Source organism: Mytilus trossulus, chromosome 8, assembly GCF_036588685.1.
Source record: "Mytilus trossulus isolate FHL-02 chromosome 8, PNRI_Mtr1.1.1.hap1, whole genome shotgun sequence".
In the NCBI taxonomy this organism is placed as follows: domain Eukaryota; kingdom Metazoa; phylum Mollusca; class Bivalvia; order Mytilida; family Mytilidae; genus Mytilus; species Mytilus trossulus.
In genome coordinates this window covers 163881-235969 of record NC_086380.1, presented here as the reverse complement: position 1 = coordinate 235969, position 72089 = coordinate 163881, and the positions used below count along the sequence as shown (strand labels likewise).

Genomic DNA, 72089 nt, shown 5'->3' with positions numbered 1-72089 from the left:
TATAATTATAATTATTATAATTATCGTCCTTATTGATTAGGATGAAACTAAAGAAAATAATGAATGTGTTGTATAAAACGTCCAAATAATGTGTGCGCTTCCGAGAAAATTCACATAAAATTATGACAATGGGACCACGATATTAATCAAGGTCTTATTGGTTTGTCATCAAATTTTACTAAGATGAACAATGATGTCTTGAGCGAGCATTTGATGTAATGAAAATTCTAAATCATCATATCGGAATTATCTCAAATAAACTCTGCTGTCAATAATGTTTTCAAGTTCTGTAGTTGTAGTGGTTTCTTTGTGTTTAATTTTGATTCCTTATAAATTTCATTTTTTTTTTATATAAGACAATAACAATCAAAACCAATGAGTAAACAAAGACTCACAAAACGAAAGGACATTTACATCAACAGTTATAAATAATAATAAGAAACAACACGAACTCCACTAAAAACCGGGAGTGAAATCATGTGCTCTGGAAGGGTAAGCACTTCCTGCACCGTATACAGAATCCGTTGTGTTATTTATTTGTTCAGTTCGGTAATGATGGAAGGTAATTATGACTGAGGAAGAATATCAGATATGATTTCTGACACACTTTTGTCATAATGGCCAATCAGCTCATGATGGCGACCGTAAAATGTCTTGAGTGATAACCTTAATTTGATTGATTCACAGCCCTGTCTTTGCAACTTTTGAGAAAGTAGTATTCCTCGTTAGACAAAATCAACGTACTTTGAGCTAGCTCTAGAGTAACGTATCAATTGAGACACATATACTCCATATGCTGTTGCCGCTGGGATGTTGCTAAACAGAAATGGAAAGTTGACTATAGAAAAATTAAAACGATCGCGTTTGTCATAAATTTAAATATTCAACCTACCAGCAGTAGTCATTTCGAGAAAAAGGTCTAAATATGAAGCAGATTTACCTGTGTCGGTATTATCTTTTATTTAAATAAGGCAGTTAGTTTTCTCGTTTGAATTGTTTTACATTGTCATTTCAGGGACTTGTATAGCTGACTTTGCGGTATAAGGTTTGCTCATTGTTGAAAATCATACGGTGACCTTTAGTTGTTAATTTCTGTGTCATTTTGATCACTTGTTCCATTGGCAATCATACCACATCTTCTTTTTTTATACATTCCAAATTCTGTTAAACAAGCGTCTTTTAAGTCAATAAATATACAATTTGGAGAACAAACATTTTCCTCTTGGTTAACTCAGTAAATTAATTTGATGTTTATCCAATCAGTGAACTGTTTATTAAGTACAAAGGAAAACTCGGTAATTTATGGTTTCCGGTTAAGGACATTTCGCGTTTTCGCCTTTCATATTCTATAGGGCGAAAACGCAAAAACGCACAGTTGAAAACGCGAAAAGGCGAAGTCGAAAACGCGAAATCGGTTTTCACGTTTTCGCGTTTTCGCCCTATGAAATACGAAAACGTGAAATGGACTTAACCGGCCATCATAGTATTCCAAATCCTAAAAATTCACAATCTTTAGTTCTTCAACTGAAAACAACATTTACATTTTTAAATACTTTTCAGTTGTAAAGTGATATGAAAGCTATCAGCGTTTAAGTAATAGCAAGCGTATATTTTTTAGGCTGAAGAATATTGCATTTAACAGGTACATTTACCCGAAATTACATCACATCGTACAACATGTAATATTATGAATATGCATTCAAGAAAACTCATGAAGATTTCCTTCAAATGTCATAAAAGAACCAGAATTAATCCAGCTGAACAGCTTTTATGATCAACCAAATTTTGAAAAAGAATGCAGCTTACTTTAACTTCATTGTTTCAAATCTTATGCACTAGCACAACATAGACAGTTATCTCAATTAACCGGGTTCAATCATGTACATTATCATCGCTAGATGGATAGTTTCAATAATAAACCATAAAAACATATTTGTATCTGTTATGTTTAATAAACGTAAGCAATTAATGACTATTAATCAAAAGAGTTTGAAAACAGTTTGACTTGAAAAACAAATTATGTATTTTTACGAACCATTTTTTTGTTTGAAAAGGAAACATGTTGAAATAAAAAAACCAACATTATAGTCGAAATAATTTATTATGTATAAAAGAAATGAATAATGTGTAGAGAAATTTGGCGTCTACATTTTATACATGAATTAAATAACGAAAACAAGAAATGCATATATCAAAGTATACGATAGTATCAATTATCTGTATGTCTAGAATAGAAAAGTATTCATGAATTGCAAGACTATGAAAACTGAAATGACAGTATAATTAGGGCAATGACGAGACGATCCATGTTTAGTGTTTATAAGACACCCTCATTTAGGAAGTACAAGCATCTAACGTATATTTGTTTCCGTGGCAATCATACCACACCTTCTTATAATGCCCCAGCCGTGGGTATTTAAGGCATTAAGTGTTACCATGCCCGTTCGTCTTTTTGTATGTCCGCCCTTCCGTCAATCTTTCCGTCCGTCTGTTTTTCCTCTATTCCTTTCCGGAAATAAATAAAGTTTGTCGCAATTAATTATACGCAATGCTATAAACATAAACACAAAGTAAGTTCAAATTTTGGCAGAGATTCATTTTTACCATTCTAGATTTAGAGTTATGACCCTTTGCAAATTGAAAAAGCTTGAACGGGGACATTCGTTAAAAGATAGCAGCTGCCCTTTTCCTGAGTTGGTACGGGAAATTTTAAGAAAATATGGTGGATTGAACCGGGTTTTGTGGCTAACCAAAACCTCGAACTTTTATGGCAATGTTAAATTTTACACTAAAATGGCAACATTAAATCACAGGGCTACAGAACAAATAATTGCAAGAACATTTAGGACAGAGAAAACAGTGTCACGGTACTTTTCTGTCCCAAATTCATGTATTTAGTTTTGATGTTATATTTGTTATTCTCATCGGATTTTGTCTAATGCTTAGTTCGTTTCTGTATGTGTTACATTTTAATGTTGTGTCGTTGTTCTCCTCTATTATTTAATGCGTTTCCCTTAGTTTTAGTTTGTAACCCGGATTTGTTTGTTTCTATCGGTTAATGAGCTTTGAACAGCGGTATACTACTGTCGCCTTTATTTAAATACACAAATAAACAATACACTAGTACGTTTCGACATGCTTATAGTTATCAAAGGTACAAAGCTTATAATGTAATACACAAAACGCGCCCCGTCTAGACAAGACCTACAAGTGACACTCAAATCAAAGTAGTAAGAAAGCCAAACAAGTACATAACTAGTAAATAAAAATGCCAAACGAGTTAAAAGCTGAGGAGCACCGATGATAAAAAATTCCAAATAGTTGCGTCAAATAAGTCAATGTAAACATTGCTTTAGGTATACTGTGCTTTATGTTCTCTGCCTTGAATTATATATTTTCTTCCATTTAAAACAAAAAAATGTTGTTTGTGGTATCTGTACCTATTTATATCACATAATATCCACACAACTATCTTAATCTGAGCTAACCAGTTACAATATTCAAAAGTCACTTTCTGTGTCACAATTAGTTAATGCAAATCGCTGATGGCTTTTTAGCTAAAAGGACCTGAAATTCCTTCTAACGCATGATTAGACTAGAACTAGCTTATTAAATCAAATGAAACGAACAGTTCCAATATAAATTCCCCTTAACTGTCAACAGAATGCATATGAAGTTCTAATAGATGCTAATCCTTCCTGATAGAGCTCGTAGATAATTTAATTTACACAATCTAGATTTTGGAATGAATAACAGAGAGAATATGTTCCCAAATCGATAATTGTGAAACTATTTGTATAAAATTCTAATATCCTGGAAAGGCACATACATGCAGAGTTCTAAATCAAATGACAAATATTATTCGTCTTTACATTCTCTAGTTTTTTTCAGTTTTAGAATAAGTTAAACAATATAAGGCTTTTTAGTCACAACTTTGTTTATATATATATAAGATACAGTTGTTTGAACACACTTCGTTTCTTTTAAAACAATGCCAGCATGCCATGTCGTTCGCTTTATTAGATAATGACACACTAAGGTTACTTGAGACAGTTTCCGTTTGTATTTAAGTTTGTATTTAAGTTGATGACAGGCATTTCAGGAATAATTTACATTTACTGACCTTTACTCATGGCACGATGTTTTCATTATTTATACAATTCTGTCTTTTATATCATCAAGTTTATTTAGTCTAAGAAATTTGTATTTGTTCGGTTAAAACAGTGAACCAACCATGTTAAAATACTAAACAAAGTTATGGTTTGAAATTCATACAATATCCCCTAACTACTTTGTTTTTTTATCTGATTTGTTTCAAATAAGAAAAAAAATCATGACGCCGTCGTTATTGTGTTTTAGATTTCAATTCAATAAACTACATCCGGTCTTACTATCTTTAATTGTAAAATCAATTGCTTAAACTTCAGCAGTGATATTGATATCAGTCAATTAAAGTTTCTTTATCAAATCCAGAGACGATATCCATTGTGTTCCTCATCAATCAACTATGTTTCAAACAAAAATCACAAAACAATAACATTTTAGACAGCAAACAGTGATCTAACAAATTTACCTATGCAGTATTTGTCAAGAGGTGCATTGAAATTAGGTCAAACACATTCATTGATCGATGACGGGGTAAAATCAACATTGAAATTAGGTCAAACACATTCATTGATCGAAGATGGGGTAAAATCAACATTGAAATTAGGTCAAACACATTCATTGATCGAAGACGGGGTTAAATCAACATTGAAATTATGTCAAACACATTCATTGATCAAAGACAGGGTAAAATCAGCATTACAATTAGGTCAAACACATTCATTGATCGAAGACGGGGTAAAATCAACATTGAAATTAGGTCAAACACATTCATTAATCGAAGACGGGGTAAAATCAACATTGAAATTAGGTCAAACACATTCATTGATCGAAGACGGGGTGAAATCAACATTGGAATTAGGTCAAACACATTCATTGATCGAAGACGAGGTAAAATCAACATTGAAATTAGGTCAAACACATTAATTGGTCGAAGACGGGGTAAAATCAACATTGAAATTTTAAGACAAAATTATAACGAAAGGGCAAACTTGCCGAAAGTGGAATGAAGTCTACGCTAGACCAAAACATCTGCACAAAATAACAGGAGGAATGATCGTTCATAATCACGTTTAACCCTGTTACATTCTTTATTTATCTATCTATTCCAAACAAAGTGTGTGTTATCGCTTTATATCTTATAGCTATAGATGTTAGCTGTATATTTCTATTACTAGAACACTTGTACCTTAAATCAGGTCGTTACTTTTTCTTTTGAAAGATTCACATTTGTATCCCGGGGCTTTTTACAGATTATATTAGGCTACTGGTATGGCTCAATGTTGACGGCCGAGCGTTGACCTGTAGTTGTTTAGTTGTCATCAGGTCCTAGGATAGTAGTCTCATTGTCAATCATACCATGCTTCCATCTAACAAACCTTTGTTACATTCACTACATAGATATGTTGTTTAGAAAATTGTCCTCTAAATACCAATAATTTAGAAAAAAAACCATATACAAATAAGTTTATATTTATAGCACAATTTAGTAGTTTTTAGAAGTGATTTACATACATGGGGTGTTGGAGTATTAATTAATGAAAATCGATCCATTAAAAACACAATTGTTTTTATATTTTTATTAAGTTAGCGCTTTAGATGACAATTATGTTTATTTAGTAATGGTATTAACTTGCCCCTTTTTTGAAGATAAATAATATTGAGAATTTACAACATCCCAACCAAAGAGCAGACACCAATTTTTGTTGTTGTTTTACTATTCATTTAGTGTATTTCAATATCAAGTCGTACGAAAATGTTTGTTTACTAATCGAGCATAAGTGTGTTTCCACTGAGCACTGACCTTGTTAAGGGACGATGAGTAAAGATTTGTTATTCTAATAGAAGCCACATCTTTACCATTAAACCAATAATATAGTGTTTTAACATAGAAAATTAGCTATTTTCAGTTCATATTATGGATGAGGTGTTATTTGATGAAATTGATTACAATTCTGAGAAATGGCGGCCTTATAATAGAACTTTCAAGTCTCAATATCCTTTATGGAATAAAATATTAATTTCCAATTAAAACAAATGTTCGTTAATGATTATTTGTCTTACATTAACTATCAAAAGAGTAAAGTAAACAAATACAAAATCATTCGTTCTTTTTTTAAAGTTTTTTATGGAGAAGTTCTAAGTAAAAAAAAAAATACCGGCCAGATTTGTATGGCAAGGTTTGGACCATGGCCATTACTTATTTTTTGCATTTCGATGCTTTTAGTTTTCGTATACGAAACGCGAGTCTAGCAAACAAAACAAGAAGCTATTTCATTTGCAGCTGTACTGCGGACTGTGGATTGTTTTCAAGTAAGTGAGTATCCCCTTAAACTAAATATTAGGGATACTACTGGCTCATTGACTAAATATATAAATACTTAAGTTACATCCTGAATTAAATTAAAAAAATATTGACACTCCGGATTGGTTGCGATTTTAACCTTACGACAAAATAAATTATTTCGATATCCTCGTGTTGAACTTTCAATTTCTCTAATGCTGCTTTCTAGCAGGGCCTGCATATTGGAGTATATCATTCATTGGACAATAGTGACTTTCCACTCGAAAATGTCCTGTCATGTAAACTAAAATCAAAATCTTTATAAATTAGATACCATAAGATGTAGAAATGTCTGAAGTTTTATTTTTTATTTGGTCATTATTTTCGTGTGGGTCGTTTTCGTTTCCTGGTTGGTTTAACATAAAAATGCAAATTTTAATGATTTTAATTTGCTTAGAATATATAGAAAACTTTTCCAGAAATATTCACCACGTCAGAAAATTATATTGAGCATGAATAATATCATGGACAAATGAAAAATAAAACTTTGAACATTGCTACAACTTATGGTATTTACTTGATATAAATCAGTCATGTAGTTACTTGGTAATATTGTTTTGAAATTATTGATTTTAGTCACTTTTTGAGAGGGAGCTCACTTTTGCATACTGACTGTATCTCCGAAAATTTTGTCATTTTGTTCTTCTTTCAATCAGTAATAAATCTTTTGTCAAGGTGGTTGCGATGGATGTACGCAGCCACATCTGGGTAGAATTGAGACTTTTACAGATGGCTTATCATTATACATGTAAAAGATTTATAAAAAGAAAAATCGGGGTCAATGGGCAATTGTTTTTTAAGGCATTCAAACCAGAGGAATTCGAAAATCTGACAAAACTCCCAATACATGACAACCGAACATCCTTAAAGAGAGGTTCACGATTTATTTGCGTTACAAACCCTTGTAACAACTCTCTGAGGGTAGGTTCCTTTAATATTGCAATTATTTTTATCGTTATCCAATAAACCCCCGTTTAACCAGTGGAAGTCGAAACTAACAAGACCGTCATCCCCCTAATATCTCTATTACAGAACATACCTATGATTTGTTCGTCCTGAAAATGGACAAAAATATTTGCAACTAAACGTTAAGCAACCAACAATCAATTACTCAATCAATCTACATATTGCTATTGGTTCTTACTTTGGTAACCTCTCTATCTTTTCATAAAATCTTAAAAATTCTGTGAATTAAGTTGTTTAAAACATAAAATCTTACAAATTCTGTGTATTAAGTTGTTTAAAACATAAAATCTTACAAATTCTGTGTATTAAGTTGTTCAGAACATAAAATCTTACAAATTCTGTGTATTAAGTTGTTTTAAACATAAAATCTTACAAATTCTGTGTATTAAGTTGTTTAAAACATAAAATCTTACCAATTCTGTGTATTAAGTTGTTTAAAACATAAAATCTTACAAATTCTGTGTATTAAGTTGTTAAAAACATAAAATCTTACGAATTCTGTGTATTAAGTTGTTTAAAACATAAAATCTTACAAATTCTGTGTATTAAGTTGTTTAAAACATAAAATCTTACAAATTCTGTGTATTTAGTTGTTTAAATCATTAAATCTTACAAATTCTGTGTATTAAGTTGTTTAAAACATAAAATCATACGAATTCTGTGCATTAAGTTGTTTAAAACATAAAATCTTACACATTCTGTGCATTAAGTTGTTTAAAACATAAAATCTTACAAATTCTGTGGATTTAGTTGTGTAAAACATAAAATCTTACAAATTCTGTGCATTAATTTGTTTAAAACATAAAATCTTACAAATTCTGTGCATTAAGTTGTTTAAAACATAAAATCTTACAAATTCTGTGCATTAAGTTGTTAAAAACATAAAATCTTACGAATTCTGTGTATTAAGTTGTTTAAAACATAAAATCATACGAATTCTGTGCATTAAGTTGTTTAAAACATAAAATCTTACAAATTCTGTGCATTAAGCTGTTTAAAACATAAAATCTTACAAATTCTGTGTATTAAGTTGTTTAAAACATAAAATCTTACAAATTCTGTGTATTTAGTTGTTTAAATCATTAAATCTTACAAATTCTGTGTATTAAGTTGTTTAAAACATAAAATCATACGAATTCTGTGCATTAAGTTGTTTAAAACATAAAATCTTACACATTCTGTGTATTAAGTTGTTTAAAACATAAAATCATACGAATTCTGTGCATTAAGTTGTTTAAAACATAAAATCTTACACATTCTGTGCATTAAGTTGTTTAAAACATAAAATCTTACAAATTCTGTGTATTAAGTTGTTTAAAACATAAAATCTTACAAATTCTGTGTATTAAGTTGTTTAAAACATAAAATCTTACAAATTCTGTGTATTTAGTTGTTTAAATCATTAAATCTTACAAATTCTGTGTATTAAGTTGTTTAAAACATAAAATCATACGAATTCTGTGCATTAAGTTGTTTAAAACATAAAATCTTACACATTCTGTGCATTAAGTTGTTTAAAACATAAAATCTTCCAAATTATGTGCATTAATTTGTTTAAAACATAAAATCTTACAAATTCTGTGCATTAATTTGTTTAAAACATAAAATCTTACAAATTCTGTGCATTAAGTTGTTTAAAACATAAAATCTTACAAATTCTGTGCATTAAGTTGTTAAAAACATAAAATCTTACGAATTCTGTGTATTAAGTTGTTTAAAACATAAAATCATACGAATTCTGTGCATTAAGTTGTTTAAAACATAAAATCTTACAAATTCTGTGCATTAAGCTGTTTAAAACATAAAATCTTACAAATTCTGTGTATTAAGTTGTTTAAAACATAAAATCTTACAAATTCTGTGCATTAAGTTGTTAAAAACATAAAATCTTACGAATTCTGTGTATTAAGTTGTTTAAAACATAAAATCATACGAATTCTGTGCATTAAGTTGTTTAAAACATAAAATCTTACAAATTCTGTGCATTAAGCTGTTTAAAACATAAAATCTTACAAATTCTGTGTATTAAGTTGTTTAAAACATAAAATCTTACAAATTCTGTGGATTTAGTTGTGTAAAACATAAAATCTTACAAGTTCTGTGCATTAATTTGTTTAAAACATAAAATCTTACAAATTCTGTGCATTAAGTTGTTTAAAACATAAAATCTTACCAATTCTGTGTATTAAGTTGTTTAAAACATAAAATCTTACAAATTCTGTGTATTAAGTTGTTAAAAACATAAAATCTTACGAATTCTGTGTATTAAGTTGTTTAAAACATAAAATCTTACAAATTCTGTGTATTAAGTTGTTTAAAACATAAAATCTTACAAATTCTGTGTATTTAGTTGTTTAAATCATTAAATCTTACAAATTCTGTGTATTAAGTTGTTTAAAACATAAAATCATACGAATTCTGTGCATTAAGTTGTTTAAAACATAAAATCTTACACATTCTGTGCATTAAGTTGTTTAAAACATAAAATCTTACAAATTCTGTGGATTTAGTTGTGTAAAACATAAAATCTTACAAATTCTGTGCATTAATTTGTTTAAAACATAAAATCTTACAAATTCTGTGCATTAAGTTGTTTAAAACATAAAATCTTACAAATTCTGTGCATTAAGTTGTTAAAAACATAAAATCTTACGAATTCTGTGTATTAAGTTGTTTAAAACATAAAATCATACGAATTCTGTGCATTAAGTTGTTTAAAACATAAAATCTTACAAATTCTGTGCATTAAGCTGTTTAAAACATAAAATCTTACAAATTCTGTGTATTAAGTTGTTTAAAACATAAAATCTTACAAATTCTGTGTATTTAGTTGTTTAAATCATTAAATCTTACAAATTCTGTGTATTAAGTTGTTTAAAACATAAAATCATACGAATTCTGTGCATTAAGTTGTTTAAAACATAAAATCTTACACATTCTGTGTATTAAGTTGTTTAAAACATAAAATCATACGAATTCTGTGCATTAAGTTGTTTAAAACATAAAATCTTACACATTCTGTGCATTAAGTTGTTTAAAACATAAAATCTTACAAATTCTGTGTATTAAGTTGTTTAAAACATAAAATCTTACAAATTCTGTGTATTAAGTTGTTTAAAACATAAAATCTTACAAATTCTGTGTATTTAGTTGTTTAAATCATTAAATCTTACAAATTCTGTGTATTAAGTTGTTTAAAACATAAAATCATACGAATTCTGTGCATTAAGTTGTTTAAAACATAAAATCTTACACATTCTGTGCATTAAGTTGTTTAAAACATAAAATCTTCCAAATTCTGTGCATTAATTTGTTTAAAACATAAAATCTTACAAATTCTGTGCATTAATTTGTTTAAAACATAAAATCTTACAAATTCTGTGCATTAAGTTGTTTAAAACATAAAATCTTACAAATTCTGTGCATTAAGTTGTTAAAAACATAAAATCTTACGAATTCTGTGTATTAAGTTGTTTAAAACATAAAATCATACGAATTCTGTGCATTAAGTTGTTTAAAACATAAAATCTTACAAATTCTGTGCATTAAGCTGTTTAAAACATAAAATCTTACAAATTCTGTGTATTAAGTTGTTTAAAACATAAAATCTTACAAATTCTGTGCATTAAGTTGTTAAAAACATAACATCTTACGAATTCTGTGTATTAAGTTGTTTAAAACATAAAATCATACGAATTCTGTGCATTAAGTTGTTTAAAACATAAAATCTTACAAATTCTGTGCATTAAGCTGTTTAAAACATAAAATCTTACAAATTCTGTGCATTAAGCTGTTTAAAACATAAAATCTTACAAATTCTGTGTATTAAGTTGTTTAAAACATAAAATCTTACAAATTCTGTGTATTTAGTTGTTTAAATCATTAAATCTTACAAATTCTGTGTATTAAGTTGTTTAAAACATAAAATCATACGAATTCTGTGCATTAAGTTGTTTAAAACATAAAATCTTACACATTCTGTGTATTAAGTTGTTTAAAACATAAAATCATACGAATTCTGTGCATTAAGTTGTTTAAAACATAAAATCTTACACATTCTGTGCATTAAGTTGTTTAAAACATAAAATCTTACAAATTCTGTGTATTAAGTTGTTTAAAACATAAAATCTTACAAATTCTGTGTATTAAGTTGTTTAAAACATAAAATCTTACAAATTCTGTGTATTTAGTTGTTTAAATCATTAAATCTTACAAATTCTGTGTATTAAGTTGTTTAAAACATAAAATCATACGAATTCTGTGCATTAAGTTGTTTAAAACATAAAATCTTACACATTCTGTGCATTAAGTTGTTTAAAACATAAAATCTTCCAAATTCTGTGCATTAATTTGTTTAAAACATAAAATCTTACAAATTCTGTGCATTAATTTGTTTAAAACATAAAATCTTACAAATTCTGTGCATTAAGTTGTTTAAAACATAAAATCTTACAAATTCTGTGCATTAAGTTGTTAAAAACATAAAATCTTACGAATTCTGTGTATTAAGTTGTTTAAAACATAAAATCATACGAATTCTGTGCATTAAGTTGTTTAAAACATAAAATCTTACAAATTCTGTGCATTAAGCTGTTTAAAACATAAAATCTTACAAATTCTGTGTATTAAGTTGTTTAAAACATAAAATCTTACAAATTCTGTGCATTAAGTTGTTAAAAACATAAAATCTTACGAATTCTGTGTATTAAGTTGTTTAAAACATAAAATCATACGAATTCTGTGCATTAAGTTGTTTAAAACATAAAATCTTACAAATTCTGTGCATTAAGCTGTTTAAAACATAAAATCTTACAAATTCTGTGTATTAAGTTGTTTAAAACATAAAATCTTACAAATTCTGTGGATTTAGTTGTGTAAAACATAAAATCTTACAAGTTCTGTGCATTAATTTGTTTAAAACATAAAATCTTACAAATTCTGTGCATTAAGTTGTTTAAAACATAAAATCTTACAAATTATGTGCATTAAGTTGTTAAAAACATAAAATCTTACGAATTCTGTGTATTAAGTTGTTTAAAACATAAAATCATACGAATTCTGTGCATTAAGTTGTTTAAAACATAAAATCTTACAAATTCTGTGCATTAAGCTGTTCAAAACATAAAATCTTACAAATTCTGTGTATTAAGTTGTTTAAAACATAAAATCTTACAAATTCTGTGTATTAAGTTGTTTAAAACATAAAATCTTAAAACATTCTGCGTATTAAGTTGTTTAAAACTTAAAATCTTCAAAAATTCTGTGTATTAAAAGTTGTATAAAACTTAAAATCTTACAAATTCTGTGTATTAAGTTGTTTAAAACATAAAATCTTACAAATTCTGTGTATTAAGTTGTTTAAAACATAAAATCTTACAAATTCTGTGTATTAAGTTGTTTAAAACATAAAATCTTACAAATTCTGTGTATTAAGTTGTATACAATGTTAACAAAACGAAGAACTGTTTGAAGGAACTGTTAAAACACTACAACGATTTTGTTAATCAAAGTTCGATCAATTTTTGTTTGTTCATGTTGAAACCAAAGACGACCGTAAATATAAAAACATCATCAGAATTATTTGTCCATGTCCGTTTCATAATGATGTATCTTTATCATTTATATGGTGTTTGCAAACTAAATATTTATTTATCTTTGATACCATCATTTATCCATGTTTTAATGCAACTAAAAATAATGTTTTACAAAGTTTCACTTGATAAGTACTTACTTGTCAAATGAAGTGGAAATCCTTTCGCAGATGACTTTGATTGAATCTTTTCTAGTCTAGATATTTAACAAATGGTTTTCCTGTGGTTTTATTGATCCTCTTTCCGATAACATTTAATTCGCATGTTAAACTTGTTACTGGGAATAAAAGGCGGGCCAAACATGTTTATTGCATTCAGAACCATTCCCTTTTGATTCCAAATATAATCAGTTTTGGAATCTTATACTTGTTAACAGTATAATATGCTGATCACACATATGAATGTCACGAGACATTTGTTCAACTAATTAATCGGATAACCACAGGGAATATATCATATCTCCATTTATCTGATTCTATAAATATATTACAAAATATCTTAAAATGAGACAAGTCAAATAGAGAACGATTTTATGAATAAAATATGGGTAAAACATACATAGAAAGGGAGACATCTGGAATTATGCAAAAATGCAAGGTCCGATATGATCTGATGTCACATAGTGCACATAATAGCAACAATATATAACCCTACATGTAAACCTTAAATCTTACTTAACATGCATGAAATATTTGCCACTGGATGTTAAGATCAATCAATCAATTAATCAATACAAAATTTAAAACTAGTAGTCCCTCCAAAAGAAATTAAAATGAACACATAATAAACTACGCAGGTCATTACCACTTTGGTGTATTTAAATAATAATCGTGGATTTTATGTGAGAGAAGAAAACGCGAACCTAATTTCAACTCTATTCATTTAGTATAATAGATTGTAAGAATATTTCTTCATACTGACTGATACAAAAAACTTATCAACTATCCAAAAACGATCCATAGTATTTTTACGTGACTCCCTTTCTTATTTCCAATATCCCTAATAGAGACATTAAATTTAATGGGACTATTTTGATTTATAAGTATGTATTATTTATTGGACATATTACATAATACCATCAGCAATTAAACTTTTATTTAATTCAGACATTGCTGTCTTTTATTTCATACAAACCGTAAACTAAACGTAAACACTATTATCATCTGTATGCTATATAGGCAATCGTTTATAATCACTTCACAGATAATTTACCGCACATCATTACAAAACACGATTTTCCAATTTAACATGAACAAGCTTTACATTTAACTGACCATGCTAGATAATTTGATGGCCTACAATAATGTAAGAAAAAATCTCTCTTCTGCTAATGTTTGTAGACAGGCGAATTATCAACTTGATGATCTTCTAGCGGTATTCGGCGCTATGACGCAATTGATATTTTTTCCAAATTGATCACTTTTAGATATTTGGAAAATCTTGATTCAAAATTGTTTTTGATCTTAAGATTGTCCACATTTTTCGTTGTTCATCAAATTGTGTACATTATATCAGAATAATTCCATAAAAAAACCATAACCCCTCTTGAAGTTGAATGATCGTTTCGTGACTTCATCAAAAATACATTGACAAATCATAAGTGAGTTGTGGAAAACTAGAACAAATCAAAAGCTCAAACACATCACAAGAATGGAAAACAACTGTCATATTCCCGACCATGAGTTTGCCATCCATTTATCTTAAATATATTAGAACCTCAAAGTACGTTCTTTGTGATACTGTAAGCTTAAAACCGTTGGCACTGGAATGAAATAAATTCAGGGAAAATTGGACATATGTCATTTGTTTGGAGCAAATACTATATAAAGATATGCAAATAACTAAGTTCATGCAATGTAGCATGGTACGTTTAATGGATAGCGAAATTAACAAAAAATAAAGAAAACGTAAGTATAAGATTTGAATGTTATCTGTTTTTACATCTTGTAAGTAAAGGGTAACTATGTATATTGAACGATCTGAATGTGAGCTGTTTTTACATCTTGTATGATTGATTATATGTCAATGAACGTTGTATTTCTTCGCCTTTTTATTCAATTATTTCCTGCATCTCAATAAATAAGTCGATCGATAAGTTTCAAATGTAAATTTTACACGACTATTATCAATTTATCAAATTTAATTGAAAATCGTTTAGCACTTAAAATGCTATGATTGAACCCGTTTCTTCCAAATGTTGCTACAAATGGTTTTCTCGCGGATTTATTGATTTGTCTTCCGCTACAACTAAATTCTCATGTAAAACTTATTATTGGATATAAAAGGCTCTTAAACCATGTTAGTTACATTTAAAGTCGTTCTTAGGCTATAATGATTTTGGTAAAACATATTGGCCGTTTTGTTCACAGCATCAATGGATACGTTATAGTGTCTATACAAGGTAGGTTATTTATAACAAATAAAACACGTATGTCTTCTTTTGGTGTTAGGTACAACGTTAGCTGTTTACTAATATAACATTACAAGCATAAGTGCAGAAGGTTGTTTCCCATGTAATTGTAAATTGTTTGGCTGCAGTCACGTCGACTTTTACACTTTTACATTACACATATACTTTACTTTATGTTTTTTTCGAATAAATAAGTTAATTTTGTTCTTAAATAATTGTTGTAAATCATGTTTCCTATATCAAACAAAAGTACATTAAATCTGATTTTGTTGTACATTTATCAATTCCTCTCCATTATGCTTTTCGGTTGTTGATTTATACTTAAGAAGAAAACAATAAAAGCAAATACAATACCAAAAATGTCTGTTGATTGTGTTTAACATAAAAAAAATAGTTTATGAAAATAAGAAAATTTCGTCTCTTCTTCTCAGTACAAAGAAAGGAAACCATTTATGTTATTCCCAACTCAATAGGTAACTCTTATTTGATGACATGAAATATAATTAGTACGACCATTTTAAGAACATTTTAAGTTTATTATGTGAATTATTCGAAGGTCTAAGACTTTGTATATCTTGATTAAATTTGATTTTCAGTTATGAAAATCAATGATCTTTACCATCGTATTTGAATTTTACTTTCAATTGTTTTGATCCGAGAGCCTCTGATGAGTCTTGTGTGGACTACAAGCGTTTCTAAGGTACATGATTAGCTTGTATCGTTGATAAGTTTAGTAGTGAACTTCTATCATAGGATGTAGTTTTTCTGTCATCTAGGTAATCGTATAAAGGAATTCGAAGAGTTAACGCGAATTCCTGAATCAATCTTCTTGAAGAACTTCAGGCTTCAAACATAGAAAACAAACGATATATAAAAACATATAGTGCTAAGGACATTTCTTTTGCTTTATTTCACAGGAAAATAAAAAAAAATTCTAAAGTGTTAGGAAATAGAATTTGGACTTTTCCAAGATCTTCACATTCAATTGACAAAACACGAAATACTCCTCTTGAGGGAGTTAAACATATACAGTATGATTTGCTACCATAATTTGTCTTTTGGCTGTATCCCCACTCCCCCCAGAAATATAAAAAGTTTACTCCATAGAATATAAGACAATTTTCAGATAAAGAGCAATGGTTACAGTTTTGTTTAAACCTGATGTGTAGTATACAGTATAAATAATATATTCCAATATCATACAACGGTTACTGCATAATTTTCCGTTTACGTATTCAGCACTCGTCTTTTCTGGATAATAAAATAATTGGAAAACTATAACGGTTAGTACTCCTATTTCCGGGCAGATTATTCTTATTTTTTACCCATGCAATTTGCGGTCATATAATTGACGTTTTAATAAGTAGAGGAATATTGTAATCATCGGTTCTGTCATTAAATGCTTATATAAACAGGAAGTATAATACATTGACCGTCACTGTTTAGATTGACTATTCCACAATGGAAATCACAGGCAATCATTGAGACGTATTTACATTAAATGATGTTAAAAACTGTTTAATGATTTGGCCCAGTGTTGTGTTGTACGCACCCCGAAAGAGTCGTTGCAAGCGTAACTATTGAACGTCCAGTGAGCGTAACATGTAACATTCCCATTCTGACTTGACGTGGCTGTCTATCTATACACCAAGGACAACATCAAGAACGCGCATTCTAGATAAGGTTTCATTACAGGAATATAGAAGTCGAAGGAAGTTTCTATACCATTGTCAACTCTTGTAGCTTTTTTTATAAAAAAAAATCATATTTTATCTTACTTTCAAAGCATTTTTATAATGACCTTTATTTTCGGCTTTATTTGTTAATTTAAAAGAGCCTACCAGGATATAGGTTGCCATAGACAACACACAACATGGCTCTTGCTTAATTATGGACACAGTATCATATGGAGGTGTTAAATAAATTATTGAGGCAACCAACCTTTCAATCTCTATCAATAAATTACTTAAGTAGTCGACAACTAAAAAGCTGATTCATAATGTTTCCCCTACCAGTGGTTAAGAGCATCAAAATAAAATACAATTAAAGTCAAAAGTCAAAAGTCTTTTGTTCCACTTTACTGAGAAACAAATGTAATTTTATTTTATAACACAATTCGTACAATGAACGTTTTGGTGAAATATAATGAATCGATGAAACAAAAACGAACTAGCGGCTAGAGATGGGACTGAAAGTTTACCATTTGTGATAATATCCTGTAAATACTAATTCGTCTTTTACAGAGAAGCCCATTTCTTTTACGTCTAAGATATACATTGTTCAAAATGCATTTTATTCAGTTTCACTTAAAACAATTTATTGGATGGAACATTTTTAACTACATACGAATATAGTCATGATAGTAGAGTCTAATTAAAAGACCAAAATAACAATGGAGTTTCCACCGACAAAAAATCTTTATGCAAAAACCAAATAATAACGTAGTTTCTATGGACAAATATTTCTTATGAGGAGATCGAATAATGACAGAGTTTCTTACAGACACGTGTATATGTATATAGTTGACTTACTATGATTGTAGATTTACAGATCTCTAGACAAATCAAATTACCTCTAAAGATGCCAACAACACACGTTATCAATGCGCCAATCAATACTGATAAAGAATCACTTGTAGATAGACGACCTCTGGGAAACTTGTTGACTGTTTTACAGTTATTCATGTAAATGCAATTACTGTTTATAGGTAGTTATTGTATCCTCCGAGGGACGTATAATTATCCTGCTTAATATAGCTGGAAATTATCAAAGTCAATTTACTTAGCACAGTTATGTGCAAACCAACTTTAATTTGCTATACCGTATGTGAAGGACTAGCAATTTAAACCAAATTACACATAATAAAAAGGCTTTAATGTAAAAAGTCCTAGAGTCAAATCAAATTGTAGTAAAAAAAGCCCGTAATATCAAATAAAATTTTAGAATTGTAGAAAACGCCAACGATGACTAGTATGTCATTGCCAATTAAAGGCTTTCACTTAAATGATAATAATGGATGGCTGTGAAGTTTGTGTCCAGCGGCATATCAAATGCATATTCAGGACGAGAAATGTGTTTATGCTATATGAACATTACTTTTACAAATTGTGACTGGGATGGAAAGTTGTCTTAATGGCACCCATACCACATCTTCTTATATATAATTAAAGCTGCTTTGCTCATTAACAGACCAACACTCCGAGTAATCTTTTTAGTGTGCTTTAGCTCACAAGGTGACAGCAGAAATATCATTATCCCCGGCTTAGTATATTTCGATGATTTTGATTGGTTAACGCACGTCGTTACAAAACCGATAGTCCCTGAGTGTTGCTAACCCATATCCCCGGACGTTGCTACCCATTACATCGGGGGAAATTCACGCGCGTTTTCCTTAGTTCCATGGTTGTTCCTTATGAAATATCGAATTATGTAGATTATCCATGTTGTCTGTATAACTAGATAATTAATACACTAACGATTTTATCTTATTATATCGATTATATGCACTCATTTTAGTAAATGCATCACTATTCTTCCATATTGTCAATGAATGGGACTACTGACCTAGCTGTGCAAATGACCCCGGTGACGTCACACCGTCTATGATGTAACTCTCACAACTTTCAGCGCCAAATTCGACCAATTTCACTTCCTCTGTCTTTAGATTATAAACGTCTTATATTTGTCTACCCATAGGGTTCTACCTAAGTACCCTACACCCCGCTAAAAATAAGTCAAAATCCCAAATTTCAATAAAAGATATTGAAAAAATGAAAAATTGTTACTTTCACGTTAAATTTTGTGGTCGAATTTCTCTAAACATTGCCAGATTTAGACTAAGACCGAGAATAAATTCGTTAACTACGTTCATATCCGTAGATAACTTATAATATACCTGGAAACAATATTTTGACTCCGAGTCTTTACACTTATTTCTCGATACCGCGTACTTAGTGTAGAACCAGCAAATACAAGTTATAAAGTTTGGGTTTTATCCAGCCGCGGTTTGAATCCACATCCTAATTTAACGAATTAGATCAAAACTTCAACAAGATTTGAAGACAACCGAGGCCTTGCATTTATAAACATTATTTAACTTAGACTTACGGAATTCAACCAATCACATTATGGATAAAAAAAGAGGGACGGAAGATACCAAAGGGATAGTCAAACTCATAAATCTAAAACAAACTGACAACGCCATGGCTAAAAATGAAAAAGACAAACAGAAAAACAATAGTACACATGACACAACATAGAAAACTAAAGAATAAACAACACGAACCCCTCTAAAAACTAGGGGTGATCTCAGGTGCTCCGGAAGGGTAAGCAGATCCTGCTTCACATGTGGCACCCGTCGTGTTGCTTATGTGATTACAAATCCGGTAAATAGTCTAATTCGGTAGGTCACATTTATGAAAGGGAAGGGGATTGTAGTTACGACGTAAGGAACATATCCGATATCATTTGTGAAATGAGAGTTTCGAGTTCTGTATACTCCGCGAACAGAGTAAAGTTTTATAACTCTCGAGTTTTTTGTACGCATACTCCAATATCGACCAATCCAAATGCTGGGTTTTATGTTTCGAGTATGATTTTTGTGCTCCGAGCACCGAGCAAAGTTGTATGACATCAACCCCAGATCGTGCGTCCACTAGATACAGAACTCACCAGAAGATTTTTTACAAACTTGTTTCTTATTTAATGTTATTATTTTACAGATAAATAAATTTTGATAATAAAAATACTAGAATCAAAAATAAGATACACAGTTATATATGAAATTAATGTTATCATACTAAAATGTTTTTGAAAGTGGTAGGGTTACTTATAAATGCATTTAATTCCTATAAGGTTTTTATTAAATCATTTTCTGAAATTCACGAAGCAGCACTGAACAGCCTCTTATCTCTAATTTTATAAATCTGTTTAAAATTTTAAAAATTTGTATATTTCAAATAAAATAGAGAATGGAAATTAGGAATGTGTCATAGAGACAGCAACCTGATTAAAGAATAAAATAAAACGAGCCGAGGGCTATCAAAAGGTCTTCGACACAGCGAGAAAAATTCCGCCTCTGAGGATGGTTTTAAAATTAAGTATGTTTTATATTTGCAGTGCAATGTGCAACGGAAATAAAAGTTGCAGCCATTCGTTCGATTTTGATCACATATCTTCAGTATATAGTACATTATGGAAACGCCCTTTCATACTTAAAAGTTTTAATTTATGTAAATTGTCTTGCGTTGATCAGTTATAATAATGCATCGATTAATTTTTTGAAGTATTTATTGATAAACCATACAAAACATGGTATTATTGCAAGTTAGGTCACTATAGATCTATCTAAAATCTACCCAAAGAATACCAGAGTAGATTTATTGCAATAGATCATAAAAAGACGAAAATACTGGGATTGACCAAGAGTTCGATATATAGAATTACAGACAAATATTTGTTAAACGTTGCATCGAACTTTTTGTTGCTAGAAATTATTCGCAAGATAGCTCACGATCTCTATTTACAGAACCATGCTGTCTAAACAATCACTGGGAGACTATATAGAACTTTTAATTTGAGTTTCCTGATACCACAGACTTCGTTTTTATCAGAATAATAGTCTTTTAAAGCATATCAAGCCATCTATCTCCATTATAACTCAATCTGTCAATCAGATTGCTGAATTACCAAACAAAATAATCACATTCTTATGCAAAAATAAAACATTTATCATTCTTTAATAATCCGTACTTTATACAATGTCTCTGTATTTAAAATAGAAAACATGAGCCTGAAATAGTTATCCTCACTTCAGATTCCATTAATGCTATCATTTATTCCTCGTTGATAATCGAATACAGACTAAATTTAATGTAAATCAACAGCTAGGCTCGGGATTACTGAGAAAAATGCAACAATTATATCGATCTGTATGATTATTGGGGAATTGTCACGTGGAATGATTGGGGAATCACCACGTGGTATGATTGGGGAAATGTCACGTGGTATGATTGGGAAATTGACACTTTGCTTTGTTTTTATACTTTGTTTGATCAATTCAACAATGGCGTAGGACAATAAAACAACTCTAAGCTTTGGAATTCACAAGAAGTAAAACTGCAATAACTTCCTGTTAAAACGATTGAAAATTTGAAAATTACTGTTATAATGTGAAATAATTGGACAAGTGCGTTTTTATTGTACACATATGACATATGAACATTCTTAGATTGTATACAACATTTGATACGTTATTCAGAAAACTACATTTCAAATAGACTTTATATGCTATTTGATAATTACTCATTATACTTTATAAGTGATGTATTAATTGTTCAATTTACTTTCTAGACTATGGAATAATTGTTCGATGACATAACAAGCCAACGATGATCTTACTAAGGATATGATATCACCTGTTCTAATAATATGGGCTTTTCTGTCGGTTCTGGTTTCCGGTTTAACTACGTATGCATTCGTTCAGCCTGTGTGGCTCGTTGGTTCCAATCTGTTGGATACGTTTGGAATGATAAGTTTGTGTTTATCGAGAACAGTATTTCCCGGAGGAAGCTTAAAACAGGAATGTGAGTTTTATGGTGGATATTTCAATTTGGGAAACTTGCCGTCTGGAGCATGGCAGGCGGCGTGTGTTTTATATGGGACAGGATGTGTACTACTTTCATGCGGAGCATTCTTAGCTGTTTGTACATCGTGCATTCCATGTGATGTTGTTAGGACTGTTACAGTTATGGCAGGATATGTACAGTTTGTAGCAGGTAAGGTGTTTGGTCTGTTACAGTTATGGCAGGATATGTACAGTTTGTAGCAGGTAAGTTGTTAGGACTGTTAGTTATGACAGGATATGTACAGTTTGTAGCAGGTAAGTTGTTAGTTGCTTGTATAGTCCTGACTGGAAGGTTTTCAGAACGGTAACAGATATGGCAGGCTATGTATAAAAAAGTAAATATGGTATAACTAACGGCCTTATGTATGTACACAACAGCAGTGTCCACTTTGAAGCAGCAAAGTTGCTTGGACGGTAACTTTTATGGTATGTATATTGCTTCAATGGTCGAAGATAATTGCCGCATTATTGAATGTGTATTTAACAACACATTGAATCATATTCATTATTTGTGCTAAACAGATTTAATACACTTGAATTTTCTTTGCATCCATAAGCAGCACAACACTTTACTATCGGACTATCTAAAGAAGAAGACATTTTCGAAAATACGTAATAAGTGATTATTTAAATTACTTTTCACTTAGTATTCACTCAGTCTAGATCAAAAGTCCAATTCGAAGCCGAGGCAACATCTTTCCAATTGAATGTTACATTGAAGTAAAACAGGTCTGTTAGACAATTCACATGGTACCAGTTACACATTGTAGTTGTAAATACACAAGACAAATAATGCAATCTTGTGGATGAAGCAAACATACCCGAAAAAACTCTACTATATTAACTCTACTTTAATTAGAGGAAGATTGAAGAGAAAGTCATAAAAATATCTGTTACCTTTAACCACGTCAAATTACCGCCATTTAATATTTTATATACATGTCAATATTTATCTAGTTTATCGGATTACACACCACATGAGATAACAATTTAATTAATGTAATATACTTCATCTTTTTTCAACATATCGTTTACACAACAATTTGCTACAGTAAATTCCCTGGGTTTTGTAATTTTAAATCAATTGTAACAACATTAACTTAAATATCTGTTAACATAAACATTATGTTATGTCAATGTAATCAGTGCCAAGGGGAGGTTTTTATGGCAAAGTGTTGTAAAATTGTACCATTTGATTAATTGGAAATGCAAAAACATACATACATCCTGGTATCTTATTAATATTGAACAATATTATAGAATAACGAGTTCAAAACAAAATAATGAGACTTAATGGCCTTTCAATGAAGAAAATTATAAGAGAGGAATTTGATAATCACATGTTCTATGTAAGTAATAAAGATACTTTATTGACACATTTTACGCCAGATATTGATATTTACTGAAACAATTTACACGTGAAATATATACCCACTGACACAATGTACACGTGAGGTACATACTATCTGACACTTTACATATAAGTTAGATACTTATTGACGCAATGTACTCAACAGGTAGATACTGAATCAATTAATACGTGAGAACAATGATCAGTGTCAAAATTTAATCGTGACGCAGCTACTATCTGAACTAATTATCAAGTGCAGTAGAAACATACTGGCACAATTTACACTTGAGGTAGATACTAACCGACACAATTGACATGTGTGGTAGAAACCTTCTGACATAATTTACACGTGCGATAGAAACTTACTAACAGAAATATGTATTATATTTATGACACAACTTCCACATGGGGTAGATACGTACTGACACAATTTACACTTGAGGTCGATACTAACAGACACAATTCACATGTACAGTATAAAATTACTCACAAAATGTATAATGTGTATGCGAGGTATACTCTTACTGACACAATTTACAGGTGAGGTAGATACTTACTTACACATTTTACACGTGAAGTAGATACTCACTGACATAATTTACATGTGTTATAAAAATCTTCTGACACAATTTACACGTCCGATGTATACTTACTGATACAAATAACTTAAAATATATATGCGAGGTAGATTCTTCTTGACACAAGTTACTTGAGAGGTAGATACTAACTTACACAATATACATGTACGGTATATAGTTACTCACACAATTTATAATGTATATGCGACGTAGACTCTTGCTGACACAATTTACTCGTGAGGTAGATATATAAAAATAAATTAACAATGAAACCTAAGAAAAATATTAAGGGAAGCATGTTCTAGCTCAACGTGAATCCTGAAGATAAGAAACAAAGATAAACTATCTGTATATCTTATTTACGGGACAATTGCACTTCATTTAAATGAAAATGATTATTTCCTTATCTTCTGTTTGTTTGTCAATACTGTTTTGTTTAAAAAGAAGGCGCTGAAAGAGTATTTCAGGTTAGTACGTGTGCTACCTTTATTACTTCGGTAAACAGAACGTAGCATTTTTTTTATTTTTGTCTCATGCTAAGATATAAGATTTCAAATGAGATGATCTCTAAATTTCAGTTTGAAGGATAAAATGGAGAATGTGTCTGAATCCGACCCCGACAACGTAAATCTGCAGTTATGTTCATCTAACAAAAAATAGGATTGATGGCTAGGCAACGCCAACAAATGCAATAATAAGAAGCAGAACTATTTTAAAACGAATGGGGGATAATTTAGAAACACTTGAAGCGCGTTACAGTCAAAGGGAATAAAAAAAGAATAATCATATATTTTAATCACGAATACGTTTATATCATTGTGACATAAACCCAAAGGTATATAGGGCGCAACATACAGTCCTGAACCACGACATGTGTCCAAATTATAATCTAAGATTAAAATCACAACGAATCCGATGAAATTTGAAGAAACAATCACAGATATATTATGTTAAAAACTTTTTCTTAAATAACACCAGTTCCCAGACTTTGAGACAGGTACATTTTGAGGGGTTTAACTTTTGGGGGTCCACTTCTTCTTTATTTACCTAGAACATATGTCAAAATCACGTGATGGATATACACACACCGGAAGTTACAGTCGAACTCGCCGCTTGAAAGGTTAGTAGTTGCATTTTCTTGTTTATATCAATTAAATTTTGATTAATAAGTTGGCACACCGAATGTCGGATAGTATGTAGTTTTAAAATACACAATTGTTTTTGCTAGAAAGCGTGCAGTTATTGCACACACTTCGACACAGTTATCTGGTGAAATTTTGGAACTGTGTCGAAGTGTTAGCATTAACTGCACGCTTTCCAGCAAGGATAATTGTGTATTTCAAAACTAGATAGTATCCGACATTCGGTGCACTACCTTATTTATTAAATTTTATTGATATAAACAAATAAATACGACTACTTTCCTTTCAAGCGGTCTGCTCGACTGTTACTTCCGGTGTGTGTATATCCATCACGTGATTTTGAGTGTACCCCTTGTATGTCTCATCAGTTGACTTAGATTGGTTAAATACTTTGAACAAAAGTTAAGTTTAAATACACGAAGATGAATATTGCATTGTTTTGTATTGCTTATGAATAATTTATATCATACTCATTTTTCCTTTTTTATGACCTAAATATATTATTTAATCAATGTGATTACAGCGATTTAGGAAAACATAATTATTCAATTTACAAAATGGCCTATACTATTTGATAAATTTATTTTGATAATTGGAGTCCTTTGAAATTTAAAAGAGTTTTATCAATTATAATTGGCAACTGAATTTCAAGCACGTAAAGCTATTTAATAACGTTATTACACAGTTCATAAAGTTAGGTTATAGTCGGCAAAAGGATAAAAGCTCGAATTATCGCCAATTAAATAAATCAACTGGACCAATAAAATAATCAACTGGAATAATTTTAAAACAGACATGAAAGATTTGAATCGTGGTATCGATGATGAGTTAATTTATTGATTTCTGCTCAGTTTTCGGTTAGCAAGCTGGTAACAATTTATTACTTTTATGAGGTTGTTATGAATTAGACCATTAATTTTCTTGTTTGAAATGTTTCACATTTTTCACATCGGGATATTCTATACATGTAATGTGAACAGAATCCCTAAAACATACATACTGAATCACTGAATTACAGTTTTGTCGCTCTCATCAGTAGACCTTTCACGATCGCTGATTTGTAACGTTTGAAAACAAACATACGTTTAAATGGTGTAACGTGTGTCAGTATCTACAAGATAGTTAGTTTTATGTAAAACATAACATATCTTCTTTTTTATATGGTTATAGTTTATCTATCTTGTATCGCAAAGCTAGAGTTTTACGGGCAATGTGTGTTACACGTTATCAGAATACTGTTTTATAATCTTTTTTCTTCTACAAATTGTATGAACATCAAATAGTAAAGAAGATAAATTTGTCAATAGTATTATCTTGAACTTTACTATCTGCTATATAGATGATGACTGAAAGTTAGTACCTTCGTTGAACGCATCTATCCAATAGTACTAGAAATAAAGGGTACCCCAGATACATGCAGCAAACATTTGAATTAAAACACATTGAGTCGGTAAAATAGCTGACAAGTCATTAACATTGGGAATGAGTTCGAGAGGGGAAGGGGTGGTGGTGTAGGAAATGTGTTGTTTGAATTGCTTCGAATACAAGGGCTGAAATAAACTTTGATTTAACATCAAATTTTGTCAAATCTCTTTTTTTTGTTCCGACGAATTCTTTTGTGATTAGTCATTGCGATTGTTAAAACAGTTTCAGCGAGAAACATCTTACCTATGAGAATTTTGCTAATTTAACAACAATACAAGATATACAAACATGCAAATCCGGGAAATGTCAATTATTCTAATCAATAACACGGAAACGGTAGATGATGCGGAAATAAGAAATTCTATCTACATGTAGTGTAAAATCAATCATTTTCGAAATTTGGAAGGAAATCCAAATGAAGCTAAAACAATCAATATAAACATATATGAATAGTGTCAGGATCTTAGATTATTAACGAAATCGAAAAAACCCTTGATTCGAAAATAACTGAAGTTAAATAAACTCCAGTGGCTCGCAAGAAAGCCAAATGATGTAAGTGTTCTTATGAGGAACATAATCTGCTTACCCTTCCGGAGAACCTGGGATTTTTGTTTGGTTTGGTTCATGTTGCTTATTCTTTAGTTTTCTTTGTTGTGTCATGTGTACTATTGTTTGTCTGTTTGTCTTTTTCAGTTTTAGCCATGATGTTGTCAGGTTTTTTTTTCGATTTATGAGTTTGACTGTCCTTCTTGTATCTTTCGTTCCTCTTTCTTAATGAACATAGAATCAATACTAAACATGTTAAATGTCGACACAAACTAATTTAACGTAAACGTTTAGAAAATATAGCTGTCTTATATTCTGTTAACTTTAAACAAGAACATATGAAGATTAACCAAAAACACAAACGCATTCGATAAGAAATTGTTATCATGCTTGCCTACTTATTGCAACGGGTCTGACTCCATTGGAATATTTATTTTAATGTTTGTGCTTTGTTTCTAGATTTATAATCTCTCTGCCTTCATATAACACAAACAAAATGTTAAAACATATTCAATCAAAAATATCCGATTACAACCAAATTATCTCAGCATTCAAACAATTTAAAAGAAAGGTAACTAAAGACAGAAAACAACAACAAATTTACAAAATCTAAACAAAGACCCTGTGCCGCTCACCATGGTCTATGTGAATATTAAACAAAGGACACAGATGGATTTATGACAAAATTGTGTTTGATGATGGGGATGTGTTTGTAAATCTTACTTTTCTAAACATTTTTGCTGCTTAAAAGTATCTCTATCTATAATGAACAATAGATTCAGTGGAAAATGTTAGTGAAAATTTACAAATTTTATGAAAATTGTTAAAAATTTACTAAAAAGGGCAATAACTCCCTAGGGGGTCAATTGACCATTTTGATCCAGTTGATTTAATTAGGTCTTACTTTGCTGTACATTATTGCTGTTTACAGTTTATCTCTATCTATAGTATTATTCAAGATAATAACCAAAAACAGCAAAATTTCCTTAAAATTTCCAGTTCAGGGGCAGCAACCTAACAACAGGTTGTCCGATTCATCTGAAAATTTCAGGGCAGATAAATCTTGACCTGTTGAACAAATTAACCCCTTCGTCAGATTTGTTCTAAATGCTTTGGTTTTTGAGTTATAAGCCAAAAACTGCATTTTACCCCTATGTTCTATTTTTAGCCATGGCGGCCATCTTGGTTGGTATGCCGGGTCACCGGACACAATTTTCAAACTAGATACCCCAATGATGATTGTGGCCAAGTTTGGTTAAATTTGGCCCAGTAGTTTCAGAGGAGAAGATTCTTGTAAAGGTTTACGGACGCCGGACGCCGGACGACGACGGACGACGACGGACGACGGACGCCAAGTGATGAGAAAAGCTCTCTTGGCCTTTGGGCCAGGTGAGCTAAAAAATGAATTCAGCCTGATAGGAAATGGAAGAAATAGGACTAGAAACAACGAAAAATGAAAACAAACAAGGCAACATGGGATGTTTACCGAAGGTTTTTTTCTTTGATAATGTAGTCAATTTTATATTTTACACAACCCATATCTTATTATTTTGCTAATGTGTGACATGTTTCTATATTTCAGTCTTGGTAATGATTGCAGGATTATTTATTTATCCACTAGGATTTGGATCATCGTTTATAAGACAATACTGTGGATCTAAATCCGTCATGTACCAGGCCTACGATTGCTCTATGGGATGGAGTTTTGTACTGGCTGTGACAGGGACGTGCCTAGCCATGTTTTGTCCAGTTCTGTCACGGTTCACAGACATGAAAGGGCGCGACATAATGCCTTAATCTGTTTTCTCGAGAGTTATTAGGAAAGACCATAGTATTAAACAAAAGACAAATTTAACTCTGTCAATAATAACATACCTTAAAATCGAGGAAAGCTTTTTGAGAGGATATACATGTGTATGAAAAATTTAGAAGTCATTTTATAGAATTCCCAATACATTACTGCTGATGAGATTAGTAATTACATTTATTTAGCATGTTTACGTATAGTACAAATAGTCAACCAGATCTGGATTGGTAAATGGTAAATGGTACATGATGATACTTAGCTGTATAAAACGAGAACATGTAGAACCAGTAGTGAATAGCTTGATCAAATGATTTGTTGTATAATGATCTCCAAGGCGTAATAGGCCTTTATAGTGTCAAAGCAATAACTAAATCTACAAGGATCGTAGGTATTTGTCGAGTTGTTTCATTGTTACGTTAAATTAATAAAATTTACTTATAAATGCTGTTTTATTTCACTGAAATATCTTAAAATAAAAGATTTGGGTATACTTCAAAGATACTGCACTGTAGCAACACTGTGAAATTAAAAAGTAATTCTTGGTTATAAAAAGAGGAAGAATCAATAAAAATAGCGAGGAATCTGATGTTTATTTGTTTTAGTTTTTTGGTATGGTTCATAAGTGATTTTGATTTCTCGTTTTTTATTTTTATAGATTTGACAGTTGGTTGTCAAGTTTGAATGGTTTTACACAAGTCTTTTTTGGGGGGCCCTGTATAGCTTGTTGTTCGGTGTTGGCCAACGTTTATAACATTGCAAAAAGTAAAGGTGTTGATAAGTTTATATTGGACCAATTATTGTTTCAAAAGAAAACAAAACAAAACACTGCTGCAATTGTGAAAAATGAAAAAGGTTTACACGGATTCATCAATAGTAAAGTTAAAGATTTGATCAAAGGAAACGGATAAGCTTTACCTCTTATTTGAACCTGGACACCACGGAGTGTATAAGGAAGGCAAAGTTACTTTATTGCCAAAATGACTATCCTATTTAATTACATGAAATAAAATTACATCACTAATAGTAGTAGTCTATATTACATTTTTATGCAGGAACTTCTTAGGAAGAAAGATAAGAAGTTAGCAATATCCTTTAACTCTACTTTCCGCTATATAGATGACGTTCTTTTACTAAACAATTCAAAATTTGGTGACTATGTGGATCGCATCTATCCCATCGAATTGGAGATAAAGGATACTACAGATACAGTTAAGTCGGCTTCATATCTTGACTTACATCTAGAAATTGACAATGAGGGTCGGTTGAAGACAAAACTTTACGACAAAAGAGATGATTTCAGCTTTCCAATTGTGAACTTTCCATTTCTAAGTAGCAACATTCCAGCAGCACCTGCATACAGGGTATATATCTCCCAATTGATACGATATTCCCGTGCTTGCATTTCCTATCACGATTTTCTTGATAGAGGGTAACTGCTCACAAGGAAGCTATTAAACCAAGAGTTCCAAATGGTGAAGTTGAAATCATCCCTTCGTAAATTTTACGGACGCCATCACGAGTTGGTTGACCGTTATGGAATAACCGTTTCACAAATGATTCGGATATGTTCCTTACGTCGTAACTACGATCCCCTTCCCTTTCATGAATTTGACCTACCGAATTAGACTATTTACCGGATTTGTAATCACATAAGCAACACGACGGGTGCCGCATGTGGAGCAGGATCTGCTTAACCTTCCGGAGCAACTGAGATCACCCCTAGTTTTTGGTGGGGTTCGTGTTGTTTATTCTTTAGTTTTCTATGTTGTGGCATGTGAACTATTGTTTTTCTGTTTGTCTTTTTCATTTTTAGCCATGGCGTTGTCAGTTTGTTTTAGATTTACGAGTTTGACTGTCCCTTTGGTATCTTTCGTCCCTCTTTTATGACTCTGACTTGCATATCAATATTGTGTTATGCACTGTATTAAGAAAAGCTAGGAGGTACATTAAAAAAGGTCGGGCAGAAACTCACACCACCATGACAAAATTTAAATAAACGACGAAAAAAAACCAACATTCTACAAAACACTTCAAAATAAAAGAAACTCAATACTGAGCAACATGTACTAAATCAACAAACAAAGGGTGACTGCATATGCTTTAGAAAGATAAGCATATCCTGCTACGAGGGGATTGTCATACTCGAGGAAAAGAGGAATTTGGTTATCTGATACGTAGATATTCCATAACGGTCAACCAACTCATGATGGCGTTAGATACAAATTAAAATCCCAAAAATACAGAACTCCGCGGAAAACTCAAAACGTCCCACATCATGATGTCACTTACCAATTAACAAAAGCGTTAACAAAATGAGTAGCGAGCATTATTTCCCCTTAACTGCCTTTGAATAACAGACAGCTGACAGTCATATTACGATAGATTTCTTAGGATATTATAGGAATTGTCTCCTTCGACAGTACTTTGATAATGCATTTTGAGAATATATCTAACGCACGACTATTACACATTCCTCACGTCGTGTAAAATGTCAACAAGCATGGCTACTTATGTCCTTGGGATCGATCACGGTGTCAATAGGCATGTCTTTGAATCACGTTCGGATTTTTCTATATTTTAAAGCATTGGTTATTACAACCTTGGGTAATTATCTTCGGGTCTCTCATGCATTCAAAAACCTTGGTTTCTAATCCCCTCCGGGTCTTGGACGATTTCATCAACCTTGGTTACTAATCCGCGGGTATTCAATGATGTCAACCACTATGGTTTTTAATTCCCTTTTTGTCAATTTTACCTATATTATATCTATTTTTTTGTTTAAGCATCTTTGTTATTATAATGGAACTTGATGCGACTGTTATACAATTAAGAGGTTTGACTGGCTATAATAACAAGTTCAACCGACCATTTTCTACATAACAAAAAGCTTGAACCAAGTTAAGAATATATAAGTTGTTATCCGTTAGTTTAAAGTGTTGAGCTTTTGATTTAGACGTTTGATTAGGGACTTTCCGTTTCGATTTTTTTCAACATTGTTTTATAATCTTAATTACTATGAAAATAAACAAATATGTGACACAAAAGCACATAAAGGCTTATAGGCATATAGCACATCAGCGAAAATGAAAAAAATAAATACGAAAATTTACAATTGCACAATGACACAATGACGGAATGTATAGGTACAGAACCACGCCATATGTATAAGCGAAAAAAAATTAGTATACATAGCCAATAATGAAAGACAAGAATACAACATTATCATCGGATAACGCAATAACAGGATGTATAAGTACAGAGTCACATATCATAAAAAAACAGACTAAACAGTAAATGATAGTACAAATTATACTAAAGCTTCACCAATGTACATGTATCGATATAAAAAATAAAATGCTGCTCCATGTATCGAGATACAAAACAAACTGTTGCTCTGTACTATAGATAAACAAACACAATTCTTGAATTAGTAGTTTTATGGGTTCATCATTAACCCTTGGATTCGTTTGAGCACTACATGTCAAGTCTGACAATTTATATTTCTCTAGAGAAATGTCTTTACATAACTTGTTAACATTCTTAAATTACAATTGTCAGATACCAAATACCTATTTGATTTGTTGTTTATTAGCTTATCGAATGCATTATTGAAAGTTCGTCTCTGAAATGTCAAAGATTTGAATATATACTTCTGGTCCGGAAATATCGAATCAACCCTGACAACAAACATTGATGTTACAGCACTGTGAATAGTAATTAAGATATATACAAAGCCTATTGGTAATTATGTCTCATTGTCTGTCAACGTAACATCATTATAAGTTATCAGATCACATGCGTGAATCGTAGCTGTTTTATAAATTATACAATGTAAATGTTTGGGTTGGTGTTATAGCCCCCATAAGCATGTTAAAGCTAAACTGTGGGGATGAAAATAGAATGGCACCATGTTATTCCGACGAGTTAATGTTATAGGTACCATAATTACCTGTTTGAGGCGATGGACAAGAAATAATACAACGTTATTGTGTAGTTTGGTGTTATACTCACCAGAATCACATGTTTCTATATCGAGATGATGAGCATGAAATAGATCAATGTTATCTATTAGTGTTGATATTCTAATATATAACTGCAACACAAAAGGCTATGAACATATATAAAATAATAAAATTTTATTGTTTATGTTTTGCTGGTATACGCCCTACAAGCTGCACAAAAGGCTACACTGTTGATGTAATACGTACCAGGAGCACACACAATGGGTGTTACATGCGCGACAGAATACAGTGCCGTTAATCTTCATAGCTGTATAGCAATACTGTTTAGTTTAACATTTTTTTAAATGTGCCTTTCGATTTCGAAATCAATCCCTGATAATGGTGACCATGTTAAAGACTCATGTACATTAGGGCATATGAGTATCGAAAATAGTATCTCCATCGCTCGGTCGGAAACAGAATAATCTGTTTTTATCTCTTTCATTTTGTCAATGGTCTTTTCAATCATTTAAAGTTTATGTATTTTTTAGGAGGTTAATAGATCCCATCTTTCTACGCAAATAGTCATTAATAGAAAGTTACATTATGAAACATAATTGCGCTTGACTGATGACATTTGATTCTCATTGATTAAGTACAGCGATAATATGATGTAATATTTCATGTTGTTGAAAGTTATATAATTATTATTGAGTTTTGAGTATGTTTGTTTTGTTCATACATCGTTGACAATGTAATGGAATTTGATGCGACTGTCATACAAGTGAGAGGTTTAGCTAGCTATAAAACCAGGTTCAATCCACCATTTTCTACATTAGAAAATGCCCGTACCAAGTCAGAAATGTGACAGTTGTTATCCATTCGTTTGATGTGTTTGGACTTTTGATTTTGCCTTTTGATTTTGGATTTTCCTTTTTGAATTTTCCCCGGAGTTCGGTATTTTTGTGTTTTTACTTTTTGTATTAAAACACATGACGCGAATAAACCACATAAAATGTGAAATGACATAAATGACAGTGTTAAATCAAAACATGATAGATTTAGTTTTACTTGTTGCAATTTTTGTATCATGGTAAAATGATAAATGCTTTGTGACACCTACCGTACACATCAAAATGATACATAGATGTTTTTTTCTACCTCCCTTTTAATTGTAAAAGATAATTTAAAATGGTGAGAAATTATAAACATCAGCGATCAATGTAAACAAAGGAAGGATTTTAACTGCTGTCTTACATAATTTAATTTTGCGGAACACGGTAAAAAATCTAGCAATTCTACGTTTTTACCACTGTCATTAATTAATAAAAGTAATCAAAATGGTTTAGATTTTCGAAAAGATTCATAATACCAATGTACTTCTATCCGGTTGCAAAACATTTAATCTTACATTTAAATGGTCGTTATAATTCGGTCTGAACATAAAAATTCACTTTTTTCGTAAATATATCCCATTGTGATAAATCACATAGGCAATCTAAAAAAAAAAAGAAGATAACAACTTGTTCATACAGTCATTAATACATTGTTCGTCATTTATACCCAATCACAATTGTCGACATATATATGTTATCTATATTGTGATATTCCAAGTTTGCAAACCTTTACGTACTTGAAATTATATGTGCATTGCATGTAAAAATAAACGTTTCTTGCAAACATAAATCAAAACATCTCCCCAAAACTTAATACTTATCACGGGGTATACAGCAGTCTTAAACAATTGATGACATGTTTAGATTGTATGACTAGTTATTGCGTATAAAATGCAAATGTGGACTGCCAAATCTTAAGCAGAATTCACAACTTTCCTTTGAAGCAAAAGTGGAATAGGAGGACATCATGAACAATCTTGTCGAAAACTAAGATTTTACAGAATGATTCATATGAAAAGACAGATTCATTCATATGAGAAAAAAACAAGAAGCTTCTGTTAAACTATCAACATTGTTCGCTAATCGAAATTTAATTTTGAGTTTTATTTGTTTTATGTTGACACATAGTTTAACTTGCTCTTGATTTTGCATTACATTCCGATATCATGTTAAATTGTTTTGTCATTAAATTTCACTGAAAGGAACCACAATGACTTCAGCGATTATTTTATGTAATGAAATTTAAAATAATCAAATCTGAATTATATCCAATAAACTCTGTTGTCAATAATGTGTTTAAGCTCTATAGTTCTGGTTGCAACGTATTATTATTTTGATTTCGTATAGTTTTTATATTCTAAATTATGTTGAACAACAAGAATTTTAACTGCTGTCTTACATAATTTAATTTTGCGGAACACGGTAAAAAATCTAGCAATTCTACGTTTTTACCACTGTCATTAATTAATAAAAGTAATCAAAATGGTTTAGATTTTCGAAAAGATTCATAATACCAATGTACTTCTATCCGGTTGCAAAACATTTAATCTTACATTTAAATGGTCGTTATAATTCGGTCTGAACATAAAAATTCACTTTTTTCGTAAATATATCCCATTGTGATAAATCACATAGGCAATCTTAAAAAAAAAAGAAGATAACAACTTGTTCATACAGTCATTAATACATTGTTCGTCATTTATACCCAATCACAATTGTCGACATATATATGTTATCTATATTGTGATATTCCAAGTTTGCAAACCTTTACGTACTTGAAATTATATGTGCATTGCATGTAAAAATAAACGTTTCTTGCAAACATAAATCAAAACATCTCCCCAAAACTTAATACTTATCACGGGGTATACAGCAGTCTTAAACAATTGATGACATGTTTAGATTGTATGACTAGTTATTGCGTATAAAATGCAAATGTGGACTGCCAAATCTTATGCAGAATTCACAACTTTCCTTTGAAGCAAAAGTGGAATAGGAGGACATCATGAACAATCTTGTCGAAAACTAAGATTTTACAGAATGATTCATATGAAAAGACAGATTCATTCATATGAGAAAAAAACAAGAAGCTTCTGTTAAACTATCAACATTGTTCGCTAATCGAAATTTAATTTTGAGTTTTATTTGTTTTATGTTGACACATAGTTTAACTTGCTCTTGATTTTGCATTACATTCCGATATCATGTTAAATTGTTTTGTCATTAAATTTCACTGAAAGGAACCACAATGACTTCAGCGATTATTTTATGTAATGAAATTTAAAATAATCAAATCTGAATTATATCCAATAAACTCTGTTGTCAATAATGTGTTTAAGCTCTATAGTTCTGGTTGCAACGTATTATTATTTTGATTTCGTATAGTTTTTATATTCTAGATTATGTTGAACAAACGTCTGTTAAGTCAATACTAATACAATGCCGAGAACCAATGATTTTCCTCAATAAATTAATTAATCTTTTTTTAATCATGCAAGGGACTGTTAATTTATTAAGTCCAAGAGACAATTATGTTGTAAGAATTGTACAAATTCTTGATCTGCATTCCTTTAACTGAGAACAACAATTACTCCTTTGAGTACTTTCCGTTTTAAAGTCATTTTAAAGCTGTTCGACTTTAAGCGTTCCTGATGAAGGTAAATCCGGAAAAGCGCTTCGGACGCATAGAATAAATCGTGTTGTTTTCATTTTTTTATTTCTTTTGGCTGGGAATATGAATGTTGCTTTTCTTAAATAAGTTTTCCTTTTTTTTCACCAATACCAAATTTTACATCAAACTGTACAACATGTACTATAATTGTAGAATATTCATTTAAGAACTTTCATGACGTTTCTCTTCAAATATCATTCAAGAACCATAATTTAAGCAGTTCACCACATAAATTGACAAAAGAATATTTGAAAACGAGTTCAAATTCTTTTAACTTCATTATTTAAAGTTTTATTCATCAGCACTATCCTGACAGTTAATCTAAGTAACTGAGTTTTATTATCATTACAGTAGGGATTGTTTCAATTATAAACCATAAAACCATATTTGTATTTAAGATAGTGTTAGTCTTCCTATCAAATGAACGTCAAAAATTGATTGCACGTTAATTGAACGAGTTTGAAAAGAATTTGATTTGAAAACAACTAATGTACTCTTACGATCATTGTTTTCTTTTTGATAAAGCTATACAAAAAGAATGTTTTAACACATCATATTCAAAATAATGTAAACCTTTATATACAAATGAAAAAAAAATGTGTATGAGGACACGAATGTCCCCGCTCAAGCTTCTAAATTTGCCAAATTTAAAGGGTGCATAACTCTAGATATAGGATGTAAATGACGTATTGCCAAAATTCAAACTTTGTTTTCGTTTTTTAATGGTTTTAGCATTCAGCATATTTGGATTAGGCAATCTTATAACTACTCATAAGGGATAATCTAGCCATTGCCCTTAGTATGCTGTTGTTTCGGGTTTTTTTCTTATCTTGAAGTTCATGAATGCTTTTCTTTATAAGATATCCAGATAATTGATACCTAAATCTACTCTGTTCATGGTTCTCTTGTGTTCCTGTTTTAATGCAATGTTTAGACTGGAGACGAAACAATTCTCCACTGACTGTCCTATTTCAAGTCACTACTTTCTATATATCTAGTTAAATCAGGTTGATTGATGGAGATTTAAAAAAAAGAAATTTGTAATAATTCATATCTAAAAATCAGCATATTCTCATATGTATGTTTTCCGTCCTTTTCCGATCATTACTTGTGTTAAAGTAATCAATCGAAAGAAAAGCAGTCTACAAAAAATGCATGTATAATTTTGTATGTTTAATCAGAAACTGCGTAGACAATATTTATTAGTACATTTGTGATTTTTTAACACTAATAATTATCAAGGGCAATTGAAAAGAAATCAAAAAGATGAGCTTGGCAGGGATAAGCTGTGACAGCTTTTGCTGCAGATACTAGAATTCCGAAAGGATAAGCTGATACCGCTTGTCATTAAATACAGGTGCTCCTTACGAGTGAGCGATTTCTTCTTGAAATTGAATTCCGGTTCTCTTGTGAAGTAGGCTGATGCAGCTTTTGTTTCAGATACTGGTGCTTTGGAAAGCTAAGATGATATCACTTGTCATCAAGAAAATGTGCTCTTTAAGGGTAAGCTGAGACAGCTTTTTATCAAATATATGTGCTCTATGATAGTAAGCTGATTCAGCTTCTACCACTATGTATCTTATACAGATGCTCTTTTTGCACTTACCATTATATAGTGGTGCTCCTGATAGTTAACCTTATACCACGTGGCATCATATATATGTGCTCCAAATGGGTAATATGATGCCGATTGACACGAAAACAGGTTACCAATCATGGATTATCTAAATTCGCTTTGTATGGCAAATTGTGGTATAACGTAGTGATAAATCTTGCAGAGAGATAAATTGTGAGAAAAATGACAAAAAAAACCCCAAAATGGCAAAATAAAACGTTCTGGCAAATCAAATGAATGCATAACGTCTGCAGCTCATTTTGTCTTATGCCCGGATTTTCTTTTTATTAGTTTTTGTAGTTGATGGTAACTGTATCATTAGCACTTAAGATAAATCCACAACTGCTATTTAAATCTGAATTCCCTTTAATTGTCGACAGAATGCATATGCAGTTGCAATATATGTTAATGCTTCCTGATAGAGTTCGTAGATAATTTAATTTACACAATCTAGATTTTTGAATGAAATGACAGAAAGAATATATGTTCACCAATCCATAATTGTAAAACTATTTGTATAAAAATCATAATTGATTATGAATGAAAAGGCATATGCAGTGTTTTGATCTAATAACAAAAATTCATTCCGTAATTACACTCTCCAATAAACATTAAATCTTATGCTTGTTAACACGAAATTTAAAAATAAGATAATTTCCATATCACGACTACATGCGTCAAATGTATACAAGGAAGCAATCTGAACGCTAATAAAAAAAATGAAAAGTAACATTTATGTCACATTGACGAGTCTCTGCTATGGCCATAATTAACAAGGCCAATACATTATTTGTCATAAAATTGCCAAACTACTAAAATGACGAGCTTCCTGCAATTAATGAACACAAGTCGTGGTTGGAAATTGTTTAAATTTATGTTAATGGTATGACCACCTATTCCACCGAGTGGCTTTTATAATTGTCCTCGATAATTTTCAACATTATCTTAACGCGGGAGGTTGACTAGCAATTAAACCAGGTACAACCCACCATGTTGCCTTATTCTGTCCTGTATCAAGTTCAGAAATATATCATTTGTTATCCAATAGACCGTTTCTATGTATGTTGGTGTTGTTTTTTGTTACGCATCAGTGTTCCTGTTGTTCCTTTGTTCTCATTTCAAATTTTTGTTTGTTTCCATCGGTTATAGTTTGTAACCAAAATTTGTTTTTACTCAATCGATTTATGACTTTTGAACACCGGTATATTACTTTTGCCTTTACGTATGGCGTTATCACCTACTAGTATTCAAACATGTGTATTTTATTTTTAATTTTCTAAACGAGATCAATAATCTCAGAAATTATATTTGCATTCAATCAGTATCAGGCAAACAATTCATGGCTTTTAATTCACAGATTTGTAAACATATATATATATATCCGATACAGATGTTTGAACACGTCTTGTGTCTTCAAACAGTGACGAACAAACTGACAGCATGTCCTGTCGGACGCCATCTTAGATAATGATACACTGAAGTTACTTGCGACAGTGTTTGCACTAGTTTATGTCTATGACAGACATTTCAGTCAGAATTAGCATTTTTCAATATTTTTATGTATTTCTATTTTGTCTATCATCAGGTTTATTTAGTTCCTAAAAATAATGTATGTGTTCTGTTAGAACAGTTAACCGTTGACAAAAGTGTAAATATATAAAATACTAAACAAAAAAAAAGTTCTAGTTTGAAACTCAAACAATATCCCCTTACTACTTTGTTTTTTATCTGATTTATTTTAACCAAGAAAAGAATCATGATGCCATCGTAATTGCGTTTTAGATTTCAATTCAATAAACACCATCCGGTCTAACTATTTTTGATTGTAAAATCAATTGCTGGAACTCCAGCAGTGGCATTCATAACAGTCAATTAAAGTTTCCTTATCAAATCTAGAGACGATATCCATTGTTTTCCTCATCAATCAACCAACTATTAGCTGTCAATATTCCATGTTTTAAAACAACTGTTTAATAAACAAATTATAATATAAACAACTCAACATACGTACCATCCAGATTTAAAAGGCAATCGATGTTTCAAAACAATAAAATTGTAGACAGCAAACAGTTATATAAAAAAACAATACTAGCAGTATTTATCAACTGGTGCATTAAAATTAGGTCAAACACATTCATTGGTTGAAGACGGGGTAAAATCAACATCTAAATCTTTAGACGAAACTATACCGAAAGGACTGACTTGCCGAAAGTGGAATGAAGTCTACGCTAGACCATAACATCTGCACAAGTAACAGGAGGATTGATCGTTCATAATCACGTTTAATCCTGTTACATTCTTTATTTATCTATCTATTTCAAACTAAGTGTGTGTACTCGCTTTATTTCTTCCCTATAGTTGTAAGCTGTATTTTGCTATAACTAGAACAGATGTACCTTAAATCAGGGGGTTTCTTTTTGTTTGAACAGATTCACATTTGTATCCCGGCCTTTTTACAGATTATATTACGCTACTGTTATGCCTCAATGTTGAAGGCCGTCCGTTGACCTGTAAATGTTTAGAAATTGTCATCAGGTCTTAGGATAGTAGTCTCATTGTCAATTATACCATGCTTCCGTCTGAAAAAAACCTTTGTTCTATTTAATACATAGATATGGTGTTCGAAAAATTGTCCACTTAATACCAATAATTTAGAACAAAAGCATATACAAATACGTTAATATGTAGAGCACAATTTAATAGCTTTTTCGAAGTGATTTACATATATGGGGTGTTGGAGTATTACTCAAGGAAAATGGGTCCATTAAAAACAAATAAATAATATAGCGAATTAAATGGGGACTTTATCAAAGAGACAACAACCGAGCCAAAGAGCAGACAACAAATTTTCTTAATATTTCTCCAAACACGGAAATTTTATTCGCATCCCATTAGAGTTGTTTTACTATTCATTAATTGTATTTCAATATCAAGTCGGACGAAAATGTGTGTTCATTAATCGAGCGTAAATGTGTTTCTACTGAACACTGAACTTGTGAAGGGGCGATGAGTAGAGATTCATCATTCTAATAGAAGCCACATCTTTACTATTTCACCAATTATAAAGTGTTTGAGTATAGATATTTATCATTCTAATAGAAGCAACATCTTTACTAACCAACCAATTATATAGTATTTTGATATAGAAAATGAGTTTATTTTCGCCTCATGATATGGACGAGGTGTTATTTTATGAAATTGAATAAAATTCTGAGAAATGGCGGCCTTTTAATAAAACTATCAAGTCTCAATATCCTCTATGGAATAAAATATTAAATTCCAATTAAAACAAATGACGTTAATGAGTATTTGTTTTACATAAACTATTAAAAGAGAAAAGTAAACAAATACAAAATCATTCGTTCTTTTAAGTTTTTTTATGTAGAAGCTTTAAGTAAAAATATAATACCGGCCAGATTTGTATGGAAAGGTTTGGACCATGGCCATCACTTATTTTTGGCATTCCAACTTTTATTTCGATGTTTTTAGTTTACGTATACGTAACACGAGTCTAGCAAACAAAATGAAAAGCTACTTCATTTGCAGCTGTACTGCGGATTGTGGATTATTTTCAAGTAAGTAAGTATCCCCTTAAGGTAGAAGGGTGTCTTAATTATGATCTATAGATTTTTTAAATAATTTGCCAAAATGTAGTGTAGTTCTCGTTTTATGGCGCAAAATTGGGTTTCCATGCATAATCTATACAAAATCTGACAATTTTGCACAACCTGTAGTGTGAAAATAAGTCCGGTGACCCATTCTTTTTATTAATGATTTTAAACAAGCAGGATTTAAACTATAGAATTTTGAGATAGAATATGAGAAGATAGCTCCATTATTATGCTTTCAGATAAGAAAAAGAAAAAATGTGGTCACCGGACTCGTTTTCTTGCTACATAGTAAAATGGTAAATTCCTAACACATTTTATTGTAAAAGTAACACTATCTGAATTATCTGCCCTTGCATTTGATTTGTCTCCCCTTATTTGGCAAAGTTGGAAAAAATTTAATCAAACACAAGTATTCGTTTTGTTGAAAAATACAACCATAAATATAATTGAACATGACATTTTCTATATCGTACACATTAATTACCTACTAATCTCAAAAGTTCTAGACCTTGTTTTCTGGTTTTTCAAAATCCAAGATGGAGGAAGACACCCTATCTACCTTAAACTAAAAATTAAGGATACTACTGGCTCACTAAATAAATATAAATACTTAAGTTACATCCTGAATTAAATAAAAAAAATATTGACAATCCGGATTTGTTCCGATCTTAACCTTACGACAAAATAAATTATTTCGATATCCTCGTATTGAACTTTCAATTTCTATAAAGCTGCTTTCTAGCAGGGCCTGCATATTGGAGTATATCATTCATTGGACAATAGTGAGTGTCCACTCGAAAAATGTCCTATCATGTAAACTAAAATCGGAAATTTTTATAAAATAGATACCATAATATATAGAAATATCTGAAGTTTTATTTTCTATTTGGTCATAATTTTCGTGTGGGTCGTTTTCGTTTCCTGATGGGTCTAACATAAAAATGCAAATTTTAAATGATTTTAATTTGCTTAGAATATATAGAAAAAATTTCCAGAAATATTCACCACGTCAGATAATTAAATTGAGCTTTAATAATATTATGGAAAAATGAACAATAAAACTTTGAACATTCTATAACTTATGGTATTTACTTGATATAAATCAGTCTTGTAGTTACTTGGTAATATTGTTTTAAAATTATTGATTTCAGTTGAAATGATAATACACTTTTTGAGAGGGAACTCACTTTTGCATAATGACTGTATCTTCGAAAATTTTGTCATTTTGGTCTTCTTTCAATCAGTTGTAAATCTTTTGTCAAGGTGGTTGCGATGGATGTACAAGTACGCAGCCACGTCTGGGTAGAATTGAGACTTTTACAAATGGCTTATCATTATACATGTAAAAGATTTATAAAAAGAAAAATCGGGGTCAGTGGGCAATTGTTTTTTAGGCATTCAAATGGATAAACCAGAGGAATTCGAAAATCTGACAAAACTCCCAATACATGACAACCGAACATCCTCAAAGAGAGTTTCACAATTTCTATGCGTTACAAACCCTTGTAACAACTCTCTGAGGGGTCCGTATGTTGCTTTAATATTGCAAAAATTTTAATCGTTATCCAATAAACCCCCGTTTTACCAGTGGCAGTCGAAACTTACAAGACCGTCATCCCCAATAATATCTCTACTACAGAACATACCTAAGATTTGTTCGTCATGAAAATGGACAAAAGTATTTCCAACTAAACGTTAAGCAACCAACAATCCATTAATCAATCAATCTACATATGGCTATTGGTTCTTACTTTGGTAACTTCTCTATCTTTTCATAAAATCTTAAAAATTCTGTGTGTTAAGTTGTTTAAAACATAAAATCTTACAAATTCTGTGTATTTAGTTGTTTAAAACATAACATCTTACAAATTCTGTGTATTAAGTTGTTTAAAACATAAAATCTTACAAATTCTGTGTATTAATTTGTCTAAAACATAAAATCTTACAAATTCTGTGTATTAAGTTGTCTAAAACATAAAATCTTACAAATTCTGTGTATTAAGTTTTTTAAAACATAAAATCTTACAAATTATGTGTATTAAGTTGTTTATAACATAAAATCTTACAAATTCTGTGTATTAAGTTGTTTAAAACATAAAATCTTTCAAATTCTGTGTTTTAAGTTGTTTAAAACATAAAATCTTACAAATTCTGTGTATTAAGTTGTTTAAAACATAAAATCTTACAAATTCTGTGTATTAAGTTGTTTAAAACTTAAAATCAATTCCAGTTGTACAATGTTAACGAAACGAAGGACTGTTTGAAGGAACTGTTAAAACACTACAACGATTTTGTTAATTAAAGTTAGATCAATTTTTGTTTGTTCATGTTGAAACCAAAGACGACCGTAAACATAAAAACATCATCAGAATTATTTGAACATGTCCGTTTCATAATGATGTATCTTTATCATTTATATGGTGTTTGCAAACTGAACATTTATTCATCTTTGATATCATCATTTATCCATGTGTTAATGCAACTAAAAAGTAATAATGTTTTACAAAGTTTCACTTGATAAGTGCTTACTTGTCAAATGAAGTGGAAATCCTTTTGCAGCTGACTTTGATTGAATCTTTTCTTGTCTAGATATTTAACAAATGGTTTTCCTGTGGTTTTATTGATCCTCCTTCCGATAACATTTAATTCGCATGTTAAACTTGTTACTGGGAATAAAAGGCAGGCGAAACATGTTTATTGCATTCAGAACCATTCCCTTTTGATTTCAAATGTAATCAGTTTTTGAATCTTATAATTGTTAACAGTATAATATGCTGATCACACATATCTATGTCACGAGACATTTGTTCAACCAATTAATCGAATAACCACAGGGAATATATCATATCTCCATTTATCTGATTCTATAAATATATTACAAAATATCTTAAAATGAGATAAGTCAAGTAGAGAACGATTTTATGAATAAAATATGGGTAAAACATACATAGAAAGGGAGACATCTGGATTTATGCAAAAATGCAAGGTCCGATCTCATCTGATGTCACATAGTGCACATGATAGCAACAATATATAACCCTACATGTAAACCTTAAATCTTCCTTAACATGCATGAAATATTTGCCACTGGATGTTAAGATCAATCAATCAATTAATCAATACAAAACTTAAAACTCGTAGTCCCTCCAAAACAAATTAAAATGAACACATAATAAACTACGCAGGTCATTACCACTTTGGTGTATTTAAATAATAATCGTGGATTTTATGTGATAGAAGAAAACGCGAACCTAATTTCAACTCTATTCATTTAGTATTATATATTTCAAGAATATTTCTTCATACTGACTGATACAAAAAACTTATCAACTATCCAAAAACGATCCATAGTATTTTTCCGTGACTCCCTTTCTTATTTCCAATATCCCTAATAGAGACATTAAATTTAATGGGACTATTTTGATTTATTAGTATGTATTATTTATTGGACATATTACATAATACCATCAGCAATTAAAATTTTATCTAATTCAGACATTGCTGTCTTTTATTTCATACAAACCATAAACTAAACGTAAAAACTATTATCATGTCTATGCTATATAGGCAATCGTTTATAATCACTTCAAAGTTAATTTACCTCGCATCAAGACAAAACACGATTTTCCAATTTGACATGAACAAGCTTGGCATTTAACTGACCATGGTAGATAATTTGATGGCCTACAATAATGTAAGAAAAGATAACTCTTCTGTTAATATTAGTAGACAGGCGAATTATCAACTTGATGATCTTCTAGCGGTATTCGACGCTATGACGCAATTGATATTTTTCCAAATTGATCACTTTTAGGTATTTGGAAAATCTGATTCAAAATTGTTTTTGATCTTAAGCTTGACCATATTTTTCGTTGTTCATCAAATTGTGTACATTATATCAGAATAATTCCATGAAAAAACCAGAACCCCTCTTGAAGTTGAATGATCGTTCCCCAAGATGTATATCTATTCGTGACTTCATCAAAAATACATTGACAAATCATAAGTGAGTTGTGGAAAACTTGAACAAATCAAAAGCTTAAACACATCACAAGAATGGAAAACAACTGTCATATTCCCGACCAAAATTTTGTCATCCGTTTAGAAACTATCTTAAGTATATTAGAACCTCAAAGTACATTCATTGTGATACTGCAAATTGTGGGAAAGCTTAAAACCGTTGGCACTGGAATGAAATAAATTCAGGGAAATTTGGACAAATGTCATTTGTTTTTAGCAAATACTATAGATCTATAAAGATATGCAAACAACTAAATTCAGGCAATGTATCATGGTACGTTATATTGGATAGCGAAATTAACAAAAAATAAAGAAAACGTAAGTAACGGATAACTTTGTCTATTGAACTAGTTGAATGTTTTCTGATTTTACATCTTGTGAATAAAGGGTAACTATTGAACGATTTGAATGTTATCTGTTTTTACATCTTGTATGATTGATTATATGTCAATGAACGTTGTATTTCTTCGCATTTTTATTCAATTATTTCCTGCATCTCAATAAATAAGTCGATCGAGAAGTTTCAAATGCAAATTTTACACGACTATTATCAATTTATCAAATTTAATTGAAAATCTTTTAGAAGTTAAAATGCTATGACTGAACCCGTTTCTTCCAAATGTTGCTACAAATGGTTTTCCCGCGGATTTATTGATTTGTCTTCCGCTACAACTAAATTCTCCTGTAAAACTTATTACTGGATATTAAAGGCTCTAAAACATGTTTGTTACATTCAAAGTCGCTTCTGTCATGTAAAACTTATTACTGGATATAAAAGGCTCTAAAAACATGTTAGCTACATTCAAAGTCGCTTCTGTCGGTTTTAGGATATTATGATTATTTGGTAAAACTTATTGGCGGTTTTCTTCAAAGCATCCATGGATACGTTATAGTGTCAATACAAGGTAAGTTATTTATAACAAATAAAACACGTATGTCTTCTACAATGGTACAACTTTAGCTGTTTACTTATATAAATTAACAAGCTTAAGTTCAAATGCATAAGGTTGATTTTCTATGTAATTGTGAATCGTGTTTAGCTACAGTCATGATGACTTTTACAGTACAAATAACCTTTGATTTATTTTTATTTCAAAACTATCAGTTAATTATTTTAAAAAAATTGTTGTAAATCATGTTTACTACATCAATCAAAAATTAATAAAGTACATTAAATCTGATCATTTCTTTTCCATTATGCTTTTCGGTTGATGATTTTTTCTTAAGAAGAAAAATAATAAAAGCAAATACGATACCAAAATGTCTGTTGATTGTGTTTAATTTTTTACATAAAAGAAATATTTATATAAAGAAGAAGATTTCGTCACTGCTAAATACAGAGAAGTGAAACCATCTAGGGTATTCCCAGCTCATTGATAACTCTTATTTGGTGCCATGGAATAAAAATATTACGACCATTTAAAAAAGTATATTATGTGAATCATTCTAAGTTTTAAGATTTTTCTATCTCTTAGTTAAATTTAACTTTTTAGTTATGGATTTCAGTGCTCGTTACCTTCGTATTTGAATTAACCTTTCAGTTGTTTTCATCAGACGGACTCTGATGAGTTTTGTGCAAACTTAACGCGTTTCTAAAGTACATTATTAGCCTGGTATCGTTGATAAGTTAGTACATGTAGGATACAAATAGCTAATCACATAATTTATATAGAATATAATTTTTCTGTCAGCTTGGTAATTAGTTTAAAAGAATTCGAAGAGTTGAAACGAATTCACGGATCAATCTTCTTGAAGAACGTTCATGCTATAAACACAGAAAACTAACGATATGTAACTTCGTATATTCAATAGCAATAGTAGCATTTATACTAATTATATTACTACATATCTTTAATACCACATACAGATGGCTATGCTAACATATTATATATTGGCTTTCATCAACAAACGTACTTACTCAAAACGATATTAATTGATAGTTGCTTTTACTTTTAATCATTTACAGTAAGTTAGACTTTTAAAGTAAGTTCGAAATATTCACACGAATACTGCATAAAACGTAGATGTTGCTAATTATCGAAAGCAATTATAGAATTGTATAGTTGAGTGGTAGGTACAGTTGTGTCGTAGGGAAAACATTTTTTTTAAAGTGGGAGGAATAAGGACAAATGTTGCGAAATTTTCCTAGATCTTAACATTCTATTAAAATACCACGAAAATATTCCTGTTGAGGGAGTTTGGAATATATACAGGATCATTTTCTTCCGTAGTTTTCATTTGGCTGAAACTTATAAAAAAAGTCACTCCTTAGAATTAAAGATAATCTTCAGATAAAGAGACATGTTTACTAAACTACTAAGTAGCATACCCCTTTGAACTGTAGTAAATACAGTATCAATGACATTATATATTCCAAAATCATACAACGGTTACTGAATAATCTTACGTTTACGTATTCAGCACTGGTCTTTTCTGGATAATAAAATAATCGGTTTACTATAACGGTACGTGCTCCTATTTCCGGTGAGTTTATTTTCATTTCTTACCCATGCAATTTGTGGTCATATAACCGACGTTTCATTAAGTAGAGGAATATTGTAATCATCGCTTCTGTCATTAAATGTTGATATTAACAGAGGGCATTTTAGATTGACCGTCGCGATTTACATTTTCTATTTCATAATCAAAATCACAGGTAATCAGTGAGACGTATGATCCTGTTAAATGAAGTTAAGAACCTTTTATATTTTGTACAATTTTGTCTTGTACAGACCCATGAAAGAGTCGTTGCAATGGTTCTTATAAACACACTGATAGAGTAACACAAAAATTTGTTATAATGACTAAACCTGACTGTCAATAACAGTCTTACAAACGTCCCATTTATCAAGGGTTTAATTACTGGACTGAAGAAGTCAAGTCGAAGGGATTACCACAATGCTATACCATTTTCAACCCTAGTAGCTTTTTATATTAGTGTGTTCGTATGGTAAGATATCTAGAGTTCATGCATTCTCAGGATTGATCTTTATTTTTTGGTATCTTTTCACTAAGACCCCACCATGATTCAGTTACCACACACCTAGCTCGGCGTCTGATTATTGACAAAAGATCATATGGAAATGTTTAACAAGTTATGAAAGCACTAAATCTTCCTCAATAAAATAATAGGCCGAAATATTTTACTCCACAGTGGTCGAGAGTCTAAAGAGCAAATCATTAAAAATCAAATTCAACTGGGGCCAACAATAGGAATAAGACAAAATGATTAAACACTTACAGTTAAAGTTAAGGTCACCAAAAAGAAATGACAGTTAAAAGTCAAACCTGTTATGGCTCTCGTTTTACCGAGAGTAATTAAAGTCTCATTATATGTTTATAGTTCTTACAAGTTTATGTGTATACTAGAACACACCCGTGATATCGCGGGTCTGTGACTGAATTAAAGTATATAACTATGCGTAAGCCTTATTTTAGTATTGGTATTGTCATCTGATAAATTCATGCCGATGATAAGATACACTGTTTTCTCTGCTTTCAAAATGTTTCTGTTTGAACCTGTCAACCTGGAACTTATCAATTATTGGTATATTAATTATTTGGAAAACGAAATGTCCTTGAATAGAGTATTTTTAATCAACAGCAGTGTCCTATATTACTATTGATAAGTTGAATTCGTTGATTCGATGTTTTACGTCATGCCCGCTAACAAATTAAAAACTGTACCTATACGCTTCATTTAAATCCAGATTTTTAGTATTCCTATTGTAATCTTAGAAAGTCTTACTGATCAAAATACAACAATAGGGAACAATTTTACAATGCTTGAATTCAATTGTGTTAACCCCGTGATTACGACCCGTGTATATTGCAAAATCCTAAATACACCGTTTTGTGGTGCACCTATCAGATGCGGAACGTACAGATAAGGTAATAGGTAACACTTGAATATACTATTGGTATCGGTATCGGATTCGACCCGGAACTTGTTTATTATTGGCTATATTAATTATGTGGAAAACAAAAGGGTCTGGAGTGTTGTAATTTTTAATCTACACCATTGTCCTATATTAGCTATATATAAAGTTAAATTCTTTGATTTGTTGTTTTTACCCGATGACGGCTGACAAATTGGACCTCGTTATTTTAGTATTATAGATAGTTCTTACGGACAAGCTAATATGTATATAGTTCTTACGGACAAGTTCATATGTATACAGTTCTTACGGACAAGTTTATTTGTATATAGTTCTAATGGACAAGTTTATATGTATATAGTTCTTACGGACAAGTTCATATGTATATATAGTTGACTTAATATGATTGTGGATTTACAGATCTCTAGACAAATCAAATTTCCTCTAAAGATGCCAACAAGAAATTTAATCAAAGCGCCAATCAATACTGATAAAGAATTACTTGTAGATAGACGACTTTGGGGAAACTTTTTGACTGTTTTACTGTTATTCATGTAAATGCAATTACTGTTTATAGGTAGTTATGGTATTCACCCAGGGACGTGTAATTATCCTGCTTGATATAGCTGGAAATTATCAAAGTCAATTTACTTAGCACTGTTATGTGCAACCTAACTTTAATTTACTATACCGTATGTGAAGGACTAGCAATTTATATCAAATTACATATAATGAAAGGGCTGTATAGTAAAAAGTCCTAGAGTCAAACCAATTTGAACATACAACATCTTCTTTTATCTAATTAAAGCTGCTTTGCCCATTAATAGACCGACACTCTGAGTTGACTTGTTAGCGTGCTTTAGGTCATAGGGTAACAGTTCGCATGAAGACATGTCAATCTACCAGGAAACATTATTCTGACTCCAAACCAACCAGTATTAACACTCATCTCTTGATGCTGCGTACTTAGCGAAGAACCAGCAAATAGTTTAAAAGACTGATTTTACTTCGTTTGAATCCACAACCTACTTTACCCTATAAGATCAAACTTTAAGAATAATTGAAGACAACCGAAGCCTTGCATCCATTAAAAACACTATCTAATTAGACTTGGAATTCAGTCAATCACATTCTGGATTAGAGTTTCAAGCATTTTGTACTCCGAATACTGAATAAAGTGTTATTACCGACAGTCACGGTCGTGTGTCCAATAGATACAAAACTCACCAGAAGTAGTTGTACAAACTTGCGCAGATTGCATCTTATTTGATGTTATTACTTTTCAGATAAAAAGGATACTAGAATAGAATATAAGATACACAGTCATATATGAAAGTATTTTAAAGTGGCACTCATACCACATACTCTAGTTTATTATAAATGCATGTAATTCCTATCAAGGTCTTTTCTAAACAAAAAATTATTGACTGAAATTCAGCGAGCTATAAAACAAGGTTCAATCCACCATTTTCTACATTAGAAAATGCCTGTACCAAGTCAGGAATATGACAGTTGTTATGACAGATGTGTTTGAACTTTTTATTTTGCCATTTGATTGACTTTCCTTTTTTAATTTTCCTCGGAGTTCAGTATTTTTGTGATTTCACTTTTCACTAAGCAGCTGAGAACATCATTTTAATTCTAATTTCATGTAACTGTGTAAAAATTCATTTAATTTGTATATTTCAAAATTGGTTTATATCCGACGTGAAATTCAAAGTCGCATTAATCCTATACATTGTATATATCACATGGAAACGCCTTTTCCTAAAAAAAAATATGAGTTGTATACTAGTAGTATATATGTCTTGTGTTAATAATAATTCATCGATAAAATATGGGAAGTATTCATTGATAAACCATACACAAAACATGGTATTAATGCAAATTAATCTACTATCTATATAAGATCTACCCAAAGAACACCAGGATGGAAAGATTGCAATACATCATAAAAAGAGGAAAATACTGGGATAAGTTTGTGTTTTTCAAGAACAGTATTTCCCGGAGGAAGCTTAAAACAGGAATGTGAGTTTTATGGTGGATATTTCAATTTGGGAAACTTGCCGTCTGGAGCATGGCAGGCGGCGTGTGTTTTATATGGAGCAGGATGTGTCTTACTTTCATGCGGAGCATTCTTAGCTGTATGTACTTTCTGTATACCATGTGATGTTGTTAGTAGATAGATATAGGAAGATGTGGTGTGAGTGCCAATGAGACAACTCTCCATCCAAATAACAATTTAAAAATTAAACCATTATAGGTTAAAGTACGGCCTTCAACACGGAGCCTTGGCTCACACCGACAACAAGCTATAAAGGGCCCCAAAATTACTAGTGTAAATCCATTCAAACGGGAAAACCAACGGTCTAATCTATATAAACAAAACGAGAAACGAGAAACACGTATATATTACATAAACAAACGACAACTACTGTACATCAGATTCCTGACTTAGGACAGGTGCAAACATTTGCAGCGGGATTTGCAGCAGCAGGACTGTTACAGTTATGGCAGGATATGTACAGTTTGTAGCAGGTAAGTTGTTAGGACTGAAACAGTTATGGCAGGATATGTACAGTTTGTAACAGGTAAGTTGTTAGGACTGTTACAGTTATGGCAGGATATGTACAGTTTGTAGCAGGTAAGTTGTTAGGACTGTTACCGTTATGGCAGGATACGTACAGTTGGTAGCAGGTTAGTTGTTAGGACTATTACAGTTATGGCAGGATATGTACAATTGTAGCAGGTAAGTTGTAAAGACTGATACAGTTATGACAGGATATGTAAAGTTTGTAGCAGGTAAGTTGTTAGGACTGTTACAATTATGGCGAGATTTGTACAGTTTGTAGCAGGTAAGTTGTTAGTAGATATAGGAAGATGTGGTGTGAGTGCCAATGAAACAACTCTCCATCCAAATAACAATTTGAAAAAAGTAAACCATTATAGGTCAATGTATGGCCTTCATCACGGAGCCTTGGCTCACACCGAACAACAAGCTATAAAGGGCGAGAAACGAGAAACACGTATAAATTACATACACAAACGACAACTACTGTACATCAGATTCCTGACTTAGGACAGGTGCAAACGTTTGCCGGGGGATTAAACGTTTTAATGGATCAAAACCTTCTCCCATTTTCTGAAACAATAGCATAACATCACAACATAGAAAATCACACGATAAAATATCAATTGCCAGGCCTAACTCAATCAAAAACCGTAAATTAATACACTATGAACGAATGAATTAAATCGGCGATATCTGAATGCAAATGCACAGTTAATAAAATATTAGAGACAAACATTCAAGGCCGAAAAGCAAACCAACAAAGTCCAAACAAAGCCATGGCAAGACACCACTGCGAAATATTTAACCCTTCGAAAATGTTCACTTTAGAAAAAAACCCGGTTTTTAATAATACAGGTAAATCTTGAAGTTTATACAAATTTGAGTAAGAAATCATGAAAATTAGAAGATACTGTTACAGTTATGGTAGAATATGTACAGTTTGTCAGTAACGTTTATAGTCATGACTAGAAGGTTGTCACATGGGAAGCAGAATCTGCTTGCCCTTCCGGAGTACCTTAGATTACTTCCCAGTTTTTTTGGTGGTGTTCGTGATGCTCAGTCTCAAGTTTCTGAATTGTTTTATATACTAATTTTTGTCTATTTATATCTCTAAAAAGCTGAGTCCAGTTCAGTGGTATGATGAAGCTCAGATTGATTGATTGACGGTTACTTAGTATTCAGTGGCATAATAAAACGGACAAACCTGCCACTTTTCAATGGGGGTAAAACTTCGGTACTAATTACAAGACTTCCAATAACCGGTAATCCAATTTTGCATTATTGGATGTGTATTTATCAACAAATACAAGCCTAAGTTAAAAACAATTGATGCACGTGAATTTTCTGCACGTCTTATATAGCAGAAAGTTACAAAATATAATTAGACTAACTAAAGAAGAGTACATTTTCGAAAATACATAAAAAGTGCCGTATTCAAATAAATTTTCACTGAGAAATCACTCAGTTAAGATCAAGAGCCTAATGCGCTTCCTAGAAACTAACCTTCCAATTGAATGTTACATTGAAGTAAAACAGGTCTGTTAGACAATTCACATGGTACCAGCTACACATTATCGTACGTTGTAAACACGCAAGACAAATAATGTAATCTTATGGATGGAGTAAACATAACTCAACACAATCACTCATGGTATTAACTCTGCTTTAAAGGGAGATTTATTGAAGAGACAATCCTAAAAACATTGGTAAACCATAATAAGGTTAAATAACCGCCATTTGATATTGTAAATACATGTCAATATTTATCTGGTTTATAGGATTGCAAGAAAAACTAATTATTTCTAGAAGATGCATAACACACCGCATGAGATAACAATTTCCTTAATGTAATATACTTCATCTTTTTTCATGATATCGTTTACAGAACAATTTGCTACAACAAATTCCCTACTTTTTTTTTGTATTTGTAACTTAGTTTTAACACCAATAACTTAACTATCTGTTAACATTAACGTTATGTTATGTCTGTGTAATCAGTGCCAAGGGGAGGTTTTTATGGCTGTGTTGTAAAATTGTAACATGGTATAAATTGGTTTGCAAAAACATACATACATACCGGAATTTTATTAAGATTGAACACTATTGTTGAACGAGTTGATACTTACTGACACATTTTACACGTGAGGTAAATACTTACTGACACAATTAACAAGTGAGGTAGATACTTACTGACACAATTACCACGTAATGTAATTACTTACTGACACAATCAGCACGTTATGTAAAAATACTAACTGACACAATTTGCACCTGAGGTAGATACTTACGGACACAATAAGAACGTGAGGTAGATACTTACGGACACAATTAACACGTAAGGTATATACTTACTGACCCAATATTAGCACGTGAGGTAGATACTTATACAATTACCAAACTGAACAAAGAAATAACACGACGGGTGCCTTATACGGTGCAGGACATGCCTCTTGTTCCGGGCCACCTGATTTCACTCCCGGGTTTTAGTGGAGTTCGTGTTGTCTCTTATTTCTTATTTATAACTGTTTAACGTGAGGTAGATACTAACTGACATAATTAACACGTAAGGTATATACTTATTGACAGAATTAGCACGTAAGGTAGATACTCACTGATACAATTAGAACGTGAGGTTGATACTTACTGACACAATAAGCACGTGAGGCTGATATTCACTGACTAAATTTTCCCATGATGTAGATACTGAAAGACACATATTTCGTTTGAGAACAGAACTAACTGACACTTTTGGCACATGAGGTAGATATTTACTGACACAATTAACACGGGAGGTAGACACCTGCTGACACATTTAACATGTATTGTACTAACTGATATTTGTACACGTGAGATATATCTTTTTCGTGCACATTGTACGCGTGAGGAAGATACTTACTATTACAATTTACACGTAAGATAGATACTTATCAAAATTCATACGAGTGGTAGATACTTGCTCACTGACAGAATATACACATGAGTTAAATACGTAATGACACGTTTTGAAAGTAAAGTAATAACTTACTGACACACGTCAAATGTTAGGTAGATACCGAAGGAAACAATGTTACAATTTGCATGCGAGTTAGATATTTTCTGACACAATTTACATGTGCGGTAGACACTTAATGAAACAGTTGACACGTGCGTTAGATTTATAATAAATAGATTACCAATGAACTTTTCAAATATTCTCTCATTATTACACCTGAAGATAAGGAACAAAGATGAACTACCGTTATATCTTTTTTGCGAGAAAATTGCACTTAACCTAAATGAAAAATGATTATTTCCTTATCATCTGTTTGTTTTACTCTCATTAACGTTTTGTATGAAAAGGAGGCGCTGATGGTGTATTAGAGGTTAGTTGGTATACAACCTTAATAACATTGGAACCATTGCGAATTTTTTATTTGAAAGAAAGACATCAAGAGGGCGACATGCAAAGCACCACAACGAAAGATTTTTATACACAATATTTCAATTAACTAATTCCCAAGAGTATATATAGAACTTTAACAGATGAGACTGTTATTTAAGTGAGAGGGTTAGTGCTATAGAATTAGGTTTATTCACCATTTTCTACATTTGAAAATGCCTGTACCAAGTCAGTAATGTGACTGTTCTTGTCCATTCGGTTTTGATGCGTTTTGTTATTTGATTTTGCCATGTGATTATGGACTTTCAAATTGATTTTCCTCTAAGTTCAGTATTTTTGTGATTTTACTTTTAACAGAAACAGAATTATCATTAACCATGTCAACAACATAGTCTTCAATTACAAAATACGATGTCCTTGACTTTGGCCAGGAACATTTTGAGGGGTTATTTTTTTTAGTTTCTATCTTCTCCACTGCAATTTGTGTGTACATGTATCAGTTTGCAAAGTTTCATTGATATGGTTAAATACATCGATCACGAGTTATGATAAATAAGACCTATATAGAAGTGAATGTTGCATTGTTTTGTTTCGCTTATGAATATTTTATATTATATTCCCCCTTCCTTTAGTATGACCTAAATCTATTTGTTCATCCATTTCATCACAGCGTTTTTTACAATAAACTATTTATTTGGTTTACAATGAATGGTCTGTACTATTTTATTAGATAAAATAAGAATTTGAATAATTCGAATCGTTTGAAATATAAAGATATAAACATAAAGTCAGGTTATAGTCGGCAAAAGGATAAAAGTTTGAAATATCGCCATTTGAATAAATCAACCGGACGAATAAAATAATGAACTGTAATAATTTTAAAGCATACATGATCAATTTATTGATTTCTGGTCAGTTTTCGTTAAATATCTACAAGCAAGTTACAATTTATTACTTTTATGAGATTAATATGAATCAGGTCAATTATATTCCCGTTTGGAAATGTATTTACATTTTTCACGTCGGGACCTTAATGGCAAACTATATGGTCTGTGTTTATCATTGTTGAAGACCGTATATTGCTTATACTTCAATATAACTATGTTATCTAATACCGCATCTCCTTATTTTTTTTTTTATAAAGATTCCCCCAAACAGCATCGAGTTTAAGTCCCGACTAAACGTGGCTTTGTATTTGTACATCTCTCAAATGTTAAGCTTCTAAATTAAGTGAAGTTAAGATTTTAACTTGCTGGGCTATATGCAACACTATTTTTATTGTATTCATTCATACCTTATAATATATTCCACTTGAATTTTTGTCCATCTGAGAGGTTAAGCCTTTTCAACTGATGTTCTTATATTGTACTTTTCTACTATTGTCCTAGGTTAGGGGGAGGGTTTGGATCCCGCTAACATGTTTAACATCGCCACATTATTTATATATGTGCCTGTCCCAAGTCAGGAGCCTGTTAATTCAGTGGTTGTCGTTTGTTTATGTGTTACATATTTGTGTTTTGTTCATTTTTTTACATAAATAAGGCCGTTAGTTTTCTCGTTTGTATTGTTTTACATTGTCTTCTCGGGGCCTTTTATAGCTGCCTATGCTGTATGGGCTTTGCTCATTGTTGAAGGCCATACGGTGATCTATAGTTATTATATGAACGTATATGGTATACGCAAGTCAATCGTTGACTTTTTGTCAACCTGTACATAACTTTTTTTATTCTAAATGTTATAATGATTTATGACAAAGATTTGACACACACACTAAAATATCTCTTGCATAAAGAAAAAATAAATTCAACATTTTATCCACAACTTTTGATTTGTTTTCTCACCTAAGGAAAGTTTACAAAAAAATAGTAAAAATACTGATCTTCGAGGAGAATTTTAAAAAGAAAGTTCAAAATCAAAAGGCAAAATCAAAAGTTCAAACGTATCAAACGAATGGATAACAACTATCATATTTCTGACTTGGTACAGGCATTTTCTAATGTAGAAAATGGTGGATTGAACCTGGTTTTATAACTAACTAAACCTTTCACTTGTATGACAGATCATAGAGTAAGGAACCAATGCACAAGTAAAACCATAATATAAGCCTATAAGATCAGTCTTTGAAAAAAAAAAATTCAGTCGGTAAACAACACTTGAAAAGTTAGTTTACTTTTAGTATTATGTAATCTATAATAGGTTTCTATAATCAGGTAGATTTTTCATATTGGAATATTGCATGTCTTCTATGATTGATGTTTAATTGTCTTTTCCAATGGTAAATCATCAGAAAATGATAATAGATCGGTATTTATATAACATGCAATATTTACATTGATAGTAACACCACAACTAGATCTTACTCAATTTTAAGAAATAAAGGCAACAGTAGTATACCGCTGTTCAAAACTCATAAATCCATGGACAAAAAACAAAATCGTGGTAACAAACTAAAACCGAGGGACAAGCTTTAAATATAAGAGGAGAGCACCGACACAACACTAAAATATAACACACACAGAAACGGACCAAGCATCAGACGTGAAGAAACGTGCTTGCATTTTTTTGGAAAAGGAATATTGATATTCTAGTGTTCATTGTCCCTTTGGTATCTTCTACCTCTTTTAATTTGATTTAATGCAAACAAGACAATACTAACCCCAATGCTTCATGTGAGAGCCGTTTGATAGATATCCATGACATAGATGCATATCCCGCATCACGAGTAATTCATACCTTTTCCTGCTATCCATCTTCACAAAGTGTTTTTTCAGATAGTTAGATAGTTTCGCTTGTCAGACAAAGGATAACGGCTCTAACGGTACATTCTTAATATTGTCTGGGCTAAAACAGATTTTTTCATAAAAAAATACAACTTGACACGTGAAACCTTGAAACAGAAATTTGGCAGTAATGTGAACAAAAACCCCAAAACATACATGCTTATAGCGTATAACATATAGCTGACTATGCGGTATGGGCTTTGCTCATTGTTGAAGGCCGTACTGTTACCTAAAGTTGTTTCTGTTTGTGTCATTTTGTCTTTTGTGGATAGTTGTCTTATTGGCCATAATACCACATCTTTTTTTTATATACTGAAGTAAACATTGATTTAACATTTTCTGTTGTCATATTTAATTTTTTATGTTCCGACGATTTTTTTTATGATTAGTCATTGTGATTGTTAGAACAGTTTCAGTGAGAAACATCTTACTTAATTTTGCTAATTTGATAACTATACAAGAAATGAATACAATCATACACATCCGGGCAATATCAATTATTATAATCAATAAAACGGAAACGGTACATGATGCGTTGCTTCCAATCGAAAATAAGAAATTCTATCTAGTGTAAAATCAATCTTTTTCAAAATTAGGAAGGTAATTCAAATGAAGACAAAACAATTAATATAAACAAATATGAATAGTGACAAGATCTTAGATTATTAACGAAATCGAAAAAAACCTTGATTCGAAAATAACTGAAGTTAAATAAACTCCAGTGGCTCGCAAAAAAGCCAAATGACGTGAATGTTTTTATGTTGAGCAGGATCTGCTGACACCTGAAACCTGTTTTTGGATGGTTTCATGTTGCTTATTCTTTAGTTTTCTTTGTTGTGTCATGTGTACTATTCTTTGTCTAGCTGTTTGTCTTTTTTCATTTTTAGCCATGGCGTCGTCAGTTAATTATTTTCGATTTATGAGTTTGACAACACTTCTGGTATCATTCGTTCCTCTTTCTAAATGAACATAGAAACAATTCTAAAAAGTTAAATGTCCACACAAACTAATTTAACGTAAACGTTTAGAAAATATAGCTGTCTTATATTGTTAATTTTAAACAAGAATATATGAAGATTACCCCAAAACACAAATGTTGTTCGATAAGAAATTGTTATCATGCTTGCCTACTTATTGCAACGGGTCTGACTCCATTGAATTATTCATTTTAATGTTTGTGTTTTTGTTTCTGGATTTATAATCGCTCTGTCTTCATATAACACAAACAAAATGTTGAAACATATTCACTAAAAAATATCCGATTACAACCAAATAATCTCAGCGTTCAAACAATTTAAAAGAAAAAAAAACTAAAGCAAGAAAACAACAAATGTACAAAACCTAAAATAAAAACGAATTCAGTCTAATAAGAAATGGAAGAAACAAGACTAGAAGCAACGAGTTAAAACAAACCAGGCAACATGGGATGTTTACCTAAGTTTTTTTTCTGTGATAATATAGTCAATTTTATATTTTACATCACCCAATATTTTATTATTTTGCTAATGTTTTACACATTTTCTTATTCCAGTCTTGGTAATGATTGCAGGATTATTTATTTACCCACTAGGTTTTGGATCATCGTTTATAAGACAATACTGTGGATCTAAGTCCGTCATGTATCAGGCTTATGGTTGCTCTATAGGCTGGAGTTTTATACTGGCTGTGACAGGGACGTGCCTAGCCATGTTTTGTCCAGTTCTGTCACGGTTTACAGACATGAAAGGGCGCGACATAATGCCCTGATTGATATTCTCGGAATTATTGGAAAATAATCAAGCTCCAAACAAAAAACAAACCAAACTAAGTAATAACTAACATTGAAATGGATGTAAACTCTTCGAGAAGTTATAAATGTGTATGAACACTTGCGAAGTCATTTATATAGAACTCCGTATACATTACTGCTAAAAATACAGTTATATAGCTTATTAACGTATAGTTCAGGTAGTGAAATTAGATCTGGAATTGAAAAACCATCACAACAATCTACAATAGAATACATAATGATACTTATATGTATACAACTAGAACATTTATAATTAGTAGTGTACAAGCTATATAGAGAATGATTGGTTAAAAAATGATCTTCAGGTCTTGATAGAACTTAATCGTGCCAAAGCAATAATTAAATGAACAAATGTCGTTGGTATTTGTCAAGTTGTTACAGTGTTTTTTTTCTATTAAAAAAACTTATGAATGCTGTTTTATTTCACTGAAACATCTTAAATAAAAGATTAGTATATGCTTCAAAGATACAGCACTGCAGCAAAACTGTCAAAAAGTGATATTCATCTATTCTTGGTAATGAAAAGAGAGAAAAAAAAACAATAAAACACAGCAAGGAATCTGATGTTCAATAGTTTTAGCTTGTTGATATGGTTCATGAATGTTTCTCGTTTCTCATTTTTTTTTTATAGATTAGACAGTTTCTTTTCCTGTTTGAATGGTAAAACACTAGTCGTTCTAGGATTCTTTATAGCTTGTTGTTCGGTGTTAGCCAAGGCTCGGTGTTCATACTTTGACATATAATGGTATACTTTACAAATTGCAATATAATTAATCATAAAGCTCCGCACTCGCAAAATATTTCTCTGTACTTTTGATACAAAAAAACAAAATATTACTGTGTACTGCAGATACAAAAAAAAACAACAAAACTGTTGCTCTGTATATAGATATACAAAACAAACTGTTGCTCTGTATATCGATATACAAAACAAACTGTTGCTCTGTATATCGATATATAAAACAAACTGTTGTTCTGTATATCGATATACAAAACAAACTGTTGTTCTGTATATCGATATATAAAACAAACTGTTGTTCTGTACTTTATGTATACAAACACAATTCTGGAATTATCAGTTTTATGTGTTCATCATTAACCCTTGGATTTATTTGAACACTACATGTCAAGTCTGACAATTTATATTTCTCTGGAGAAATGTCTTTACAGAACTTGTTAACATTCTTAAATTACAATTGTCAGATACCAACAGACTATTTGTTTTGTTGTTTATTAGCTCACAGAATGCATAATTGAAAGTCCGTCTCTGAAATGTCAAAGATAAGAATATATACTTCTTATCCGGAAATACGGAACCAACTCTGACAACAAACATTGATGTTTTATACTAACAGCACTGTAAAGCGTAATTAAGATCTATACAAAGCCTATTGGTAATTATGTATCATTGTGTTTCAACGTAAAATTCTTTACAGTCACTATAACTTATTAGATCACATGCATGAGGTGTTACTGTTTTGAAATAAATACAATGTAACTGTTTGGGTTGGTGGTATACGCTTGACCAGCACATTACAACTAAACTGTGTAGAAGATCATTGAATGACACAAGTTGGTAGGGGTTGATGTTATAAGCACCACAGTCACATGTTTCTATATTGAGGCGATGAACAAGAAAATACAATGTAATTTGTATGATTTTGTTATTCAATCTTACATCAGCAAAACCATCTAAACGCATTATAGTACGATGTAAATGCTAAGGATTGGAGTTATATCTACCATAATAACACGTTTTTAGGTCCAGGCGAGGCTCGGAATATTTAAGGACTTTTTTGATGAGTTGTAAGATATGTGGACACTACAAACATCAGCATTTAGCAATAAAAGGTCTTATTAATGTTCATAGCTCAGCCTGTATAGATATACTAATTAGTTATAATATGCATTTGAAAATCAAGCCCTATCAACGATAGATTTGTTGAACGCCACGGTGACAATGTTATTGATTCATACGTTTTGATGTTCATCTGAGTATCTGAGTAGCGGTAGTAGTCCCTCCAACGCTCGATTGGAAACAGAAGTTTCTATTTGTATCTCAGTTATTTTGTCAATTGTTCTTTACAATCATTTAAAATTTATGTATTTTTAAGGCGGCTAACTGCACATAAAATAGATTCCATCTTTCTACACAAATAGTCATTTGTAAATAGTTACGTAATAAAACATAATTGCTCTTGACTGATGACACTCTATTTCCATTGTTAAAGTACAGCGATGCTGTGATATAATATTTCATGTTGTTGAAAATTATATAATTATTATTAAAAAGAAAAAAAATGTGAAATCAGATAAATTACATTAGTTAATCAAAACATTATACATTTAATTTTTATTTGTTCCCATTTAAGGTCTTATGGTTGAGGGAAGAAAACTAATAGATGCTTTGTGCCATCAACTTGATACTTAGAGGTATTTTTCTCTACCCTTTTAATTATTAAAAAAATTGAAATAGTAAGGTGGCATCCGTGGCCATGTGGTCTGAGTAGTTACTTCTGTAATCACTAGCCAGTAAACACTGAGGTTGTGAGTTTGAACCCTGATCGTGCAGGTGCACTCGACTCTAATTTTAATTGACTTGGATTGTCAGTTTTCCTGTTAAATGTCGGTGGTTTTCTCCGGGCACTCCGGCTTTCTCCATCAATATAATCTGTTTAAATGTGGCGTTAAAACAACAAAAATTAAAAATCAAAATCAAAATGGTGAGAAATTATAAATATAAGCAATCAATGTAAATAAACTTGATAAAAGATTTTCTCTTTTCACTGCTGTACCACAGATATCCACTTTGCGCAGCTCGGTATAAATGGGGAAAAAATCAAGCAGTTCTCCGTTTTAACCGATAAGAATTTGAAAAGATTAATTATACAAATATACTTCCATCCGGTTGTAAATCGTTCATCTCACATTTAATAGCTAGTTATAATTGTTTAAAAAAAAAATAAACCTTTTTTCGTGAATATATTCGAGAGTGGTAATCACTTAGACGATCTAAGATAGAATATAGCAAGATGTACATTGAAACATTGCTCTTCATTAATATCCAAACTCAATTGTTGACAGTTTTTCATCTATTTGTGAAATTATCTAAGTTTGTACATTGTTGTAAGAACCAGAGAAAACTCGTTTAATTCACGAAGAGAAAAATAAAAACGTAACCAATGATTTTAAACTCTATAATATGATGGTCTCTGATTGAGAGTTGTCTCATCTCATTGGAAATTATACCACATCTGTTTTATTTTTATATGATAAAACTCACTAACGTGTTTTGGATATCAGGATAACATCATATATATGAGTAGTCACAGTGTGTTTTACATTCGACATACAAGATGCAGGACTTCGAAGGAACTCAACATGCGTCGACCGTTATGGCATTTTAAAAATAAGGATTGGTTTCATTTAAAAAAAACTAACGAGCTTTACGTACTTGAAAAAATATGGGCATGGCATGTTAAAAATATAATTTTCTTGCAAACATCAATCTGAACATCTCCTTAAATCCAATATCACGGGGTAACTGGGTAAGCATCTCCTTAAATCCAATATCACGGGGTAACTGGGTAAGCATCTCCTTAAATCCAATATCACGGGGTAACTGGGTAAGCATCTCCTTAAATCCAATATCACGGGGTAACTGGGTAAGCATCTCCTTAAATTCAATATCACGGGGTAACTGGGTAAGCATCTCCTTAAATCCAATATCACGGGGTAACTGGGTAAGCATCTCCTTAAATCCAATATCACGGGGTAACTGGGTAAGCATCTCCTTAAATCCAATATCACGGGGTAACTGGGTAAGCATCTCCTTAATTCCAATATCACGGGGTAACTGGGTAAGCATCTCCTTAAATCCAATATCACGGGGTAACTGGGTAAGCATCTCCTTAAAATCAATATCACGGGGTAACTGGGTAAGCATCTCTTTAAATCCAATATCACGGGGTAACTGGGTAAGCAGCAGTGGTTTAACTTTTGATGACATGTACATATTTAATGACTTTTTTAAATAACTTATAAAATGCAAAAGTTTTACAAACCGACTGACAGACGAACATAACTTAAGCAGAATGCATATCTCTTCTTTGTAGCTGGAATGAACTACGGAATTAAAATTGACAATAATAGTGTCAACGCAAGATTTTACAAAATGAATCATATGAAAAGATGGATACATTTTTGTGAGGAAAAGAACACTCAGTTTTTGTTTAAATATCGATAGTATTCGCTAATTGATTTTGACACATCGTAAACATTGCTCATGTTTTTTATCAACATTTCGATATCAAGTTAAATTGTCTTGTCATTAAATTTTATTCAAAGGAACCATAATGTCATTAAATTTTATTTAAAGGAACCATAATGACTTCAGCGATCATTTGATGGAGGAATGAAATTATAAACAATCAAAACAGAATTATCACAAATACACTCTATTGTCAATAATGTTTCCAATTTCTGTAGTTTTGATAGTAGCGTATTTTATTTTTTAATTCATTATAGCTTCCACATTCTAAATTATGTTGAACAAACGTCTATGAAGTAAATACAAATACAATGCCGAGAACAAACATGTGTCCTTATTGTAAACTCAGTAAACTAATTTGATTTTTTCAATCATGCAGTGAACTGTTTATTCAGTCCTAAAGAAAACTCCGTTTAACGAATCTTACAAATTTTGATCTTTATACCTTTAACTGACAACTCCTTTGAGTACTTTCAGTTTAAAAGTGATGTTAAAGCTGAACGCATATATATATGTTTGAGCTAACATGGGGTATATTGCTTTTTATGCCCCACCTACGATAGAAGAGGGGCATTATGTTTTCTGGTCTGTGAGTCCGTTCATTCGTCCCTCCGTTTTTCCGTCTGTCCCGGTTTTTGATGAAGCTGAAGTCCAATCAACTTGAAACTTAGTACACAAAGACGAATTTGACTTTTGACCCCAATTTTACGGTCCACTGAACATAGAAAATGGAAGTTTGAGTTTCAGGTTAATTTTTTTGGTAAAGGTAGTTTTTGATGATGTTGAAGTCCAATCAGCTTGAAAGGTAGTACACATGTTCCCTATGGTATGATCTTTCTTATTTTAATGCCACATTAGACTTTTTACCAAATTTCACGGTCCATTGAACATGGAAAATTATAGTGCGAGTAGGACATCCGTGTTTTTTGGACACATTCTTGTTCTAAATTAATTGCCCTTTTCTTTTCACTGTTTCCAAAATTTACATCAACATGTACAACATGTAATATTGGGAAATATTCGTTTAATTAATCTCATCAAGTTTCTATTCAAATATTATTCAAGAACCAGAAGTTAACCAATTCATCACATATATTGACATAACAATATTTGAAAAAAGAATTCAGATTATTTTAACTTCATTGTTTAAAGTTTTATACATAAACACAACCCTGACAGTTAATACAAGTAACTGTGTTCTATTATCATCGCAGTAGAGATTGTTTCAATTATAGACCCTGAAAAAATATATTTTTATCTGAGATTGTGTTAGTCTTCCTATCAAATGAACGTCAAAAACTGATCGCACGTTAATCAAACGAGTTTGAAAAGATAAGATTGAGAATGGAATTGGGGAATGTGTCAGAGAAACAACAACCCGACCATAGAATAAACAACACCAGAAGGTCACCAACAGGTCTTCAATGTAGCGAGAAAATCCCGCACACGGAGGCGTCCTTCAGCTGGCCCCTAAACAAATATATACTAGCTCAGTGATAATGAACGCCATACTTATTTCAAAATAGTACACTATAAACTATAATTAAAATAATACAAGACTAACAAAGGCCAGAGGCTCCGGGCTTGGGAAAGGCGCAAAAGTGCGGCGGGGTTAAACATGTTTATGAGATATGATATACCTTTAGCCAATGTAGTAAAGTAAACGCATAACAAAACGCACATTTAAAATTCAGTTCAAAAGAAGTCCGAGTCTGATGTCAGAAGATGTAACCAAAGAAAATAAACAAAATGACAATAATACATACCTAACAACAGACTACTAGCAGTTAACTGACATGCTAGCTCCAGACTTCAATTAAACTGATTGAAAGATTATGATTTCATCATATGAATATCAGGCACAATCCTTTTCGTTAGGGGTTAAGTATCATACCATCAAAACATATATGAGAAAAACATAACCCGTGTAATGCCAACAATTGGTTTTTAAATAAATGTGTTTAGTTCCGATGAGTTTGATTTTAAAACGAACTAATGTACTCTTACGGGCTATACAAAAAGAATGTTTTAACACATCATATTCAAAATAATGTTTATATTTATATACAAATGCATACAAAATGTGTATGAGTACACGAATTTCCCCGCTCTAGCTTCTCAATTTGCCAAATTTAAAGGGGACATAACTCTAGATATAGGAGGTTAATGACGTATTGCCAAAATTCGAACTTTGTCTGTTTTTGTTTTTAGGTTTTCAGCATTGGGCATATTTGGATTAGGCAATCTGATAGCTACTGATAAGGGATCATCTCGTCATTGCCCTTATTATGCTTTCGTTTCAGCTTTTCTTGTATCGAAGTTCATGAATACTTTTCTTTATAAGACATCCAAATAATTGATACCATCGTCTACTCTGATATATGGTTCTCTTGTTCTCTTGTTTTAACGCAATGTTTAGACTGCAGACGAAACAATTCTCCACTGACTGTCCTATTTCAAGTCACTACTTTCTATCTGGTAAATTAGGTTGATTGATAGAGATTTTGAAAAAAAGAATTTTGTAATAATTCATATCCAAAATATCAGCATATTCTCATATATATTTGTCCTTTTACGATGATTACTTTGATTAAACCAATTAATCGAAAGAAAGTAGTATACAAAAATGCATGTATAATTTTGTATGTTAAGTCATAAACTGCGTTGACAATATCTATTAGTACATTTGTGGTTGCTTAACGCCAATAGGGTATCAGGGGCAATTGAAAATAAATAAAACAAAGGTGCTTTGCAGGGATAAGCTCCGACAGCTTTTGCTTCAGATACTAGAATTCCGGAAGGATAAGCTGATACCGCTTGTCAATAAATACAGGTGCTCCGTAAGAGTGAGATGCTTCTGCTTGAAATTGAATTCCGGTTCTCTGGTGAAGTAGGCTGATGCAGCTTTTGTTTCAGATACTGGTGCTTTGCAAAGGCAAGCTTATACCGCTTGTCATCAAGAAAATGTGCTTTTGAAGGGTAAGCTGAGAAAGCTTTTTATCAAATATATGTGCTCTATGATAGTAAGCTGATTCAGCTTCTACCACTATGTATCTTATACAGATGCTCTTTTACCACTTGCCATTATATATTGGTGCTCCGGATAGTTAACCTTATACCACGTGGCATCATATATATGTGCTCCAAATGGGTAATATAATGCCGATTGACACGAAAACAGGTTACCAATCAAGGATTAACTTAATCCGCTTTGTATGGCAAATTGTGATATAACGTAGCGATAAAGCTTGCAGAGAAATAAATTGTGAGAAAAATGATACAAAATCACAAAAAAATGGCAAAATGAAACGTTTTAGCAAATCAAATGAATGCATAACGTCTGCAGCGCATTTTGTCTTCTGCCTGGATTTTCTTTTTATTAGTTTTTGTAGTTGATTGTAACTGTATCTTTAGCACTTAATATATATAAATCCACAACTGCTATTTAAATCTGAGCTACGCGTCTGGCGTACTAAATTATAATCCTGGTTCCTTTGATAAATACTTACCTGTTTGTATTATCATATACAGAGAGACATTTAGCTAGCTATAAAACTTGGTTTAATCCACCATTTTCTACACACGAAAATGCTTGAGTGTTCCAAATCAGGAATATGACAGTTGTGATCCATTCGTATGGTGTGTTTGAGCTTACGATTTTGCCATTTGATAACGGACTTTTCGTTTATAATTTTCGTCGGATTTTCGTCGGATTTCAGTTTTGTTTGCTTTTACATTATACAAGATTCTTAAGTCACTTTCTGTGTCACAATTAGTTAATTCAAATCACTGCTGGCTTTTTAGCTTTTTAAAAAAATCCTCTTACACATGATTAGATTAGAACAAGCTTATTAAATCAAATCAAACGGACGGCTCTAATATGAATTCCCTTTAATTGTCGACAGTGTGCATATGAAGTTTCAATAGAGGCTAATGCCTCCTGATAAAGTTCGTAGATAATTTAATTTACACAATCTAGATTTTTGAATGAAATGACAGAAAGAATATGTTCACCAATCGATAATTGTAAAACTATTTGTATAAAAATCATAATTGACTATGAATGAAAAGTCATATGCCGTGTTTTGATCAAATAACAAAAATTCATTCCATTATTACACTCTCCAATAAACATTCAATCTTATGCTTCTTAACACGAAATTTAAAAATAAGATAATTTTCATATCACGACTACATGAGTCAAATGTATACATGGAAGCAATCTGAACGCTAATAAAAAAAAAGAGAATGAAAAGTGACATTTATGTCACATTGACGAGTCTCTGCTATGACCATAATTAACAAGGCCAATAGAATATCTGTCATAAAATTGCCAAACTACTAAAATGACGAGCTTCCGGCAATTAATGAACACAAGTCGTGGTTGGAAATTATTAAAATTTATGTTGATGGTGTGACCACCCATTCCACCGAGTGGCTTTTATAATTGTCCTCGATATTTTTCAACATTATCTTAACGCGGGAGGTTGACTAGCAATTAAACCAGGTAAAACCCCCAATTTTGCCTTACATTTTCTGTTTACAAAACTTTGTTTTTTTTCGAAAAACTAAGGGTTTTCTTACCCCAGGAGTTGATTATCTTAGCCGTATTTTGCACAACGTTTTGGAATTTTGGGATCTCAATGCTCTTCAACTTTGTATTTATTTGGCTTTTGAACTATTTTGATCTGAGCGTCACTGATGAGTCTCATGTAGACGAAACGCGCGTCTGGCGTATGAAATTATAATCCTGGTACTTTTGTATCTAGTTCAGGAATATAGCATTTCTTATCCAATAGACAGTTTCTATGTATGTTGATGTTGTTTTTTGTTGCGTTTCAGTGTCCCTGTTGTTTCTTTGTTCTTATTTCAAAGTTTGTGTGTTTCCATCGGTTATAGATTGCAACCAAAATTTGTTTTTACTCAATCAATTTATGACTTTTGAACACCGGTATATTACTGTTGCCTTTACGTATAGCGTTATCACCTATTCAAACCATGTAATTTTTTTTTAATTTTCTAAACGAGATCAATAATCTCAGAAAATATATTTGCATTCAATCAGTATCAGGCAAACAATTCATGGCTTTTAATTCACAGCTTTGTAAACATATATATATATATATATATATATATCCGATACAGTTGTTTGAACACGCCGTGTCCTGTCGGACGCTATCTTAGATAATGATACACTGAGTTTACTTGCGACAGTGTGTGTTCTAGTTTATGTCTATGACAGACATTTCACTCAGAATTTGCATTTTCTCACTTTAAATCATGGCATGAATTTTCATTATTTATGTATTTCTGCTTTTTCTATCATCAGGTTTATTTAGTTTCCTTAAATTTTTTTGTGTTCTGTTAGAACAGTTAACCGTTGACGAAAGTATAAAAATATACAATACTCAAACAATATCCCCTTTCTACTTTGTTTTTTATCTGATTTGTTTCAACCTAGAAAAGAATCATGACGCCATCGTAATTCCGTTTTATATTTCAATTCAATAAACTACATCCGGTCTAGCTATTTTTAATTGTAAAATCAATTACTTGAACTTCAGCTGTGGTATTGATATCAGTTAATTAATGTTTCCTTATCAAATCCAAAGACGATATCCATTGTATCCATCATCAATTAATCAACTATAAGCTGTCAAAATTATGTGTATTTAAACAAACACTGTTTAATATTTTACAAATTTAGAACTAATATTGGTTTGGCTCATGGTTGAAGGCCGAATGTTGACCTGTAGTTGTTGAGAAAACTGTCATTAGGTCTTAGGACAGTAGTGGCAATATCAATCATACAATGTTTTGATATAATAAACCTTTGTTCTATTCACTACACAGATACGTTGTTTAAGAAATTGTCAGCTAACAATATTGTAGGGGAAAATAAATACATATAAGTTATATTAATTTTTTCAGCACAATTTTGGAGTTTTTAAAGTTATTTACAATGCAGGTATTTAAATTGTGCATGTTATTTAGAATAGTAATCAAGGAAAAAAAGACCAATTAGAAACACTAGGAATTGAATCATATTTGAATTCAATGATGACTTAAGAATACATTTCTTGGTAATTATACAAATCACGTGTTGCTCTTATTTGTAGGTTATAATTCCGAAATGCTTATACGTTTGCAATACGTTTTGTTTTACTATACATTCAATGTTTTCAATGCCATGTCGTACGAGATTTGTTTGTTTACTAATCGAGCATTAATGTGTTTCTACTGAGCACTAACCTTGTTAAGGGAACTGTCAAGACTCAATATCCTCTATGGAATAAATAATATAGTTCTTATTAAAACAATTGTACGTTAATGATTGTTTGGCTTACATAAGCTTTGTTCTTTAAGATTTTTAATTGATAAGCTTTATGTATAAACATACGATATCGACCAGTTTTTCAGGAAAGGTGTGGATCGTGGCCCTTATTTATATTTGGTTTCTCAACTTTTATTTCGAGCGCCACTGATGTATTTTGTGTAAACGAAACGCGAATTTAGCATAAAAAGCTTCCTCATTAGAAGCTGTCATTCGAAATGTGAATTTTATTTCCAAGTAGGTAGGTATCCCTTTAAACTTTGAAGGATATTACGGACTCACTGACTTTGACAATCAGGATCAGTTGAGATCTTAACCTTACGACATTTTGATCTTCTTTCGACGAGTAGAAAAATCCTTGGACACGTTGGCCTACATTTTTATTGAAATGGTGTACAAGTACAAGTACGCAGCTTGGAAAAAAAGAGACATTTGTTAATTTAAACGATGCCTCGTGAAAAGGAAATATAACGCTTTCTGTACGTTACGAACCCTTGCAATAACTCTATGAGGGGTCTGTACGTTGCTTGTAGCAAGCAAAATTTCCATCCGCTATCCAATAAACCCTTATTTTTCAGTTGCAGTCTAAATAAACCCAGACATTTATAGATTAATTTATTTTGTTTCATGTCGTAAATTAAAAACATAATCAGAATTATTTGTGCATGTTCGTTTCATTATGTTGTATCTTTATCATTTACACGGTGTTTGCAGACTGAACATTTATTTATCTTTGATAACATCATTTATCCATGTTTTAATGCAACTAAACAGTAATAATGTTTTACAAAGTTTCACTTGATAAGTGCTTACTTGTCAAATGAAGTGGAAATCCTTTCGCAGCTGACTTTGATTGAATCTTTTCTCGTCCAGATATTTTAACAAATGGGTTTCCCGCGGATTTATTGATCCTCCTTCCGATACCATTTAATTCTCATGTTAAACTTGTTACTGAGAATAAAAGGCGGGAGAAACATGTTTATTGCATTCGGAACCATTCCCGTTCATTCCAAATGTAATCAGTTTTGGAATCTTATACTTGTTAACAGTGTAATATGCTGATCACATATATCAATGTCAACCACAGGGAACAAATCATATCTCCATGTATTTTTATTCTGAAAATATATCACGAAATACCAGACAAATCAAATACATAGCGATTTTATGAATAATAATATGGGTAAGACAGAAACGGAAAATTGGTGGTCAATAGAGTAGGAAGAGAAACATTTGTTTTGATGAAAATGTAAGATCTGCTCCCATCGAAACAATATTTGATACACAAATTTATCAATACTTTTAGATACTTAGATGATATATTGGCTCTCAATTTGACCACGTTAGTATGTAAGGAATTTATCCTGTTAAACTTATTTTAAAACAAGTAAATACTAACAATGACCATTGCCCTTTCATCGATCTAGATATTTATATCATTAAC

General features: G+C 31.3%; 2 protein-coding genes across 3 annotated transcripts; both read left to right on the top strand.

Moving 5' to 3' along the window:
- The first annotated feature begins 15292 nt into the window (after nt 1-15292).
- LOC134681566 (LHFPL tetraspan subfamily member 2a protein-like) lies at nt 15293-28922 on the top strand. Of its 2 annotated transcripts, XM_063541213.1 has the most exons (3): nt 15293-15406; nt 21767-22191; nt 28665-28922. In XM_063541213.1, the coding sequence occupies exons 2-3, from the start codon at nt 21822-21824 to the stop codon at nt 28877-28879; spliced, it is 585 nt and encodes a 194-aa protein (XP_063397283.1). In that variant the 5' UTR covers nt 15293-15406; nt 21767-21821; the 3' UTR covers nt 28880-28922. The 2 variants fall into 2 exon arrangements, with proteins under 2 accessions (XP_063397283.1, XP_063397282.1); XM_063541212.1 differs by lacking the exon at nt 15293-15406 and having other exon boundaries at nt 21441-22191.
- Nucleotides 28923-49923: 21001 nt separating this feature from the next.
- Nucleotides 49924-59998, top strand: LOC134681503 (LHFPL tetraspan subfamily member 2a protein-like). The gene is made up of 4 exons (XM_063541141.1): nt 49924-50075; nt 51500-51703; nt 52022-52059; nt 59784-59998. Exons 1-4 carry the CDS (start codon nt 49924-49926, stop codon nt 59996-59998), a joined length of 609 nt encoding a protein of 202 aa, XP_063397211.1.
- The last annotated feature ends 12091 nt before the right edge of the window (nt 59999-72089 follow it).

Bases quoted from the DNA above. Each gene is read 5' to 3' on its own strand.
- LOC134681566 (XM_063541213.1), top strand. From the start codon at position 21,822: ATGATATCACCTGTTCTAATAATATGGGCTTTTCTGTCGGTTCTGGTT. The intron at 22,192-28,664 runs GTAAGGTGTTTG...TCTATATTTCAG, and splicing joins ATATGTACAGTTTGTAGCAG to TCTTGGTAATGATTGCAGGA.
- LOC134681503 (XM_063541141.1), top strand. From the start codon at position 49,924: ATGATTGTGGATTTACAGATCTCTAGACAAATCAAATTTCCTCTAAAG. The intron at 51,704-52,021 runs ATAGATATAGGA...CAGCAGCAGGAC, and splicing joins CCATGTGATGTTGTTAGTAG to TGTTACAGTTATGGCAGGAT. The intron at 52,060-59,783 runs GTAAGTTGTTAG...TTCTTATTCCAG, and splicing joins ATATGTACAGTTTGTAGCAG to TCTTGGTAATGATTGCAGGA.